The sequence below is a fragment of the Xenopus tropicalis genome, chromosome 5 (genome assembly GCF_000004195.4).
Source record: "Xenopus tropicalis strain Nigerian chromosome 5, UCB_Xtro_10.0, whole genome shotgun sequence".
In the NCBI taxonomy this organism is placed as follows: Eukaryota; Metazoa; Chordata; class Amphibia; order Anura; family Pipidae; genus Xenopus; species Xenopus tropicalis.
The window spans coordinates 14,718,117-14,790,205 of NC_030681.2; the positions used below are offsets into that span (position 1 = coordinate 14,718,117).

Here is a 72,089-nt window from a genome sequence, read left to right on the forward strand (position 1 = left end):
TCCGAACCCGCGCACACAAATTAAAATAGCGCGCACAAAAATTAAATTTTTGCCTAAAATGATTTTTGCCTTTGGAAATAACTCAGACGTCTCCTCGGTCTCCCGCCCTCGTTACCCCGGCAACAGGTACTTCTGGCTCCTGTCCGGTGCAATGTGTAGAGTGTCCGTGCGTACCTGCGCGCGTACTTGCCCACGTCTGGGGGGGGGGGTGCGCGCAAGGAGCACGTTCAGCACCGGACAGGAGCCAGAAGTACCTGTTGCCGGGGTAACGAGGGCGGGAGACCGAGGAGACGTCTGAGTTATTTCCAAAGGCATTGCGCTGTGGGAAGTGCTGGATGGCACGTCATGAGGACCAGGTAGGTGTATACAAGTATGTACAGCACAGTTACACTGCCATCCCAGCTAACATGGAGATTCTGCTTTGGTAGTGCTGGCTCAGCAGCAAACAAATCAATGGGGGATTAATAACTTTGGCATCAGGCTTCATTTTTACCAGCCAGGGGGCAACCGTAGTTGGAGATGTGGCATAGGCACACAATGTATAGTGAAGGTCCTTCACTGAAGGAATGCTAGGTGAGGGTAAGGTTGGGGGAAAGACAAAGTCCTGTCCTGATTTCTAAATGTGTAAATCCTTATAGGCAGTTTTCGCCCCAGCGAATTTTCATTTCAGAATGATCAATTTGCAGAATTAGCAAAATTGATGGACATTGGTGCCACATTCTTAGCTTCGAGTGCAGATTGTGAGCGTGGTTTTAGTTTAATGAACAATCTGAAAACGAAGCAAAGGAACCGTTTACAGTTTGGAACATTTGGAAATGCTGATGCGTATTAAAGTGGACCTGTCACCCAGACATAAAAAGTTGTATAATAAAAGTCCTTTTCAAATTAAACATGAAACCCAAAATAATTTTTTTATTACCACATCCATGCCCATTATAAAAGCATTTTAAAATCCCAGCTGTCAATCATATAATGCCTGCCCCGCCTCTATGCCTTAGGCATAGAGGTGGGGCAGACAGTTACTTTCACTTTCAATTCAGAACTTCTTAGATGTTGCTGCGCCCCTAACATTCCCCCTCCCTCCTCACCATGTAATTGTGTAACCAGTGCATGGACATGGGCATCAGGTCCCCCCATACTGGCACAGAAACAAGATTTTGGCAGGATGCAATGCCTGCTTTGATAACAGTGTCCACAAAATGGCCCCTGCCTGCTTGCTGCAATTGCTGTGAATTCCAAGGATGAAGAAAATAAAATTAAAATAATTTATACAGTGTAAGTAAAGTTTATTTTGCTTGCCAAACACAACAGAAAACAATTTGAAATTATTTCTTAAGGTGACAGGTCCGCTTTAAGAGTAACCTTCAAAATGGAGGCACGATAGATCTTGACAGAATTTATTCAGACTGGATAAATATGAAAGATCGCAGAGAAAAACTGTGAAAACTAAATTACTCTTAGTTTCGAAATGCTACCTATAAAATATAATTACACGTTATTAATAGGTATAGCATTTAACAATGAAACTTGTTTGAATAAACAGTGTTATTGATAACTGAAATAACATCGTGTTTTTGTAACTTGATTTAGACAAACTGAAAGACCTGCGCAAAAATGCCCATAACTGAACTCCAACAAACATTCTGTAGCGCACAAAAATTTAATCTTGCTTTAAAATGCGCACGGATGATATTTTTTGCGCACACAGCCTATAAAAAATTAGAGGGAACGTTGGTGCCAATGCCCCTCATAGAGATACTTCCCTCAGGCCACATTAGCTCCTGAATCATTTTCTTTGAAGAAAGGTCAGCCGACCAAAGCTTGAGCCATAGGGATCTCCAAAGTGACACAAGGGCAAGTGGGGGTTCTTTTGAGAGGTAAAAAGTGGGGAGGAAGAGCTTCTTGTCAGCGCCAGTAGCCAATGAGTATGCGGAAAGAAGAGAACATACGAGTGGTGTAAGTAGCAAAGGCAGAAAGATGTAAAGGGGAAATAAGGGAGCAGTAGGGTTGCCAATTGGCCCAGCCGGCCCAACCTAGGGTGGGTACTGGTATTATAAACATAATATATTTTTTTTTCCCCCCCAAAACCCATCAGTTAATAGAGCTTCTCCAGCAGAATCCTGCATTGTAATCTGTTTTATAAAAGCAGATTTTTTTTAATTTTGAAATGTCACATGGGGCTAGCCATATTCTTCATTTCCCAGGGTGCCACAGCCATGTGACCTGTGCTCTGATAAACTTCAGTCACACTTTACTGCTGCGCTGCAAGTTGGAGTGATATCAACTCCTTGGGCAAAAGGCTTTGTGGAAAGTATTATAAGATGAAGAAAGAAGAGATGATTGCAGGAATTCTGTGGTTGAACGTTGAAGTTGCAAATTAAACATTTCCCTGAATTGTACAATATATTTTTAGCTTTCACATTTCAAGTGCCGGGACTGATAGCAGGTTCAGCTCGGTGTTAATTGCACAATACAACTTGCACTGGAAGGCTTGGAGCCAATTAAAAAAAGCTAACAGTGTATTAGAATAAAGAGAAATCCTGCAAACTGTAACCATCTGGGGAACAAATAGGTGCCAGGCTGCCATGGCTTACACTACTGGCACAGATCACTCAACCTACAAATAAGCTTAAAGGGGAAATTTGTTGAATAGCCCCACACAACACAGAAACCTAGTATACCCATCACTAATCTGTTCCTTGAAAAAGTAGGAATAAATACCATTTTTATATGCTGAAATCCAGCTGCAAAACAGTTATTTTCTTTCTGCATCATTTGTGATCCTGGCAGGGGAGGAGGGACTAAAACACTGATGTTACAAATTGTAACAACTTCTCCACAGCTTACAGACAGCATGCAGGAACTACATAACCCACAATGCATTGCACTGTGATGTTCCTTTCCTTATTTACATCACATGGACAGGGGATTGTGGGATTGGGAGGAGGCAGGCAGGCTGAGGAGAAGCAACCAGTTACATTTTATTTCACAATGTAGTCAGTCAGCCAGATCAGCAGGGGAACAGGGGGTGGGGCTTAGGGAACTGTTCCAAACCATAGTATAATACAAACCATGAGATGGCTGCATATTTCATTGATGTATAATGCAAAGTTGCTCAAAATTATGTTTTTTCAAAAACCTTAAGCTGTGTTTGGATGGGGGGGGGGGAAATTAGTTAGGAATCTTCCAGTGATTATTGCTAATGCTGGACCCTGGGACGGCAAAAGCAAAGCATAGGTCCCCCACACTAAGCATATCTACTACACATAGTTCCCACGTATCCATTGTCGGGGTCCGGATCCAGTACATGTGCTGTATAGTAAAATATGTTGTTGCTTACACTGGTCTTGGACTACTGCAAGGAACCAGTGGGAAATTCAGTAAAATTGGTGCTGGGCTGGAGTCCAATGTTAGCAATCTCATTCACGGAGGGTTACCGGCCAGTGAATTGTTACTTTATTTGCCCTTTAACCCTGTCAGTACAGAGCAGTGATCAGCAATAATTAGTTGCTCCCCACCGCCAGTAGCATCAAAGCAAGTGCTCATTTCTTAGCTGCTGCCATGGTGGCAAGTTTTGGATGCATAAGGACCAGGCCCAGACTGGCAATTTGTGGCAAATACCAGAGGCAGGGGCATTCTGACCCCTAGTGGTGCCCTGAGGCAGTCTATGGGATGCCACCCCTCCCTCACCTCTTTGCACCTCAATCAATAGTGATTTCTGCACTAGCAGAGCCAAATTCCCCAGACACTGCTGCAAGATGCAATAGACATTGACTTTATTGGGCTGGTAGGGGGGGCTGTTTGGGCCTTGAAATACCAGTCCAATATCAATCAGTCCATTCCTGATAAAGACCAATGTGTATTGCCAAACAGAGCCTACCCCCCAGCAATAGCTTTTGTGGCTCTCCAACACTTTCTACATTTGAATGTTTATTTACAGGTAATTAATGTTGGGCACCCCTGGTATACAGTGGCACAAAGCCCATTCTGCTTTCCCAACACCACTACACCAGATACCAACTCCAACAGTCAACTGGCTGGTCAGGTAAATACCCAGCACTACCTTAGCCTGCTCTCTATATTCCTACTACCTAAATATGAAACTTTAACCCCCATCTAAAATGGCCTTACCTGCAGGGTGGAAGTTCAGATCAGTCAGCGATATTCTCTTTAATAAAGATTTAGCGAAGACACCCAATGTTAAAGCACAATATTACATGATAGAATAGACTCTACGGACATTAAATACACAGAACTACCGAATTATAATCTGTATTTAAAAAGTTATATTTTTACAATATGACTCAACTATACATACACATAAAGTATTAAAATATCAAAACTATTTACAGAGATTTTTTGCCACCCTTCCCCAAACACATTGTTAACATTCGCTCCTGGGCAGATCTCCCTATGTAAGGGATGTTAAAGGCAGTTCCCTTGGACGATTAGTAAACTAAAAATAATTGATTGTAAAAACCCACATTTAGTGTCCTATGTCATGGAAAAAAGTGCTAAAATGTTAAATATATAAAACATTCTCTATGGAGCAAATAACGAAGCAGCAACATGTACATCCTTGTGTGAAACGGAACGCCGCGGAACATACAGGCTCACTCTTACTCGGATTTCTTAAAGAAGTAGGTGCAGATTTTTCTCATTGAGCCGGGGGTCGTTGGTACCTATATGACAGAAGAGAGGGAAACCATTGATGCTTAGCAAAAACGGCATCACATTCAGCAAACTGCAATTTATTTATATACTGGAAAATATATAGAAAAATATATTTAATGTAGCAGAAAATGCTACTTGCTGATTGGTTGCTATAGGCAATAAATGTAGCAAATTTTGCACCATATATTAAATAACCACCTTCGTATCAGAACAAAATATTTATTGGTGGTGCACACAAATGTCCGTATGTAATACAAGGCAATAAATGCCCAGGAGCAGTAACCCAAAGCGACCAATAAGATGCTTGCTTTTAGGCAGTAAATGGTACCTGCTTATTGGTTGTTACAGTTTACTGCTTCTGGACAAACTTACTCCCTTTACTACATAACCCCATTAGTGTAGGGGTCACTTGTGAGTTCCCCAATGTGAAACTAATAGCAGGGCAATTCAATTTGTATTTAATTAGTTTAACATAGGAAACCCAACAAGTTTCAACCTCCACAAACAAGTGGGGGTTCTTTGTCACAAGAATAACAAAAAGCAGGCATGCATTTTGTTGTGCCCTGATGAAGACCCCTCTTGTTTTTTGGTGGGTCAAAACATCGAAGTTTCTAAGCAAACAAACTTTTTTTAAAACTAAAGTGCCCTGTTATTTATTAATTAGTATCTGACAAATGGTGTTACCATGCCCTACCCACACGATCCATACAATCCCATCTGTATATTTTGCATGCCCCTAGGTCCCAGCTTCCATGCCATCAGCAAACAGCCCACCTTACAAACTATTGAGGCTATATAGTTGGACGGCTTTGTAGTTTTATCATTTACATGGTTTATTTGCAGATTTCCCATTACTGGGGTGCAGAAGAGCTGTCAGCTTAGCCAATTTTAAACGAAATGGCTAAAACAATTGCTTCTCCAGCAGCATCTGGTTGGGCCCGGCTCAAATAACGATCAGGCAGATCCCTCTATGTGAGCAGATCAGCAGCCCGAGCCAATCAGATCAGCCTGATTTGACCAACCATAGGGTCTGGAAACCAAATCACGTTGCCTTATTTAATCTTGCCGACTGATCTATAAACCAAAGCATAAGTAGACAAAGCGTATCAGCCCCATAAGACAATTCTGTGCAGCCCCTAAGGATAATTTAATGCACTGTATAGCAGAATGATACTTACAGATACTGGTGAATTGGGAGCATTCCTTGTCGGATGTTTTTTAGAGGTGCTGTTCCTAGAGGAGGGGCTGCTGGCAGCTTTATTCTGAGGGGAAGACTTGTCCGACTTGAATTTGTGCCCTAAAGCAGAGAGCCAGTTTTTCTCTGGGGAACTGTTTTCTTTGTCTCGCAAGTCACTTTTCAACTCAGACAGAGGACTTAGAGGGGGGTTAACTGTACCATTAATAAGGAAGGATGTTGACGGACCGGGAGAGAATTCTTGGTCAAATCCCCTACTCAAGTCTGAAAGCCTCAGGCATTTATCATCGCTGCCGTCTCTCTCTTTCTCACTGAAAGAACACAAGTCCAGTTTTGCTTTCTTCAGCCCAGGCTCCAACTCCATCACACAGTTGCAATGGTCAAGGCAGACATGTTCCACATCTTCGCTGCTGGTTTCCAGGCGCCTCTTGGCCCTCTTCTCATAGGGCATCTGTACCCTTGTACTTGATACGCTTGGGTACTGCTCCACGGGGGTGAAGGCTTTGCGGGGAGAGGGTGTCTTTGTATCAGCCCGTGTGGATGACTTGGGAGTGCGGGTGATCCAGTCCTTAATTGAAATTTTTGAAGAGGACGTCTGTTTGGGAGATGCTCCTAAACCCTCGCCATTCAGCCTTTGTGGAGTCTGCAGCTTAGGAATTGGCAACAAGGCAGATACAGGAGTGCTGGAGGGCATTGGCAGGTCTCCCGTGTAACTTGGGGCACACGTGGCTGGTGTTGGGGAAGACATCAGGGAACTGCTTGGTATCATTGAAGGCTTCCCAGGCGTACAGAGGTTTGCGGCTGAAGGAACAAATGAAAAGAGATAAGGCACTTACGTAAACTTCTGGTGGTCTTCATCATTTATTTTCTATAGTTGTTGAATTATTTGCCTTCCTCTTTTACATCTTTCCAGCTTTCAAATGGGTCCAGCAGCCAAAAACTACTGCCCTGTGAGCCTACAATCTTATTGTTACTTCTCATTACCACCTTTCTAGGCAGGCCCTCTACTATTCATATTCCTGTCTCTCACTCAAACCATGGCCTGGTTTCTAAGGTAAATAAGGCCCTAGCTACCAGATGTCTGCTGAAAAACCAAACTGGAGAGCTGCTGAACAAAGCTAAATAACTCAAAAACCATAGTAAATAAAAAAAAAAAGACCAATTGCAAATTCAGAATATCAACATCTATATCATACTAAAAGTTAATTTAAAGGAAAACTACCCCTTTCATTAATACAGCAGCAAGGAAGCCTAAAAAAATTGCATTTGGGGTCAGAAAGCGACATGTCACACATTCCCATCACTATTCTGGTCACCAGCAGGAGCCCCCAAGTACTCATTACAGACAGCTGGCCCCTGTATTAGGTGCAATCTCCTGATTAATATCTTATCTGTATCTAAATTCAGGGTTTCCAACCCATACTTTACCCACTGGCCAAATGACTAAATTGCTATACAGGTGGTTTCCCAATACAAATAAAGGATTGTAGACCCTTTTCACTTCCACTGCTATCAAGGCCTCCATCCAAGGCCCCAAGGGCTCAAACTGGCAGTATTTTTTTGGCTCATGAATGCTTAAGGTCAAGCAAATCTTCCCCACATATATTTATGGCCAATTATGTGGCTCATAGGTGTAGCTAATACATGTGCTAAAAGCAGAATGTAAAAGATACCTTAAGAATCTGGAATGTTTGTTCAGAACTGAGATGTATGATGAAATCTATGTTCCTATTACATTGCCATTCGATAGTATAATTGGGTACTAGTGGCAGCACCGAACACCTAGTCAGTTACATAATGAGAACCTTACCCATAGAAGGCGGTACACATTTCTTTTGGCAGGCCCAACCAACAGTTTCGGTTTTATCCGACTGCGCAGAGTCCTCGCTACTTCTCTTCAGTCTCCATACTCTCACGGTGTTGTCATCAGAGCATGTGGCAATCTGTGTGAGAGGCAGGGAATGACAGTCAGACCAGGAGCCAACAAAAGTGAACATGGGCAGAGTTCTGTCACTGTGCAAGTGGGATCTTGTGGGTTTTGTGGGCTCCCTCACCAATAATTGGTAACAGCCTAGTGTGAGACTTTGCCATCAGCCATCACAATGCTTTTTAGTCATTTCAAAGGAAACCGTCAACCATTATTTAGGATAATGGCACATTAGGCGATTCAAGGGGTTTTGTTGCCTGCCATATGATTTCTAGCTTTACGGACACACAACAAAAAAACTTATAATTCAGTGGGTAACGCCGGACCTTTGAGTTAACCCCTGGGCGCAGGTTAACACCGCTACCAAGTAGTGAAGTGCTGGCCGGCCCAATACCTGTGGGACCCTTGAGAAACGGCCTGGAGGGGCCCGAAACATTGCTTTGCTTGTATGTACTTGGGCAAATAGACACATTTTTGCAGGGTTTAAATTTACAGTGTGCTACTGCATTTTTTTTGCTATTGCTGGACGAGTTTGGCCTCTGCACAAGATTTTCAGGTCGCGGGCAACCTTACACTTTCCGGTTCCAAGCTCTCTTTTTTATAGACGTGCCCCCCCTTCCCTTTTGTGACATCAGTGGGCAGGTTGGGTCTATAGAGGGGACCAGCCAGGCTTGGTACGGCTCGGGTTGGGAGTAAAACTCGACCCACACAAACACTGCACCCAGTTTACCCTCACCCTTTATGATAAAATCAGGCAAAAACAAACCTTTGTAAAGTCTGACTGGCACCAAGCTACAGAGGTGACTTCTTGACAATGTCCCGTCAGGGTGACAGGGGGAACCTTGGGATCAGACACCTGAAACAAAAGAGAAACTCTTCACAAACAAATACAGGCCGGAACAGACAGTCATGCAAAACAAAGGTGCTGATGTTCCATTTCCCTTTGGAAGGAACAGACATGCACATCTAACAGAATGCTTTAAAAAATATAACAACGTTGCATAAATAAATTTGTGTCTGTTACAAAACAGATGTTTTAAACGTCTTTGAAATGTTATAATTATGAAATGACAGTATTTCTTCAGAACTTCATCAATCTACCCATGGGCAAAGCATTGTATAACTACCACACCATGGAACAGCATATAAAGAGTATATAATTATGGGATTTGTTACCCAGGAATGCTGGATAAGAGTCTATCATTAATGCCATACCTTAAGGCTGCTGAGAACAACTAGAAATAAATCAATAGGATGGCTTTGCTATCAGACATGAATCTATGCCGGCTTAGTTATCAATTTGTCACGAGTTGCTTAAACCAATGGGGAATGGCACTTATATTTCAGGTTTCTGGGTAACTGATATCATGCCTGCACTCAAAATAACAGCATAGAATGGTATTATGAGAATGGAAGACAAAGCGGTGTTGGATTGCTCACTATGAAGAACTCTGCAGTTGCAAGGGTTCAGAACTAACCAATTGCTAGTGAACCACAAAAGCTAAAAGAACAGATGTCTGCATCAAAACAGGAAGCTTAGCTACATATCATGAATTGCGATCACAATGGTACAGATCTATAACAATTTTATAGAAACCAATCTGGGGTAAAGACACATTTGCTAGACATTCTTAAACCCATCCTTATGATAAAGTAATTATGAGGCTACAGTTGTACAGGGGTGTATGGGGACCCCCTAATGCAGTGATCCCCAACCAGTGGCTTGTTCGTAACCGGTTGCTCCCCAATCCCTTGGATGTTGCTCCCAGTCGCCAGGAGGTGCTTATGTTTAACCCTTTAAGTGCCAGCCGAATTCGTCATTTCGGTTCCCCCCAGTGCCAGACGTTTTTTAAGCATTTTGTACTCATTCACTTTAACAATGTTTTTTGGTAGGAAAACCTCCATGAAACTAGGGAAATTATATATCGTTTTTTTCGTCACTAATTGGGCTTCGACATACATACCAAATTTTATAACTTTTCTGGAGATATGATGTGTATTTTGGGTGAATTATGTAAAAAAAAAAAAAAATTATGAAAAATTTCTGTATATTTTGAGTTTTTTTTCCATAGAAAAGTTAATTTTACAAACTTTTTTTTGTTGTTTGTAAAAGCCCTGATACTCCCAAGTCCAACGATACCAAATATGTGGTGGTACCCCACAGTTCCTGTCCAGAAGTAACCCCCAAACTAAAGCAATACTTAGTACAATATCACACCAGAACAAAGCGGAAAAGCGCTTGTAACAGTTGATGCAGCATAACTTATATGTAAATCTAAAATATCCCCTCATGTTTGGTATCTTTAGAAACTACAGACCTTCAGGTTTCTAGGTGCAATGTAGTTTTCACTAAAAAGCCAAATACCTTTTGTCAGTGCATTGTGAAATTTGGAAGTTTTTTTGACATTTTTTTTTTTTTCTAAAACGTAAACTTGGACGCATGATCAAATGTGGATTTGACAAAAAAAAATCTCATAAAAATTTTCTAACAAAGGCAAATTTGAAAGACAAATTTCTACTGAATAAAATGATGCCCCATATGTATGGGTGCACATAAAGACATGGGCACCAAACAATCCAAAGCAGGGGCAATGCACAAGGGCAATTACAGCTAAAAATGTGGGTGCTGTGCTCTATGTGCACTACCTGCAGTTTTTCAGTGTTAACCCCCCCTACTTGTGAAATAACCCCCACAAACTATATATTTCTGAAAAGTGCACACCTTCAGCTATTCAGAGACACCACTCTTCTCTTTCTACATAGAAAATTGTGGCCGCAGTCCCTTGCAGAAGTCAGCGCTTTGGTCAGAAATCGAGGAAAAAACTGATAAAAAACCTAGATTTCTCCCCAAAATCTCCATGGCAACTACCAAAAACTTACTAAACATCAATCTGCAAGTTCCCCTGAATAAAACAATACCCCATATGTATGGGTGCACATAAAGACGTGGCCACCAAATGCCCCAAAACAGGGGCAATGCATAAGGGCAATTTCAGTTGATATTTTGGGGGCTGCGCTCTATGTGCACTTCCTGCAGTTTTTCAGTGTTAACCCCCCCTACCTGTAAAATAACCCCCACAAACTATATATTTCTGAAAAGTGTACACCTTCAGCTATTCAGAGACACCACTCTCCTCTTTCTACATGGAAAATTGTGGCCGCAGTCCCTTGCAGAAGTCAGCGCATTGGTCAGAAATCAAGGAAAAACCAGATACAAACCTAGATTTCTCCCCAAAATCTCCATGGCAACTACCAAAAACTTACTAAACATCAATCTGCAAGTTCCCCTGAATAAAACGATACCCCATATGTATGGGTACACATAAAGACGTGGCCACCAAATGCCCCAAAACAGGGGCAATGCATAAGGGCAATTTCAGTTGAAATTTTGGGGGCTGCGCTCTATGTGCACTTCCTGCAGTTTTTCAGTGTTAACCCCCCCTACCTGTAAAATAACCCCCACAAACTATATATTTCTGAAAAGTGCACACCTTCAGCTATTCAGAGACACCACTCTCCTCTTTCTACATGGAAAATTGTGGCCGCAGTCCCTTGCAGAAGTCAGCGCATTGGTCAGAAATCAAGGAAAAAACAGACACAAACCTAGATTTCTCCCCAAAATCTCCATGGCAACTACCAAAAACTTACTAAACATCAATCTGCAAGTTCCCCTGAATAAAACGATACCCCATATGTATGGGTACACATAAAGACGTGGCCACCAAATGCCCCAAAACAGGGGCAATGCATAAGGGCAATTTCAGTTGAAATTTTGGGGGCTGCGCTCTATGTGCACTTCCTGCAGTTTTTCAGTGTTAACCCCCCCTACCTGTAAAATAACCCCCGCAAACTATATATTTCCAAAAAGTGCACACCTTCAGCTATTCAGAGACACCACTCTTCTCTTTCTACATGGAAAATTGTGGCCGCAGTCCCTTGCAGAAGTAAGCGCATCGTTCAGAAATCAAGGAAAAACCAGATACAAACCTAGATTTCTCCCCAAAATCTCCATGGCAACTACCAAAAACTTACTAAACATCAATCTGCAAGTTCCCCTGAATAAAACGATACCCCATATGTATGGGTACACATAAAGACGTGTCCACCAAATGCCCCCAAACAGGGGCAATGCATAAGGGGGGGGGCTGTGCTCTACCTGCAGTTATTTAGTCTAAACACCCCCATACCTGTGAAATAACCCCCACAAACTATATATTTCCAAAAAGTGCACACCTTCAGCTATTCAGAGACACCACTCTTCTCTTTCTACATGGAAAATTGTGGCCACAGTCCCTTGCAGAAGTCAGCGCTTTGGTCAGAAATCAAGGAAAAACCAGATACAAACCTAGATTTCTCCCCAAAATCTCCATGGCAACTACCAAAAACTTACTAACCATTAATCTGCAAGTTCCCCTGAATAAAACGATACCCCATATGTATGGGTGCACATAAAGACGTGGCCACCAAATGCCCCAAAACAGGGGCAATGCATAAGGGCAATTTCAGTTGAAATTTTGGGGGTTGCGCTCTATGTGCACTACCTGCAGTTTTTCAGTGTTAACCCCCCCTACCTGTGAAATAACCCCCACAATCTATATATTTACGAAAAGTGCACACCTTCAGCTATTCAGAGACACCACTCTTCTCTTTCTACATGGAAAATTGTGGCCGCAGTCCCTTGCAGAAGTCAGCGCTTTGGTCAGAAATCAAGGAAAAACCAGATACAAACCTAGATTTTGGTCAGAAATCAAGGAAAAACCAGATAAAAAAACCTAGATTTCTCCCCAAAATCTCCATGGCAACTACCAAAAACTTACTAAACCTCAATTTGCAAGTTCCCCTGAATAAAACGATACCCCATATGTATGGGTGCACATAAAGACGTGGCCACCAAATGCCCCCTAACAGGGGCAATGCATAACGGGGGGCTTTGCTCTACCTGCAGTTATTTAGTCTAAACACCCCCATACCTGTGAAATAACCCCCGCAAACTATATATTTCCAAAAAGTGCACACCTTCAGCTATTCAGAGACACCACTCTTCTCTTTCTACATGGAAAATTGTGGCCGCAGTCCCTTGCAGAAGTCAGCGCTTTGGTCAGAAATCAAGGAAAAACCAGATACAAACCTAGATTTTGGTCAGAAATCAAGGAAAAACCAGATAAAAAAACCTAGATTTCTCCCCAAAATCTCCATGGCAACTACCAAAAACTTACTAAACCTCAATTTGCAAGTTCCCCTGAATAAAACGATACCCCATATGTATGGGTGCACATAAAGACGTGGCCACCAAATGCCCCCAAACAGGGGCAATGCATAAGGGGGGGCTTTGCTCTACCTGCAGTTTTCAGTGTTAACCCCCCCTACCTGTGAAATAACCCCCACAATCATATATTTACGAAAAGTGCACACCTTCAGCTATTCAGAGACACCACTCTTCTCTTTCTACATGGAAAATTGTGGCCGCAGTCCCTTGCAGAAGTCAGCGCATTGGTCAGAAATCAAGGAAAAACCAGATAAAAAACCTAGATTTCTCCCCAAAATCTCCATGGCAACTACCAAAAACTTACTAAACCTCAATTTGCAAGTTCCCCTGAATAAAACGATACCCCATATGTATGGGTGCACATAAAGACGTGGCCACCAAATGCCCCAAAACAGGGGCAATGCATAAGGGCAATTTCAGTTGAAATTTTGGGGGCTGCGCTCTATGTGCACTACCTGCAGTTTTTCAGTGTTAACCCCCCCTACCTGTGAAATAACCCCCACAATCTATATATTTACGAAAAGTGCACACCTTCAGCTATTCAGAGACACCACTCTTCTCTTTCTACATGGAAAATTGTGGCCGCAGTCCCTTGCAGAAGTCAGCGCTTTGGTCAGAAATCAAGGAAAAACCAGATACAAACCTAGATTTCTCCCCAAAATCTCCATGGCAACTACCAAAAACTTACTAACCATAAATCTGCAAGTTCCCCTGAATAAAACGATACCCCATATGCACATAAGTACATGGCCGCCAAACCTGAAAATGCATAATATTGGGGCTGCACTCTATGCACCCCTTTTTTTTTTGCCTGCACCCGAATGAATGGAATACGCTCGGGTGCAGGCACATGTAGCCGATATACGCATGAAAACGCGTGAGAATGCAAAGTCTCGCGTTTTCATGCGTATATCGGCTACATGTGCCTGCACCCGAGCGTATTCCATTGATTCGGGTGCAGGCACAAGTAGCAGGCGTAGGGCTGAATTTTCGGCAAGCGTTTTTCCACTTGCTGAAAAAATCAGCCCTACGCCATGTGTGGCATCAGCCTAACCCTTGGCAATAGAAACTACCAGAACAATCTTAGCACCTCTGGACCTTTCTAGAACAACTGAAATCAAATGAAGTTAAAATGGAATAAAACCACTAAAAGCAATCAAAGAACAATAATTGCAATGAAATCGGTGATCAGAGCCCTGGATCCACCAATGTCACTGCAAAAGCAACCTTTTTAGGGCACTAAATACACAATAAAGAACAATGCAAAGATAAAACACCATAAAATCAGTAAATTCAAATAAAAACCGCTCAAACCAACAGAAGAACAATTATTGCAATGAAATCGGTGGTCAGAGCCCTGGATCCACCAACGTCACTGCAAATTCAGCACCCAATAGCAATACAAAAGTTACAGTGCAATAGAATAATTCAAAAACAGAAATCAATTATGAAAATGCAAAAAAACACTAAAATGCAACCAAATAAATCAGATAATTATAGAGCAAGATCAGAAATAAAGTTTTAGTAAAAAAAAAAGACTGCCAGAGAAAGCAAAGAAAGAAAGAAAAGAAAAGAAAGAAAGAAAAAAAAAAAAAAAAAAAAAAAAAAGTGTAAGTGTAAGTGTGTGTGTAAGTGTCTGTGTGTGCTTGGGAAAGTTGTAAATAAGTGTGTATGTGTACAAAAGTGTAATAATGACAAAGATAGAAGAAGAAATAGAAAAAAAAAAAAAAAAAAAATTTTAGACAGTTGAGATAGAAATAAGCAAAATAAACAGTGGTTAGAGAGTTGTAGTTCAGCTTACACAATGCAGGCAGGCGATCAGGGCGACCAATCTGGCAGGAAGGCAGCAGGGGGGCTCCAGCAGTCTCACGTGGCAGCAGAGTGAAGAGGCGACGGCGGGGGCGGCGACAATTAAAGGGACAGCAGTGGACACGTCATCAATGCGTGTCCACTGCTGTCATTGGCTGAGGACCCGGATCGGCGGCGCTGGGGGACCCGGATCGGTAAGTATGACCTCTTGTGCTCGTTGCCTAGGGGGTTGTGCAGGCTTTACAAGCGCTGCGCTGCTTTAAAAGCGAGCGCAGCGCTTGTAAACCCGTTAGTGCTGTAGGACGTAGATTCTACGTTCTATGGCACTTTGGTCCCTTGGTACCTAGGACGTAGAATCTACGTCCTATGGCACTAAAAAGGTTAATTCCTGGCTTGGAGGAATGTTTTGGTTGCATAAAAACCAGGTGTACTGCCAAACAGAGCCTTTTATAGAAGATATTCAGCTGAAACTGGTCATCTAAATTACACCCCAGGACAGCGGAAGGGGTGATTAATAAGATAAACCCCTCCCTTGGGTGATGATTGGGATCCACATGCCAAATAAATAAAACATATAAGCAGGCAGTACATATATAAAAAGAAAATCATAAGCAGACAGTAAAAAGCACAATGTTATTTTGAAGCAAAAAAAGTTTGTGTGATACTGCTCTTTGCAGCATCAGAAACAGTCAGAATCCTTATTTCATTGGCTAAACTTTATCCCCATTAGGAAAGGTGATAAAACCATTTCATTTGAGTCATGTGAGCTGAATAACCAGTGAGACAGGAGAAAGTTGTTGTATTTATTGGGCTCATACTGAACATGGTCAACAGGTTTATGTCGCCTAATTAATGGTATAACTGCTGGTTTGTACATTATTGCTGTTAATGTTCTGCTCTTTCTACAGACGCTCACAGGCGAGTCATGTGGGTAGCCTAACAGTTCAGTCTCCCCTCCATAGCATTGGGTACTAGCCAGAGGCTACATAACTTAATCCATTACACTTAGGCTGAAGCCACACATAGCAGCTACTAGTAACTCTTTTATCAAGGCTACTAAACTCCAGAACATACCCTGCCATAGACAATACTGAGAATTGCCTCTGCTAAAACCCATGTAGAGACAATTATCAGTAAATGATCAGCATTGTCTTTTTTAGTAGCCACGACAAGTAGCTGCTACTAGTAGCTCTGTGTGTCTTCACCCTTAGAGCTACAGCATCAACAGATAATCATACCCCACCATACAGCAGAGGCAGTTTGAACGCTACTACCCAGCCTTCACATTGGTGTATATCTCATGAAGGAAAACATGATATTTGAGCTAATTTTTTTAAAATAGGCAGTTTACAGTTAACTGTTAAAGACCTACAACATAGGGCATCAGGAGTCAGTCTGGGGTATAATGCAAGCACCACTCCCACTCCAACAAACAAGTCAGAGATCCCTCTCTAAAGGGATGAGTAATGATGCCTATTTCTGAGTAAGAACTGCCCGAAGCACTAACACATGCATATGCGCTTTCAAGAATCTCTTAAAGGAACAGCACGTCATAAAAGATATTCTGAGAATGCTGATCGGCGAAAAGAAGACAGGCAAATTGTACAAAATACAAAAGAATAGCTAAAATTTGCAGGTCTATTTACTCCTGTATGACCTAGTCTCAAAAACATTTGGCAAACAGTCCTTCATAGAGAAAAAAAGGCTGATAAGATTTAACCCTTTCCTTCAATCCTTACTATGCATGGTAAATGGGAAAGAGGTACATGATGGTTTAATGACTGACTGTTATTTGTAGAAGAGGAGCACTGCCTCAATATTTAACATAAGCACTGGCTATAGCGCGCAATAACAGCCCCCTAGGTGCTCATAAAACTGGTATTTTATCTGTGCCTTAAAAGCACTAAGCAAAGGTATGCAACATGGAATGAGGATTGCTCTGTGCATATAAAGTATATCATGAATCATTTCCTAATTATATAGTGCGACAGCTGCCTTTACATACAAGGGTGGATATATAAGAACAACCCTGGGGGTATACATGCAGGATACAGCCCTCCAAAAAATGTTTATGGCCCTGCCAGTCGTACAGCTCCATAGACTTCACTTTATGATATAAGAATTGAGCCCTCCTCCATATTGTATTTTGAGTAACTGCTGGCTCCCATAGCTTAAACTGCACCCATATCCTGCATTGCCATATGTATACACAACTCTAATTCTAATATATATTATACAGGTATGGGACCTGTTATCCAGAATGCTCAGGGCCTGGGATTTTCTGGATAAGGGATCTTTCTGTAATTTGGACCCCCATATCTTAACTCTACTAAAAATCAAATAAACATTAAATAAACCCAATAAGATTGTTTTGCCTCCAATAAGGATTAATTATATCTTAGTTGGGATCAAGTACAGGTACTGTTTTATTATTACAGAGAAAAGGGAATCATTTAACCATGAAATAAACCCAATAGGGCTGTTCTACCCCAATAAGGGGTAATTATATCTTAGTTGGGATCAAGTACAGGTACTGTTTTATTATTACAGAGAAAAGGGAATAATTTAACCATGAAATAAACCCAATAGGGCTGTTCTGCCCCCAATAAGGGGTAATTATATCTTAGTTGGGATCAAGTACAGGTACTGTTTTATTATTACAGAGAAAAGGGAATCATTTAACCATTAAATAAACCCAATAGGGCTGTTCTGCCCCCAATAAGGGGTAATTATATCTTAGTTGGGATCACGTACAGCTACTGTTTTATTATTACAGAGAAAAGGGAATCATTTTTCAAAAATTTAAATTATTTGCTTATAATGGGGTCTATGGGAGATGGTCTTTCCGTAATTCGGAACTTTCTGGATAACAGGTTTCCGGATAAGGGATCCCATACCTGTATATATGAAATAGATGTATATAATCTGAGAGAGACAATGTCTCTATCTATATAATCTCTCTCTATCATATATATATATCTATTTCTATCTATATATCTCTCTCTATATATAATCTGAGAGAGACAATGTCTATCTATATATCTCTCTCTAATATATATATATATAGGCCTTGAGAAAGGTCCCGATGGGGACCGAAACGTAACGTTGGCTGTTCATGCGTTTTTAATACACAATTGATTGTTTTTGGAACATAACTCGGTGTTGCTGGTCTTTTTTGGATATTTAAGTCATTTACCTTGCACCCGAGCTAAGAGCTGAAGCAGAGTGCCACCCTGGGTTCGCTGCTATATATATATATATATATATATATATATATATATATATATATATATATATATATATATATATATATATATATATATATATACATACATATACATATATACTCTCTCTCAAAGAAAATGTGCCCGCACTCGTCTCCAAGCTTTCTATCAAGTTGCACGGTCAAAAAAATGTTTGGAAAGGACCAGCACTCAAGCATAAAAACAAAATGTTTACATTTGCACATATCCCATAAAACCCCAAACACTAAACTGCACCGTAGCATTTTCTTCCCCAAAATAAACTGTTAATGTTCAGGTTTCTATATTTACTCTCCCCAGATCAGCAAATACCTCCTACAATACAGTCAGCTAGGGACACGTTGAGCCTTAGATTTAATGAAACGAGAAGTTGGATTCCCCTTACTGCTTGTAAGGCAATGAATTTTATGACTCACCGCTCGCTCGGCCTGACAGACAGTTTAATAGTCTCATTGCAATTAACATAAAAGGCCAAGAGGAAGCATCATCTGCTTAACAGCTGAGAAAGACTTCCAAGTCGCTGGTGCCAAGGTAAGTGACAGATTCCTCAGCACATGTGTTGTCGTGGTCAGAGAAAGCAGAACATTTTTAGCTGTTCTATATAGGAACGTTTAATTAGAAAGATAAGGGCGGCAATCAGCGTGACTAGTGACACTTGGCAGCATTTACCTCTTTCTGCTTTTGTAACCATGGCAAACAGAAGCCTGGGGAGAGCTCGCATATAGCTCCAGCCTTAAGGTTAATGTGTATTTATCTACTACCAATGTCATACAAATTGATACTGCTCCTAAGATAATTCAGCTCGGGCATCATGTGAAAACGAGTAGAACACCTAATTATGTAGTGGAAGCTGTAGTTTAACAGGTGGAAGGGCTACAGGTTAAAAATGACTAAATATGGGATTCAGAGCGGGGGAAATAGCTATTAGGGATTAGTTCTACAGAAAAAATGATAGTAAGGATAGGGTTATCCAACTAAAATGGTTGAATTGTCTGCAAAACCAGACATACCTGCCAGATGTAGGCACTATGATCACTGGAGCCACTGAGAAGAAACTGCCCGTCTGGACTGACGCTGGTCTTTATGTAGAAAGTGGAATTCTGGTGACCGCCGAAGACGGAAACTGTAAAAAGAAAGTTACCCCAGTGTTTTTATTTGCTAAGGGGAATGGTAATGAAAGTCACAGTTTGCAGCAGGCAGCCGATTGGTTACAACAGCTGGTGCTACATTAACATCTATATCATCATCATTTACTTATATACTGTAGTAATTATATTAAATGGAATGCTCCACACAATGTAAAGGAATAAAGCTTGTAATTAATTATTTCTATCATATTTAAGAAACCTCTAAGTACATAAAATTGTCAGAAAGAAGTACCTAACCTAGCCTGGCCTGTCTTTTGGGCCATAATGAAAATCTACCTAAGTGATAATGGTCCAGACAGGTGATTATTGCAGCCCTGTCCCACCAGGTCCAATAATGATCCAATTGTGGCTGGGAGGCAGGGCCTCATTATTGCTCGCTACCACAAGAAACAAACCCCTTCTGTACCATGCCTGTGCCAAGCCAATATGATGGGTAGCCTATCACAGCTGCTGTATTTTGCCTCCTGTCTAGTCCCGCATTTGGGAATTCAGAAAATAAAAGCTGAAAAGCTGCAGCCCTAGGCACTGGACCATGGGTGCCTATGGGGAATACTACACTACCTGGAAAACAAATCTGATGAAACATTTTGAAATAATTTCACTTTATCGTTTTACTGGATTATTAAGCTGCTTTCAATGTGCAGAAGGGACAGAATCATCATAGAACCCAATGCTATGATGAATATATCGGTGTTGGGCGCCCTCTGCTGTTCCACGGAATAATGTTTCCAGGCTGTATTTTGTATTACAGAGAGCCAAAACGCTCCAATCTGCGAATGGTTAGTTATGCGGTCAGTCTGCACGTGATACACAGCTTACAGGACCTGTCATAGCAAATTATATTTAAGGGAGCTCAAATTAAATTGGAAAAAGACCAAGCGAACTGTGGAATCTTGCATAGTGGAAAAGTTTCCTACACACAGCAACAGCCAACATCTCACAGTGTCTTTGTAGCCTGCCAAACATCAATCAATTATTGTTTATGCCATATGTTTATGCTGGTCTATGCTAAAAAAGTTAATCTTTTTTAGCATAGACCAACATAAACATATTGGGAAGGTTTTTTTCAATTTGAATGTCTGCCCCCGTGGCTACACAGCAGCTTTGTTTCTATAAACCATAATAGTATTTCTCAAGCAAATTGTTGATGTTACTGTTCCTTAAGGAGTACTGAGAAATGGAGCAGCATTAGTCCTTTGCTTAATTACCTAGACCTCTGGAACTAAACAATTCTTCATCACAGAACTTCCAATTCGATTTGATTTACTCACCTGGCTCAGTCTTTAGACCGGTTGCATTAAACATATACACATTATCATCTGTACAGCTCGCAAACAGGTTTGTGCCAGTTGGGTCGAGTACAAGATTGGAGTAACCTGGGGAAAAATAAAATCATACTATGAGGTTCCTAGGAATAAAAGTAAAAAGAAAAACAAAGCAGTAGGTCATGAAACTCATTCTGGCACTACTGAGAAGTAAGCCAAGGTCATTAAAGGGGAAGTACTGCTAAATTAATAGTTTCATCAGGGAAAGAAACTGAAGTGAAAGTTTTTCTTCGCTATTCCCCCTCTCAGCAATCTGTTTCCATGCAGGAGTCAGAGTAAAGGTCCCCACACATGGGCCGATTCTAGCTGCCGATATCGGCCCCTTAGACCGTTTCGCCAGCTACTTAGCCCGTGTATGGGCACTACCGACGGGCTTGCCCGACCGATATCTGGCCTGAAATCGTCCAGATATCGATCGGGCAGGTTAAAAAATCTAGTCGGATCGGGGACCAAATCGCCCAAATGATCGAATTAGCCTGGATTCTCCCGATATCGCCCACCCGTAGGTGGGGGATATCGGGACAAGATCCGCTCGTTTGGCAACATCACCAAGCGAGTGGATCTGAAGGTGTATGGGGACCTTTAGAGTGCTGAAAGGGTGGGTTAAAGAAGATTAACTTTGCTTATTTTAGTAAGTTCACATTTTAACGGATTTTATTTAGAAAGTTTCTTATGATCAGATGAAGCTCATATTACAGGTTTGTCATCATTCCCCATTTTAAGTAAAACAAAGAAGCCAAAGCTTGCATACCAAGTTTGCGGGTGCTATTTCCTGGATAAGGAAAGAGTTTCGCTGGCACAGGATCCTGCCGATACGCACTGTAGTTTTTCCTCAAGTCCCAAACCTTGACAATACTAAAAATAAGCAAAAGGGGATATAGCTGAAGCAGTTAAACCATGAGCAGCTGTACTTTACTGCGCATTCTCTTCTTGGGCTAAAAACCAGCGAGCAGCCACGCGCCTGAACTGAAACCTTACATGTTGTGCGATTGGGCGCCACATTCTACTGCAGAGCCAACACTACAAGCAACACTAATGCAAATAAATCTGCAGAAAATGATCAAGTGTGAGCAGTATGGCAGTTTTGTTTCCAGTGCTTCATTTAAACAAAGGGCTGGCTCACCTGTACATTTTTATTATGTTATAGAATGGCCAGCTCTAAGCAACTTTTCATTTGGTCTTTATAGTTTATTTGCCTTCTTCTGACTTTCCAGCTTTCAAATGGGGGTCACTGACCCAAGTAGCCATTTTTTTGTATCTGTTAAATTATATTCCTGACCTTTCTATTCAGGAACTCCCCTACTCAAATACCAGCCTTACATTTACACCAATGCCTGGTTGCTAGGGTAATCTTAACCCAAGCAACCAGATAGCTGCTGAAATACCAAACCAGAGAGTTGCTTGACAAAAAGCCAAATTCATAAACTACAAATAAATGAAAATTGCAAATAGTCTCAGAATATCACTTTCTACATTACACTAAGGGGCAGATTTACTAATGCACGAGCGGACCGAAAGCGTCCACGCGTTTTTCGTAATGATCTGTATTTTTGCGACTTTTTCGTTGCCGTCACAACTTTTTCGCATGTCCCGCGATTTTTTCATCGCTGTTCCGACTTTATCATATATTTTCCGCGACTTTTTCGTCGCCATCGTGAAAAAATCGGATTGGTTTTTCTGCCGTTTACAATTGCTCAATACGAAAAAATTGCGACAGCGACAAAAAAGTAGTGCAAAATACGATAAAGTCGTGATGGCCACGAAAAAATTGTGCAAAATACGAAAAAACGAGACGGCGAAGAAAAAGTTGCAAAATTTTTGTTTACAATCCGATTTTTTCCCATTCGGATTCGTGGATTAGTAAATGTGCCCCTATGTGTTATCAATGTTACCTGGAAAGGTAACCATTTTAAACATGATTTTAGTAATATAACAAACTTGAATTGAATGTAGCAAACAAATGCCGCACAACTGTGAAACTGAGATATAACAACCAATAAAGCTTGCTCATGGGTTTAAGCTGTTGAGCCAAATGGGGTTTTGCACAGAAGGAGATCTGAGATGTGCCCTAGTTCATCTCAAAGCAACAGGCACGAATAGCATTTAAAGAGCAGTAAGAACTACTTACCCATCCACTGCTCCTGCCGAGATAATGGTGTGCTCATCTTGAAAGATTACCACAGTCACACTCTGCTGGGAATCCTAAAATAGAAGCAAAGATTTGTAAGATGACAAGAAAATAAACTAACGCTCGTGACACATACAGGGGGGGACAAGTCCCACATCAATAACAGGAAAACCTAGTTTGTCAAGAGACTCAACTAAAATGGGTCACTCTAGACAAGGCCTCAACAGTCAGGAAAAAGAATTCAAGCAATGCTGAGTGATTAGTTCATAATCTAGTGATATTTCAGCATTTGTTATTTTTTTTTTTTCAAAGGTTTTTATTTATGCATTTGTAACATAAAACAACATTAAACAATGACATTGGTTCTACAAGCGAATTCTGTTCATGTCAGGATATATACAGTACATTGACTTATATAATCAGTAACAACCTACTCAAGGTAATGTTAAGGCTTCCGTCAGAGAGGGTGAAGTGGACTCTGGGGTTCTCAGTGGGATTCGGATTCTTTGGGACAAGATTATGTGATGCTATTCCATAGCCTCGACCCATCCTCCCCATACTTTGTCATATTTTTGGGGGCATCCCCTTGCTGTGTAAGTGAGTTGTATCAGTGGCAGAAGGGCTTTAAGTAAATTGAGCCAAGTAGGGATTGTCGGGGGAGAGTGTGCCATCCATTGCAAGAGGATACATTTCCTGGCATAAAACAATAATGTTCTAAAGAGGATGCGTGATGCTGATTTAGGAATGATATCATCTATAATGCCAAGTAAACAAATCTTGGGATCGAGTATTTTAGGTAAAGATGTTGCATTTTGGATGTGGTCAAGGACCTGGTCCCAAAAGTAGTGTATTTGTGGGCATAACCACATTAGGTGAAAATAGTCGGCTTCAGGGGCACCACATTTAGGGCACTGAGACGAATCACAAATTCCCATTCGATATAACCGTAAGGGGGTCAGATGGAGTTTATGAATGATTTTGCATTGGATTAGTTTGTCTCTTGTAGAGATCAAGTAGTCATAGGCCCTGTCTGTCGCTTCCTCCCAGTCTTCGTTGTGCAGCTCCGGTATGTCTTGGCACCAAGCTTTTTGGGCTGTGAGAAAGGGCGATTGGAGCGTAGAGAGGAGCAGAGAGTATACTGTGGTGATCAGCTTTTTGGGGGAGGGGTTTCGAAGGGTGGTTTCAAGCTTAGTAAGCACAAAGGGGACTATGGTTCTTTGGAATTGGTGTCGGAAGGCCTGTTGGAGTTGTAAGTATGAGAACCAGGGTAATAGGTCTCCAGTATCTATGTGTTTGATCTGGCTCCTAGGTAGCAGGGCCCCAGCATTGGTCACATCTCCCAGTGTACGTATGCCCCAGTGTGGCCACACCCGGTATGGGGCAATTTGTTGGAAGTTGGGTAAGTAGTAGTTTCCCCACAATGGCAGGCCCGGTGATAGGATTGGACGTTTCAATTTGTATAATTGTAGTATCTTTTGCCATGCTTTGTAGGGTGTCACAATGACTGGGTGGTTGGTTTGGATATCTAATGGTTTACGAAATGGGATATACTTCAGAGACTCCATTGAGCTAGCTAAGGTTGCCTGGAGTGGAACATTGGGGTTAGTGAGATCTGGGGAGAACCACCATTGGACGTAATAGACCTGTGCTGCTAGGAAGTAAAATTGCCAATGTGGGAGACCTAGACCGCCTTCCGTGATTGGTGCTCTAAGTTTGGCTCTGGAGAATCTGGGAGGTTTGTTGGCCCACAGAAAGGCAGTCTGTGCTTTATCTTGAGAGGCAAAAAATTTGGGTGGAATGGAAATAGGTGAGTTGTGGAAAATATAGAGAAATTTAGGAAGGAATATCATTTTTAACAGATTGATTCTACCCCAGATGGATAAGGGGAGATTGGCCCACACCAGCAGCTTCTCTTTCATGGCTTTAAGGATGGGGTCTAAGTTGTTGGGGATGAAGTCGCTCAGCTCTTTTCTTATTTGGATACCCAGGTATTTAAATGTGTCAACCCACTGCAAGGGAGTAGGAGGGAAGATATTTGGATCAATATTTGAGTCTATGGGGAATACGCTGGATTTTTCCCAATTGATTCGCAGGCCGGAGAAGTGCCCAAAGTTTTGGACTATGCCTAGGACTGTCTGTAGTGAGGCACCAGGGGAGTCCAAATACAGTAAAACATCATCAGCATATAAAGATACGCGTTCCTCCACAGCCCCCAGTTTGAGACCTGTTATGGCTGCAGAGTGTCGGATCAGAATGGCAAGGGGCTCTATTGCTAGGGCAAATAGGAGGGGCGACAGTGGGCAACCTTGCCGGGTACCTCTAGCTAGAGAGAACTCTGGGGATAGGTGTCTATTTACCATAACCTTTGCTGTTGGTGCTTCATATAGCATTCCCACCCATTTAACAAACTGCTCACCCAGGCCAAACCTCTCAAGGAGTTTCAGGAGATAAGGCCATTCGACGGAGTCGAAGGCTTTGGCTGCGTCAAGTGAGACTACTACACGGGAACCTTTGTTGGTGTGGTCGGCATGGATATTAGTGAACAGCCTACAGATGTTTATATTGGTGGATCTGTTTGGCATAAAGCCTGTTTGGTCAGGCTCAATTAGTTCCTCAACTACTAGTTTCAGTCTGTTAGAGAGGATTTTTGCAAAGAATCCAATGGGTCCTTACCATCTTTGGGGATGACCACAATAAGGGCCGTGTTAAAGGAGCGAGGTAGTTTATTATTTTCTGTTGCGTCAAGCAAAGTTTTGTGGAGCCAGGGGGAGATAAGTTCTGCAGATGTCTTATACCAGTCAGCAGGGAATCCATCTGGGCCTGGTGTTTTATTGGGTTGAAGCGAGGTTATTGCCTCCTGTACCTCCACTAGTGTGATGGGACTGTTGAGTTGGGCCCTAAGTAGTGGGGATAATCGGGGGATGGGGATGGTATCCATGTAGTTTGATAGCTGCAGTGGGGTATAGTTGGCTTCAGTGGTGTAAAGCTGTTTGTAGTATTGTGCAAAGATATTAGTTATGTGGGATACCTCAGTAATTATGTCCTCATTCATGGATGTGATCTTAGTGATGGTGTTCGAAGGGGCTTGGGCTAGCATTTGTTATTTTAATCTTTCTTTAACAAGCCGTCATTGAAGCAAAAGGTGTCTGTACAGAATAAAGCAGGGGTTTCAATAGTACTATACACAATAGTTTGTTTTTGGTTAGTAAAATCTTTAGAAAAACAATCTCACACTAAACTGAACTATATTATATATATATATATTTTAACACTTAAGTGGCATAATTACATACAATCCAGCATGGAAGCAGCTAAAGGCAAATTCACTGCCAACCTTGGTCTCCTGGGGACACTTCAGTAGAGTGCTGCCCCACCACACTATATTACCAGTGTTTTGCTGTGCTACAATATTTCGCTAAACTGGCCAGGGCAAGCAAATAGTTATGATTATGGGTGTGTGGCACTCTACTGATAGTTCTCCCTTGCCAGATTTACTGTGGACTGGAGGGGATGGGGCTTTTGGAATACCTTCCAAATCTAACCCCCCATAACTTTAACTGTCATTTTACCCTATTCTATTAAACTTTGCTTAGTACAGGGTTACAGAACTACATATTAGCTAATGTTATTGCCTTATTATCAGTCCTAAGTATCGGAGCTGTACAACTTCTCTAATCCATTTACAGATGATTTCTTTGGATTGTACTTTTAAGAGCTGAATATCCCTGTTTAGGATACCCACTTGAGTATATGTCAAGTGACCTATATAGCTCCCATGCATGTCAGTATACTGGTGCTTGTAATGGACTTAATGAGATGATGTATTACCACTGAAGGAGCGAGACCTCTGACGTAAGGCTTCCTTTTCTTCACCTTGGAAGGGGTCTGCTTGTCAAGGGCATTATGTGCACCAGTGATCTGGTTCACTTGCCTGTAAAAACCATCTTGGAAAAACAAAAACAAAAAAACACTCCAATGTTAACCCAGTTTCTGTATTTCAAGCATAGTAAGCCTGCATTCACATTCATAAGCATTTTCCCAGTTGTAAACTGAAGCTTAGTTTAAGGCACTGAGCAATTCCAAGTGTTGTTATGCATTGGAATTAATAGGCAAGGAAATATATTTCGCACAAACTCCCACAGATTTATAGTATGCTATATAAGAGATACAGATTTTAAACATACCTTTCTTATTGCATCTAGTGTCCCACACCATGATGTTTCCATCTCTTCCTCCAGTACTGAAAACAGCTAGAAGAAAATAACAGAGCATGTAACAATCAAGGCAATGGGATTGGGTGACCTTACACCCTAAAGAGAATACAATATCAACAGTGGTACAAAGACAGTGGTTTCAATACAAACACTGGTAAAGCAGAAAGAAAAGTGGTACATTACCTTTCTCAAATTTTGAGAAGGCAACAGACTTCAGGCTGCACTGGTGTCCTTTACACTCTCCAATCAGATCCCCAGCCTTCACGTCCCACAGCTTTGCAGTTTGGTCCCCTGAAGCTGTAACCTAAACATGAGGGAGGGTGAGGATATTAGAGAATTGCTATTACTGTTCCTGTTATGCATGCTCTATACAAACAGCCCAGGAAGAGTAGGGCTGGTAATTGCATAACATACTGCACAGAATGTACCGCCCACTGCATGTGTGTGAGATTGCAATAAATTGCACTGTGATTTGCAGTTAAACACAGCTTTATTTAGCCAATATAGTTTTAAGAGTCTACCTTCAATCGAAGATCAATTGCAAATTGCCTTTTCATCATGCTAAAAGTTAACAACCCCTTCTTTGTCAACATATATTTTTCAACATATGTTTGGCTACAATCCTTATCATTCTGAGGCCTCCTTGGCGATGAGGAATAGAACTGCCCACTTTCAAACTAAGCAGGTGAAAATGCCCAACATCTTAGCTTTGGACACATGAGAAAGACAGTAGATCTTTAGATATTCTGCGTTATACATCTTTTGGGCCCTTTAATGATACTTTACAGAAGGAACAAAAATCCACAAATATACAGCACCAGAAATAATGCAGGCACAAAGTCTACCAGCTCTAATCTAGCAGATTTATATTTAAGAGTTATCAGTAACCATGCAAAGCAGCCAGTTATGAAAAAGACCAAGTGTAATTAGACAAAACAAATGGCAGACATGGGGAGAGATGCAGTTCAACTTACTAGCTTGTGTTCCCCAGGCACCCAGGCAATGTCAAAAACAGCATTAGTGTGCGCCATGAATTCTAGGAATGATAAATGGAACATTAAGTATTAATTAACAATGAATACATGAACTATTACATGCACCATTGGGCACAATATTATAGGGCTGATTGTGCAGAAGCAGAGTTCTTACCTTTCACAACAAGCCTTTGTACATCCCGGCACTCTGTATCATACAGCCTGACTATGCCTTCTTCGTTGGCAACAGCAAGTACATGAGACATGTCCGGCACTGCAAACACAGGGAAATACATGTTGATGCTCTTGTATTTTATCATCAGGTTTATATGTTTGGTGCTTACAAGAGGAATGGGCTGCTTTAATTGCACAGCGTTTTATTGCACAGCAATGTGTACATAAGTAGCACTATATAAATACAAATATACATGTGTAGGAAACAACAGTCAAGTGTTGGTGGGTAACAGCAAAGCACCACCTGCTGTGTTACCATTCCATTCCTGTTTATTCCATTGGCAGCTCCTGGGGAGCAGGGCCAGAAGGAAGGCACTCAGGGCATGGAAGGGTAGCACTAAGTACGCAGGAATGCTTGTCATGGTAAACAGCACGGTTCCTTTGTTCAACCAAAAGTTTAAGCAGGCTGTACATCCCAATTATGATTAGCAGATAAACTATTTTATGATCTATTTGAAAGATCAGCGGAGTGATGACAATAATTACCTGTACTAAAGGCACATCCGAAAGGTGGAACAGCGGCACCCAACTCCCCATACGAAGTATGCTCATCATGTTTGGCACATTGATAACATTGTAGCAGAGACTGAAGGGGGTGTGTAAAAGGGACACCTGTATGGAAAGGATAAAAAATATTAAAATCTGTTTTAGTAGACAAGACTGCTGTACACAATTTGTAGTTTAAAGGAAATCTATACCCTCAGAATGATGTTATGTTGACACATTAAAGAATCTCGCCAAACTGGAATATATATATCAGTAAATATTGCACGTTTACATCCTTTCCCTTGAGCCGCCATTTAGTGATGGGCTGTGTGCTCCCTCAGAGATCAGCTGACAGGAAGTGATGCAGCTCTAACTGTAACAGGAAGTAGTGTGGGAGCAAAAGGCAGAACTCTGCCCATTCATTGGCTGATGGGGCCTAGCATGTATGTGTGCCTTGGCTTGTTTGTGTGCACTGTGAATCCTATGATCCCAGCAAGCGGCCCTTAGTACTTAAAATGGGGTTTTCTATTTACGAGTACTCAATAGCTCATACTACTAAAAAGTATATTTTTAGAGAGACCTACATTGTTTGGGGGTAGTTTTCCTTTAATAACCAGTAATTTACAATATAAATTGTGCAATATAATCCTAGATTGAAAGAATTTTTATGGAGATTTTATAATATATATCAGTCCTTCAAGTATCTGCACTCAAATGCAAAACCCATATATATCGGGGTGCAGTTACAATACACAAAAAAGGTGGAACAGCGGCACCCAACTCCCCATACGAAGTATGCTCATCATGTTTGGCACATTGATAACATTGTAGCAGAGACTGAAGGGGGTGTGTAAAAGGGACACCCTCTGGCATTCCCAGTACCCAGAGGCACAAACAGCCCCCCCAGCCCAATAAATAGTGAGTGTCTGTGGCACCTTACAGCCCCCCTGGCATTCCCAGTACCCAGAGGCACAAACAGCCCCCCCCAGCCCAATAAATAGTGAGTGTCTATGGCACCTTACAGCCCCCCTGGCATTCCCAGTACCCAGAGGCACAAACAGCCCCCCCAGCCCAATAAATAGTGACTGTCTGTGGCACCTTACAGCCCCCCTGGCATTCCCAGTACCCAGAGGCACAAACAGCCCCCCCAGCCCAATAAATAGTGACTGTCTGTGGCACCTTACAGCCCCCTGGCATTCCCAGTACCGAGAGGCACAAACAGCCCCCCCAGCCCAATAAATAGTGACTGTCTGTGGCATCTTACAGTCCCCCTGGCATTCCCAGTACCGAGAGGCACAAACAGCCCCCCCCAGCCCAATAAATAGTGACTGTCTATGGCATCTTACAGCAGCCCCCCTGGCATTTGCCAGTGTAGTGCAGGCCTGAAAGAAAAATTTTCCTGATCCTTAGGTGACTGAGTGGAAGACCTGAGCGCCCAATACCATATTCTCCAATAAGCAGCAAGCTAGGGCTGTGCAGGGAGCCGCCGGGACACACAACTGTGAGGGGCCACATGGCAGTAGCGCTCTTATATCACTGAAGTTATAACAGCTGCTTTACAGCAATTACTCACACTATGTTGTCTGAGGAGACACTTGTGTCCAAGCAAAGGAATGCAAGCTCCTCTGATACTACTTTTTACTCTGTAAACCGTTTGCTAGGTTATTGTAAGACCCCTGTTTGTTAAAAATGAATGTACAGTTCTGTGTAACTTGCTGGTACTATATAAAGAATAACATGAACTGCTGCTTGCAATAGACAAGCTTACATTTCCCAAAACCTAATACTGCTATACAGATAATAATGTTAATAAGGATATAAGTGTGCCCAAGGAGTCCCCGTGCCCAAGGAGTCCCCGTGCCCAAGGAGTCCCATGCCCAAGGCACAGAGCCGCAGTACAAGCACTTTTATACTATCATTTAGCTATTTTCTATTTCAGTGAGTCATGTGACCAAGTTGCACCATTAAGCGCCGAGAATAAGGGGCAAACTACCAATACAATATTATATATATATATATATATATACACACACAGGCACACATAGGACACACACACCAAAGCTCAGTAAAATAATAAAGCACAGCAAATCCATGTATCCCAGTATATTTGTATAGTTGGGCAGGCAGGGCCCTCCCTGGGACTAGGAGCCTGGGCAAACGCCGCTCTATGTAACGGGGATAGATATTTTGGCGCAATGTCTGACACTCACCCCTTTGCCTGCAGCCCAAGCGAGGTTTGTTTACCACAGATCGAAACAACATGGCGAGGAATGAATGAGATCTCAGCTATGGCAGATGCGGATCCAAGCAGTAACAGCAGCGATAAAGGCCCCAAGGGAGAGCTCCGCTCCTGCACTCCTTCCCCTCACACAGCCCGCAGCCCAAAGGAACAAACCTCCCGCGAAAACCAAAGCGCCAAGAGAAGAATCTCCCGCGAAATCCCATTCTCTCTCCTGATTGGTCCGATCAGAGTGCCCGCGCAGTGCACTACGGGGATTGGACGGGCTCCAAAGTCTGGTTACGACCAATCAGACGCTCGGAGACGGTCTCACTAGTGCATTATGGGGATTTAGGAGCGGAGGCTGCTGATTTGCGCATGCGTTAGGATCTGTCATGGCGGCCTTGTAGGCTGAATGGGATGTTGTAGTGTGGGTAATGAGAAGGGAAGGTATTAGCCAGAAAACTAACATGGCGTCTGGCGGAGCTGCCAGTAGGGCCTTCTTGGCAGATGCTGGGCACGGAGAGCAGGAACTGGATGCCAACTCGGCGCTAATGGAGTTGGACAAAGGTATCGCTGCTAGCGAGAGGCAATGGGGCAGTAGTGGTGCTGCCATAGCGATAGCAACGATTTTATTTGTGGAACTCAAGACAGCATCGGTGTGACAGACAGCTGCCATTTTGATTAATATTGGGGTAACTAGTTTGAGATCCATTGTGAGGGGGGCAGTGTAACTCAGCCTTCTTGTGTAAACAAAAGGGGACTTTATCTTGTACATATAAACCAAGCAATGCTAATACAGCAGTGAGGGGGCATTAATTGGTAGGACAGGTGGCCATCTAGCCAACTAAGCCACTGAGAGAGTCCAGAATAGATATGGGAATTCCTTTTACTGTCCTTATCACCTGGGCAAAGGCAGGAGTTGTACAGGGATAATGGTGTCCTGTTGTGCTTTTTTGTAGTTAAATCATTTAGTTATTCCCTTTGGGTATTTATTTAACAAAAGTGTACATCATAAATGCACTACAACAATATATTAGTCCCTAAGGTTCATTTTATTTGTATGTCTAATTCTGTCTGCTATCTCTGCTTATTCCATAGAGGTAATAATTCTCATTCATCCATCTCATCTTGCTATACAGTATCTACAGCAAGTGGACTTACCGTGCTTTAGAATCATTAATGTCAAATCATTGCACCATTGTAAATGTCATTTTATATATATTTATCTCTACTAGGTTTGCGATCCGGAAAGCTCGGGGAGCAGTGTGAAGCTGTAGTCCGTTTCCCAAGGTTGTTCCAGAAATATCCTTTTCCCATTCTCATCAATTCTGCTTTTCTCAAGTTGGCAGATGTATTCAGAGTTGGGTATGTTCTGAATGACAAATATATGTGTATATGAGTATATGAGTCTCTGTGGGCTAATAACATATAACATGATTTTTTTTTCTTGCTTTTGTAGGAATAATTTCCTCCGTCTCTGTGTACTGAAAGTGACCCAACAGAGTGAGAAACATTTAGAGAAAATCCTGAATGTTGATGAGTTTGTGAAAAGGGTTTTCTCTGTCATTCACAGCAATGACCCGGTGGCCAGAGCAATAACTCTGAGGTAAGAGACGTGCTGACTGCAAAACCCTCAGCTCGTTCTATGTCAGTTTTCAGCTAGTGCAGGAAGTGTATGAAGACAAAAGAAATCAAAATATTCCTTAATTGACGAGTTCAAACCTTTGCTTGTAGAGCAGTTGGGTCACAAGCAATTTTGCTGGCACATGTGGAAGTCAGTTATATGAATCTGATCATTCAGTCCGTAGGCCACACAGACAGGTTGTTGAAGATTTGCTGCCCTCTCTCTAAAGGGGTTCCCTCTACATGGGTTGATGGCCACAGTGCCTTGTAGCTGCATGCGTGACCATGTTACATTGAGTATTTGTGTTTGTAAAAGGTAGTACACAGCCCTTTCTTCTCTATAGCAATAGTCAAGTCTAACAAGCAGTATTTGCTATTTCCTGTGTCTTTTATACTCCGTTTACATTGTAAACCTAAAGGGGACATGTCTTTATTTGTATTTTTAATTATTTATCTTTTTGTTCAGCAGTTCTCCCTTTTGGAATGTCGGCAACTGTCTGGTTGCTAGGGTCCCATTTACTATATCAACCAGATAGTTCTGTGAATGAGAGACAGGAATATGAATAAGAGAGGGCCTGAATACAAAAATTAGTAGTAAAAAGTTATTATATCGGGCTGATTGGGCCAGCGACTCCCAACAGCCCGATATAATTTGCAAGCTGGAAAGAGAAGAGGAGGCAAATAGTTATAATATTTAAAAAAAGAAAATGAAGACCAATTAAAAAGTTGCAAAGTAGAGAACATTCTATAACAGGCCCAGACTGGCTGTTTGTAGATTCTGGCAATGCCAGAGGGGCTGCTGTAAGATGCCATAGACAGTCACTATTTATTGGGCTGAGGGGGGCTGTTTGGGCCTCTGTGTACTGGAAATACCAGCGCCTCTGTTGGATCCCAGTTAAGGTCTGATCTATAACATACTAAAGAAGAAAACATTTTAACAGGCCAAATTAATTTTGTGACAAACATTTCAGCTACGTGTAAGGGAATTTACAGCCTCAAAGGTTCTTGAGTGTCTCCTTTAGTCAACACTTATTTGTGTGTCTTTCCCTATAAGGGGCTGTAGCCATTTATTTGAACAACTATCAGCTATTAAATGCTTTATCTAACCCCACAGCAATACATGGATAGTCTGGCTCAGCAAAGGAGGGATAGGGGTCAGCAACGGCCTACAGTTAGTCCTACAGCTCGGTGGTCTTCAGCTGCAATGGGGACACCAGAATGACAGCTGTCTGTGGTATATGTAGCATGGAAGCTGTATCCATAACGATCAACCTTGCTCTTCTCCTTCTCTATTTTCATTGAATTAATAGCTGATGCAATCTCCATAATGTTTGCTAAACTTATATCTGCACAGCTGCATGGGCCTCTGCAGCCCACCCGAGGACACCTGTTTGCAGCCCTGTGCTAATTGTCAAGGCTGCAGAATGATCATATCACTGAAATTTCCTTGAAAATTAGCCATGTTATAGCTTAACTAAGAACGACATCTCTCTATGATCGGGGCTTACATTTATTTCTAGGAAATTAAATAACGGGGAATTCTGCTAGTGCCAGTTTGATTCTGGTTAGAAGTTATAGCTCTTGTTTCACTGAGCAAAACCAAACATTGCCCCTTCCCCCTCGACCCCCACATTTAATCTTGGTTCAGTTGTTTTCCTCATTACCCAGTGTGCACTTCTACACCCCGCCTCTTAATTGTTTTATTACATGTAGTGAGCAAAAGCAAACAGCTGTAATGATATGCAGTTTGCCCACTGCTCAAAACCTTGTAACCCCCAGTCATTTTGTGTGATGGGGGTCATTTGTGGTATGGGAAAGACTGTGTAGGCATAAACTGCTACATCAGAATAAATAGTAAGTAAAGGGGGTTTGTTGTCTTTATCTCTCTTCCACCCTCTTAGGGTAAGAATCCACTGAGCGAGTTATTTGCCCGCGATAGATCTCTGCTATCATGTGTGAGTAACCGCTCCGAAAAGGCTTTCCACCGGCAACCATAGAAGTTGCTGCTCTGAAAGCCCTTCGCACCGATTTGCAGGCAACTTCATGCGACTTCGGATTACCGAAGTGATGCAAAGGGCATTTCCTCTGAAATAAACTGCTATGCTTGTGCAAATAATGCCACTAATGCCTTTTATTGTCTGACAAATTTGTCACATCGCATGTTTTTCAAAAATATTTGCAGCATTAGCAGGCGATGTGTTACGGACTGTTTTTATGAACTTAAATGGACTAGTAAATGGACGCTGTATTTTGTGTGACCATTTTTAGATGATGCTGCAGATATTAACCATAATGATATTAATCATTACAAGCAAACTACAGGTGTTACGAACAGAGATTACAGGATTTAACCCTAACAATGTATATATCTGTACATTTGTTATTATTGCAGGATGCTGGGCAGTATGGCATCTATAATTCCCGATCGCAAAAATGCTCATCACAGTATACGCCAGAGCTTAGATTCACATGATAACGTGGAAGTTGAAGCTGCCATCTTTGCTGCCGCAAACTTCTCTGCTCAGTCAAAGTAGGTAATTTCTTATTTCTATGGTGTAATGGCATCCGTGTTACCAAACACTGATTGTCAGGTCTGTTTGCTAGCAGCCAGGCAGTGTTGGGGAGAGTCAGTAGAGGCCAAGCGGAGAATTGCTAGCAATTACAGTATTGCATGAATGCAGTAACAATTTATTTTATAACTAAGATCAAATTATTTTCTTTTTCTCCTTCCCCACTAGGGACTTTGCCGCAGGAATCTGTAACAAAATTGCTGAAATGATCCAAGGTTTGAATTCTGTTTTTATATATTTTTTTTTTATTATGGCTGTAGCATTGTAAAGGTACAAGCAATATGTGCAAAATAAATTCTTCAGTTGATTTGTATTCTGCTCATCCAACACTTTCTTCATCAAACGCATGACTTGCACTGAACTGCCATTTATTAAATTGAGGGAGATGGAGCTGAGCATTGGGTGACAGCCCTTCCGTTACAGAGTTGGTACAATTGCCCACACATAGGTAAAATCCTTGCCACATTAGGGGGCTTGATGGGTGGATTGTGATGAGTTCAGTTAAACACCTATGTGACACAGTTTAGCTAATCTGACCTAATTGCTCAAACATATCACCCTGTGTATGGCCACATTTCCTCTGATCTTCTGTAGCTGCAACATGAACACGATGCCTGCAGATCTGAAATCATGTGACAGGGACATCCATCTCTGTATAAGACATGCTTGGGCCTTAGTTGCGGCTGTGAGGTAAAAAACAATGCGCTCCGGATCTGTCTATTTTGTTGAGCTTAGTTGCGGCTGTCCCATATACAGTTGAGCTCCAAACATCTCCGGACACGACATGCTGCTAAAACCAGGTCTTTATTGTTCCATCTAAAAACTGGACGCCTGACGCGTTTCGTGCGCGCACGCACTTACTCATAGGCATGAGGTAGTTGCGGCTGTCCATCTTATTGCTCATGTAAAGAATGAATATGTTGTTAAAGAAATTCATATGTTAGTAAATATCAGAGGGAAATTGATGATATTATTTGTGTTACAGGATTGGCCACTCCGGTCGATCTGAAATTAAAGCTGATTCCCATTCTCCAACACATGCACCATGATGCCATAATGGCCTCCAACAGTCGACAGCTTCTTCAGCAACTGGTAGCATCGTATCCATCTACCAAGATGGTTATTGTGACCTTGCACACCTTCACCTTGCTAGCAGCATCCTCATTGGTAGATATACCCAAACAGGTAATTCACATATTGTGTTATTTCTTGAGCACATATAACCTATAAACAGGGAAGATATTTATTTGATTAATAAGAATAGGTATAGGTATATGCTATGCTCCACAACATCAGAACAACAGGCTTTGCATGTCAGCGTCAGTCTGACGGTAACAGTGGGACCTTAGCAAACATATTAGACCAATAGCCATTTGCCTTATACTCTGCCTACAGCATACTAGTAGTTAATTTTAAAACAAATATCCGTTTTAATACCAAAACTTACCCTAACTAGCCATAAAAGCCGTGTGTCCATGGGATCTCCGGCAGTGACTCTTGGTTGGTTTGTGCAGGTTCAGCTTTTGTTGCAGTACTTAAAGACTGACCCCAGGAGAGCAGTAAAGAGGCTTGCTATCCAGGATCTGAAGTTACTGGCTAATAAAACACCCCACACGTGGAGCCGAGACAATATTCAGGTGTGTTTTGCTTTTCTTCTCTTGAAATTGTTAAACTTGCACTGATCAAAATCACTTATGAAGACATTGCGTCGGCCCAGATGCAGGCACATGGAATGTATTTCTGCACCAAAATGCACTTGCACGAAATCCAGTCCATGTGCCTGCACCTGGGCCAATGCAATGTCTCTGGTTGCAGGCACAGGGAAAGGCTGATGCCAGTGTATGGGCTGAGTCTTGGCCTGCCATTAGCCTTAACTTTGCTGTTTTTACATTAATAGTCATATTTTGCTCTAGACCAGTGGAGTTATTTTTGAATTCCTGACTTGGAACAAGGTCAATCACAGCCCTTATTTGGCTCCTCCATGAACTTTTATGGTGCTTGTGTTGCTCTCCAAGTCTTTTTACATTTGACTAGGGCTCACAAGTAAGAAAGGTTGGGGACCCTTGCTCTAGTCCATTGATCCCCAACCAGTTGCTTGTGAGTAACATGTTGCTCCCCACCCCCTGTGATGTTGCTCCCAGTGGCCTCTAAGTAGGTGCCATTTTTACATTTCTTGTAGGCAAATTTTAGAAGCCAGAGACACAGTTTTACTCCAAGCAGAGCCTCCTGCAGGCCAGCAGGCCACATGGGGCAACTAAATAGCCAATCACAGCCTTTATTTTGCCTCCAAAGAACTATTTTCATGCTTGTGTGGCACATTTTTTTTTTTTTTTTACATTTGACTGTGGCTCATGAGTAAAAAAGTTAGGGGGGGGGTGTCGCTACTCTAGACTATATAGGGGTTTCCAGCATTGTTTGCTTTGTTCTGTTTTCCAGCATTATACCTGTTCCTAAACCATTTCCCCCTTTGTATTGTAGGAGCTCTGTGAATGTGCCTTGCAAACACCATATGACAGCCTGAAATTCGGCATGCTCTCTGTTCTCTCCACTTTGTCATCAAGCGTTGCCATCAAACAGTATTTCAGTGCTGTTCCAGGTAAATCTGGGACTTGGGACCCAAATGTAATTTCATCTGGGCAGTGACAAACTCTAATGCATTGGCAGAGCCATTAACATCCCAATGTGAACAAACTAAGTTGTACTCCATGCCATCAGGCCAAGCTGTGTGCCAGTCTGTAATGTTTGGTTAAGTGCAAATTAGCCCAATTTCACATTGTTGTACCAAGGTTGTGTGAGAAGTTTTGAGGAAAAAATGATATAAATCTGATGTACCTATTAAATGCAGAATTTATTATTCAGGAGGTTTTCTATCTTGCAGGCACAAAGGGAAATGCAGCTAGGTATTCGGATCTGATTAAACTGGCACAGGAGTGCAGCTACCATAGCAACCGTGGCATTGCTGCTCATGGGGTCACCGTACTCACCAACATTGTATCTTCCTGTCAGGATATAGGTGAGCTTAGTTATTACTGCTCCGTATCAAAATGCCTTTTATAAATACAATAACTTCTAAAAGTACGTGTTATCTTGTTGTTGTTTTTTGTATAACAAATTCCAAAACCTTACACTTACTCTGTTATCCCCTGCTTGCTGCGAGAGTCATGCAATTGGCACCCCATTTTAAGTATTCAGTCATCCAACTGCACTTTCAGCCGTCAGACCCGGAGTGGGATTAAAAATAGTCCCTGGCATTTCAAATACACAGAGGCCCAAACAGCCCCCACCAGCCCAATAAATAGTGTCTGTTTATGGCATCTTACAGCAGCCCCCCTGGCATTTGCAAAAGTGCTCTGAGAAGCACCCTGAGTAAGCGCACATCAATTATTTTTTAGTTTTAGATCCCATTTAATGTTACCCCCACCCCTTTATAATTTTTCCGGCTCTACCTCTGTTAGCTGATGTGGTGGTTTGGCTTCAAGGTGCCCTTTAGAACCCCATGTTGGCTAAAGCAGTTGGATAACGCTGAGTTGTAAATACCAGACATGCTTTACAGTAATAAGGGGTGAAGCAGCACCCTCTAGTGATAATACAGAAGATTACCTTATGCTCGTCTAATAGCTAGTAACTGCTAACTTCATTATTTACACACAAAGAATGAGGGAGTATGTGTCCATTTGTCTGTCTGGTGGTAGCCCTCTTGTATTGAGAAGCCGCCATACCATGTCAAGAAAAGTATGGTTTAGTGGTCCTAACTGCTTCCTTTGGGTCATATTTTTCATTGGTTGACACCTCCCTTTGTGGTAGTATTGTATTCTTGGGAAAGTGTTTGCCATTGGATCCTCACCCACTATTAGTTTTTATAGAAGAGAGTGCCAAGACCAGAGCATTGGTCCCCCAGGCTTATATGTATGCATTTGTTTTATTAAAGTGAATAAATCTCCTGCTTTGCTATATTTTTTTTTTTTTTTTTTTTTTTGTTTAGACAATTTGACGTTAGAGAAAGATGCGATCTATGGCCTTGAATCTCTCCTTGTTCTGTGTAGCCAAGAAAACAGTGCAGGAGCTCAGCTAACACTGAAGGTATGTGATCGCTGCCATTTTAAAAACTGGCACCACAGATTGTCTTGTAACTGAGAAGCAGAATTGGGCTGAGTTATGATGGTTTAGGGCAGAATTACATTTAGAGACATTTGGACAGAAGCATTGAAGGCCGCGGGCTACATATATTAATAGGGAATGCATACTGTGAAATGCTGTGGTTAAAGGCTCAAGGCATGATCAAATGCTGGAGTATTAATCATAATTATTGGTTGCACTTTGCCTTTCATGCCGTAAGGCTGATCGCATACGGGGAGCTTTTCAGATGTCCAAAAAGCACCTGAAGTAACTCCCCTGCTACCTCCAAATGATAACATCAGTAATGGAGGGTTTTAATCTTGAGGCCAATGTAGTGAGTGTTTTTGGCTGAAAGGTGCCAGTATTGGTGCCCATCGCATCAGCACATCACCCACTTCTGCTGGCTTTGCTTTAATGCACCAAGCCTCAACAAATAAGGACCCCCAAGTTTTTTGGCGTTTTGTTATCCTTTGACCCTTTCAATGCCAGCATGCTTTATTCCAAGTAGGATTTTGCTTTGCTAGACAATACACAACCCCCATAAATAAGAATGTGACCAGGAATCACACTGGCCGCCAGGTACTTGAGAGCCAGTGCTGTTGATTTTATAATCTACACAGCAAGTAAATGGTTTATATACATAACATTGCTTTTTTGGGTTTTGTCACCACGTCCAGAGATGCAGCTTGAATCAGTCAATTGACCCTCTGGTGATAAAACTGTTGTTTTTAAATTCACAAAAATTGATGTTTTATTTTGTTTCTGCTTTTGTATAATCTCTGAACAGCAGCTCTCCCATATGCATATATCCTGGCACAAGTTGGCCAGACAATAGTAGCAAGAAGCTTTCCAGTGCACATGTTTAATAGGACTGTGTTTGTATCTCCAGATTGCTTTATCCTGCATGGTGAGGCTGGCAAAGTGCCGTCCCTATCTGAGCCAGTCAGTGGTGGAATCTCTCCTGACACAGCTGCACAGTGCCCAGGACTCTGCCAGAATATTTATGTGCCATTGTTTGGCTTCCGTTGCCATGCAGCTTCCAGTCCTAGGAGATGGAATGCTGGGGGACCTTGTTGAACTCTACAAACTAATTGGACGCTCAGCCACTGACAAGCAACAAGAACTTCTGGTGAGGGATCAAGCAGAGGCTTTGCTCTCTTTTATGCCTGAGTCTATAAATAAGTGCCCCAACAGGCACGAAACACGTTAGGCCTTTCCTTGTCCTAAATAAATGAGTTATACTCATTCATTTTATGGAGGACCCACATTCTTTTTTTCTTCATTGACTGAGATGCTTTTGTGGATATCTTCCTCTACATAATACTATTTTTTATATAATACTGTTATGTAACTTCCCTTTGGAGCATTTATTACCGCTCCTTGTTTGTTTTTTTCTGATAGCTACACTCTTCTGCCCTCCATATAATAAATGGCCCCTGTGGTGATTTGTACTTTGACTGCTGAATGTGACACATACTTTTGTCTGTACAGGTTTCCCTCGCCACTGTTATATTTGTCGCTAGTCAGAAAGCACTGTCACCTGAAGTCAAGACTGTCATTAAACAGCAGCTTGAGAACGTGTCCAATGGTTGGACTGTGTATAGGATTGCCCGGCAAGCATCTAGAATGGTAAGTGTTTGATGGAGAGAGTGATATTCTTAGATAATTTGCAGTTGGTCTTCACTGTTTAATATTTGTAGTTTTTGAATTATTGAGTTTAGAAACTCCCCATTTTGGAATTTCAGCAGCTGTCTGGTTGCTAGGGTCCAAATGATCCTAGCAACCAGGCAATTGACCTCAAAATAAGTAATAAAAAGTAACAACCATAAAATTGTAGCCTTGAAAAGCAATAGTTTCTTGGCTGCTGGGGTCATTGACCCCCATTGGAAAGCTAGAAAGAGTTTGAAAAAGAAGGCACATAATTCAGAAAATATATAAAAAATGGGAATAGGACATTCTACACCATACTGAAAGTTAAGTTTTAATTTTTTTTTCTATAGCTTCATAAGAGGCATAACAATAGGGGAAGCAGACCCTGAAATTGCTCTTGAGCCCTTAAGCATAACAAGAAATATTATAATTGGTCCAGGCTCTACGTTGGGCAATGTACTTTATCTGGTTCATCATCAAATTCTACATTGTGCTGGCAAAAATATACTGAGAATTCTCCATATAGAACTGCATAAGGATTAGTTCTCTGTAAGAACAGAGACCCGACATGGAAACTGTGTGAGGTGGAGGGAGTTGTCACTTCTCAGCTGTGTGGCAGCAGTTTATATTGATCCTAATATATATTCCCTCTCTGCTGTGTCTGTGCCAGGGTAACCATGACATGGCAAGGGAGCTGTACCAGAGCCTGCTGACTCAGGTGGCCTCTGAGCACTTCTACTTCTGGCTGAACAGCTTGAAGGAATTCTCCACGGCAGAGCAGATTCTCACCACCCTTCAAGAAGAGGATTACGGGGCGGCCCTTACATTCATTGCTGATTCACTCAAATCCTACCACAAAGGGATAGCATCACTCACGGTAATATAGAGCAAGGGGCAGTGCGGGGCAAGGGAAGTAAAGCTGGACATACACATAAAGATCTGCTCCTATGACAAGGCTGAACGATGAGATCACAGCGATAGGAATGCAGGCCATCAGGGCGAGGACTGAACTCAACGAGCCAATGCAGTCCTTGTCCTGATGGGATTTTGGCAAATATTGGTTGGGCAGTCCCCATACACAAACCAATTAGATGCCAACTCAGTCTGGATGGACCATGTTGGCAGCTTTTATTGGCCACTGTATTGCCACCCCTTTTTTTTTTTTTTTGCTCAATGCGTTGTTTTTATTGAACATTTTGCAAGGTACATACAGTAAAGAGAATTGTACAACAAGAGTATACAGGCATGCAAAGTTGTAAGGTTTACATTCATTTGTTTTCCCAGTATGGGGGATTCTTGCCCACTGGGCGTAGCCACCCTTTCTGTATTGATATTGAACTATTTGGGCTTGGATAGATGTGGTAAATTATGTAGGGAGCTAGAATCTATTGTTATAGGGTGTCTACCCAGTGACGTCAAATTTGTAGGAATTTGAGCATCTGTCCCTTTTTGTCCAGGATAGTCCTTTCGAGTGATGCAAGGTCATCCATTGCTTTTTTCCATTCGTGCGTGGATGGGGGCTCGGTGTCTTTCCAATGGAGGGTCAGAATTCTTTTGCCTGGAACAGAGCCTTGGTGATAAAGATTTTAGTGTGCAAGTCCAAAGAGGTGTTAATGTCCAACATCAAAAGGCATTTCCTGGAGTCACTGGGGCCCCATTCAGGAATCTTTTCCCTATCCACCCACATACCCCTTCCCAGTAAGCTTTCAGGTGTTTGCAGCCCCATAGTGTGTGTATCAGCGTAGCTATTTCTGTTTTACACCTGGGGCAGTAGGGAGAATTTAGTACCTTCATTGCATGAAGTCTCTGCACAGTGTAGTAAGCTCTGTGTATCGTATATAGCTGTAGTAGTTTATGTCTTTGGGAGAATGATACTATCAACGGGGTATATAATACCCATTCCCATTGATCGTCCGTAATTGTCCCTAGCTCCTCCCATCGTACCCTTGAGTGTACGTCGGTATCGCAGTAGGTTGGTTTGCACAGAAGTTTGTATAGAATAGAGAGCTTACTTTTTTGTTTAGGGATTAGGAGACTATTACTGGAGAGTTGTTTACCATGGGACTGGTATGGGCACCTTTATGTTCATGGCTGATATCTTAATTTTCAGAAATCCAAACTAGAGAAACCTGAAAAGCAGTGGCATTATGCCTTTATAGAAATGATGCAAGCACAGATTTGCTAAAAATGTACAAGTTTGAGTTTTTACACTGCTAATATCATGAATGGTAGCTGAAATTGTTCTTGTGTGTCCTATCCAGGCTGCCAGTACTCCCATGAATCCTCTGAGCTTTCAGTGTGAGTTTGTAAAGCTGCGGATAGATCTCCTCCAAGCCTTTTCCCAGCTCATTTGCACCTGCAACAGTTTGAAAACCAGCCCACCGCCTGCTATTGCCTCCACCATCGCCATGGCGTCAGGGAATGAACTTCAGCGCTGTGGGCGCATCTCCACTCAGGTATAAAGGCTGACCGTGTTGCCCCACCAAGGTCTGGACTGGGATTCAAAATAGGCCCTGGCATTTCAAGTACACAGAGGCCCAAACCGCCCCCCCAGCAGCCCAATAAACAGTGACTGTCTATGGCATCTTATAGCATTAGCCAGAATATACAGCTTACCAGTTGCAGTGGGTAGAAGAAAAGGATAGTTTGTGCTGTAGCACACTTAATGGCTGGGCTAGCACACATACCATCCAGCATACTTCTATAATTCCCTATGTAGTAACTATAGGAGTTCTAATTGTACTAGTTGCAAAGCAACAATATGCCATAATGCCATTTACATGATTGATTTAGTATTTCTTACACTTTTTCCATTTGCCAAGCCATTTGTATGGTTGCCAGAGTGCACCCTTCTTCGGGTACTCCACCTTGCATACAATGGAGTTTGTGGTTTATCAGTATTTAAGCCTAACAGAAATCCCCATGATCTATATACAGTGCAGCCCTGGGGCCAACAGAAGGACCTAGTTCCAGAACCCATAGGTAATGAAAGGGAGATGGCAAGTAGGGTTTAAAGTGAAACGGACTGGAGTATAGAAGTAAAATGTTACATAAGTGCCATTATATTAGACCTGTGTTGTTATTATTGTTTGGATATATGTTTTAGAATTATTAGGCTGTATCTGCTCTATTAAACTAGCAGTTCTGGATGCATAGTTGGGGAATAAAAGAGTCATTTGCGTGTCTCTGCCTATAAAAATGAAAATTAAAGGCTCTCATTTCAAGCATGTGAATACCTTCTGTTTTCAGAAGTATATACACTGCACTATTCCAATAGGGCTCATTGGCTCCCTTCTCACCATAACCACTATGGTTCTTTTTCTTTGCTATATGAGGCTACCAGGTTGCCTCAGCCTATTACATTGTGCTTAAAAATTAAATATTCAGTTTAATATGTGACCATGTTATCCCCTTGTTAGCCTGTTTGTTTCACCCTTTATGTGAAATTGGGGTGCAGTCCTGCAGGCCCCCAAATGGTACAGTACTATGACTCCCCCCCCACTTACTGCCATAGGTTGTCCATCTTTGCTCTGAATAAAGTGCTTAAATCATGTTTTCCTCTGGCAGATGAAGCATTGCATGGAAGAATTCAAAAGCCTCGCTGCTCGCTATGGGGACTTGTATCAATCTTCGTTTGATGCCGATTCTGCAACTTTGAGAAATATAGAGTTGTATCCTTTAGTATGATCTTGACTTGCTAATATCCAACAGAATAATACACGAGAGAGCAGAGAGGGATTTTTTTTAATGAACATATGGGCAGATATTTGGGCACATTTATTAACCATTCATTGTGTAAATTTACTTCAAACACTTTTTTAAAAAAGGTCAGTCTGTCTGTCTAATCTTATATATCTATATATCTACATCTACACCTCTCAATCTGTTTATTGTTTCTGTATATAGGAGTACAGTACAGCAACCCATTGCCTTAGGGCGAAGACACACTGGGCTACTAATAGCAGCTACTTGTCATGGCTACTAAACGCCAGAAATACCCTGCCCTAAGGGTGAAGACACACTGGGCTACTAGTAGCAGCTACTTGTCTCTGCTACTAAAAAATAAAATGCTGATCATTTACCGATAATTGTCTTGTGTGTTTTAGCAGAGACAATTCTTAGTATTGTCTTTGGAGGGGTATTTTCTGGAGTTCAGTAGCCTTGAAAAAGTAACTGCTACTAGTAGCCCAGTGTGTCTTCACCCTAAGGCAGGGGTGGCCAATACGTCGATCGCTGTCAACCAGTCGATCCCCCGTGGATTTCTGGTGGACCACAATCAAGCCTGCGATTCAGAAGTGCTGCGTGAATGCGTACGTACGCTGTGTCGCGTACGTACACATTCACGCTGCACTTCCGCGTCAGTCTGGTCGATCACGACTGGACCGAGTCTGGCCACCCCTGCCCTAAGGGCAGTGAAAGACTTTTTGCCGAAGTCGCCTGAAGTTTCCTCTCAAGGTGACAAATTGCATATGCCATCCCACCGGCAATTTACATTCTTGCCGGTGGGATAGTATTGCAGGGAGATTCTCCCTGTCTGTCACTGCCTTTAAAAGGGAAAATCTAAGCCAAGGGTTCCTAAATAATGGTACTGGCTCTTATGGTGGAGCCCAATGCATCAGATATGGTTGGTGCAACCTAAAGGTTTAGAGTGAGATTTGAGTGAATGCCCATTTTGTGCCCTGGATAGGCCAAGCAGTTGCAGAGTGAATGTTATAATGATTAAGCACTGAACCTAAAGGAGATCCTTAAGAAATGGAAAGGGGATGGCTGATCTAATGCTGGGGCTGTTTAAAGGGCCAATAACATCAGAAAGAGAAAGTGTCAAAGGATTTGCGTATAACGTTCAGACTAGCACAATTTTGGGCAGTTTAGCATGGTACCATGTGCTGCTTGAACATAAACGGTATTTCATATTCCTTAATTAAAGAATCAGACAGCAGCAGAGCTGCCTTTTAATTTCACATGCCATCGAAGCACTCATTTTGGATCCAGACTCGTGTAGGTAAGGATAATGGTTGAGATCTGTACTATCATGTCCTGATGAAAAGTATAACATTTGCACAAGTATGTGTGTCCCTCTGATTCAGTTACTGCCAGGCTCCCCAATATTTTCAGTGTAGTGAGCTGTTTACCTGATGCACCGCTTGCTTGAGGCTTTGTTTTATTAAGATGCTGTCACACAGTTATACTTGTTATGATTATTATGGGGTACTTTTTATTTCTAAATTACACTGTTTACATTGCAAATAATTCACTCTACCATTTAAAATGTTATTCTTGAACCAAAAAATGTATTTGTAGCTGTAATATTGGTGTGTAGGCGCCATCTCAGTGCATTGTGCCTGAGTCTGAGCTTTCAGCCAGCGCTACACATTAGAACTGCTTTCAGCTAACCTATTGTTTCTCCTACTCCCATGTAACTGGAGGAGTCCCAAGCCGGACTTGGATTTCTTACTATTGAGTGCTATTCTGATACCTACTGGGAGCTGCTATCTTGCTCCCTTCCCATTGTTCTGCTGATCGGCTGCTGGGGGGGGGGGGGGGAATCACTCCAACTTGCAACGTAGCAGTAAAGTGTGACTGAAGTTTATCAGAGCACAGGTCACATGACTGGAACCCTGGGAAATGAAGAAAATGGCTAGCCCCACGTGAAGTTTCAAAATTAAATATAAAAAAATTTGTTTGCTCTTTTGAAAAACAGATTACAATGCAGGATTCTGCTGGAGAAGCTCCATTATTCTTTAAAGTGATTGCCTGGTACCTGGCCTTGACCTTCTATAGCTGAGACATTACACCATGTTGGCAGTGACAGACCTTGGCGTCTTTGCCCTAATCCTGGGCTTTCACACTGTAGGCTCAGGCCAGATGTCTCTCCCCAAGTGATTTTTCTTACCTTCCTGGCTGAGGAACTGCAGCCTTATTTGTGGGACATGATTATGTTGGTATAATGTGGCCAGTGATAAACATCCCAGTCTCCAGTGCAGAGGGTTTTATTGCTTTTTTTCCCCCCGGGCAGTTTCCAGGAGTGCAGCTTCAGTGGGGCAGTACAGGCCGACAGTGAGTACGAGCGCCGGATGATGTCGGTATTTAACCATGTTCTAGAGGAAGTGAAACTGCTTGGTAGAAAGTACCCGCCAGTGTCTTACCTGGTAAGTGGCACATATCTCGATTAAAATTTATTTTGAATTAATTCAGGTTGAATTAGGACAGAAGTGTGGGTAAAGAAGATGATTCCCAAAACCAAGAACCTATTGCCACTCCTGCAATAGTCCGTTTCTCAGCAAACAACCTTTTCTAAAGCAGCCATACATGTACAGATTTTCGGACCATGTGTGGGCTCCAAATTAACGTCCCGATAATTATCATACCGTGGCAATCGCCCATTTAGTCGACTGGACAGATTAACATTTTGGAACATGTATTGAATATCCGACGATATCCTTGGGGGCCCTACAATGGGAGTCACTCTCATACGATTGGTGCTGCCAACTATTTCATGTTCAGAACATCCTCCCATTTGTTATTTTTATGACTTTATCTTACAAATTTCAGTCTGAGTGTTAGTTTTAGATTGTTGCATTTAAACCTACAACCAATATCTGAAGACTAAAATCTGATGTATGGCCAGCCTTACTCTGCTGCTATAATACATGTATCTTACCTGTACCCTTAAGGTGCCCATACACGGGCCGATTCTAGCTGCCGATAACGGTCCCTTAGACCAACTCTACCGCTTATCGGCCCATGTATGGGCACTAACGGCGGGCCTGCTGACCGATATCTGGCCTGAAATTGGCCAGATATCGATTGGGCAGGTTTAAAAATTTAGTCAGATTGGGGACCGCATCAGCTTGTTGAACCGACTGCGCCTATACCCGTCGTTCTAATTCGATTGTTTGGCTCCAGGGCCAAATGACCGAATTAGCCTGAATTAGCCCGATATCGCCCACCCGTAGGTGGGGATATTGAGAGAAGATCCCCTCGCTTGGCAACCTCGCCAAGTGAGCGGACCTTAGTGTGTGTGGCCACCTTTACGCAGCCCGGTGCTAGCAGTGCCAGAACCAGTGTAAGGATCTCCTATAAACCAACAGCAAACCCTTCTTTTAGTACAAAGAAATGGGTTCCTCCCCATGTGAATATATAAAATGCTTTGCTCTTTAGTATGTTGCCTTGCTAAAGGATTCACACCCTTGCCCAATACTCCAAGTAACCCATCCTACGTGCAAATGTCATATTTATATTTGAGATCACTTCCGTGTGATGTTATTTTGTGCAAAATAAGCAAAAATCAGCAGAATAAAATGACAAAAACGTGCTTTTTGTCTAATTATCAAACACGTACCCTTTTGTAGAAGTAAGACAGCTGTAAGGCAGTGACGCACTAGGCCAGGGGTAGGGAACCTATGGCTCGGGAGCCAAATGTGGCTCTTTTGATGGCTGCATCTGGCTCACTGCCAAATCTTTAATTAAAAAAAAAAAAGCCTTAGAACATGTCTTCTATCCGCCGAGCGCAGGCCACGCCCTACTCCTCATCCGGCGTCCTTACCGGGTTGCACTTGAACCAGGGCCCAGGGAACTGAGAGGGACATTGGAGCAGAAACCTGTGACAGTTCACACTTGAATTGAAAATAAAATGTGGCCAATATGTCTCTGTTGGGGCTACAAAGAGAAGCAAACTGTGCACTGTGCTAGGTAGCGCTCTAGTTATACCACTAACAAGCCATATTAAACAGCTAAAGGTGACACCCACCCTACCTTGCCCCGCAGCATCCGCGGCCGAACGGGCCTGAAGTCGCATCGTCCTCCACAGGCAGCCACAAATCGAGGCCCCGGCTTCTGCCTAGCTCCTGTCGGCCATTGTATGGCTCTCACAGAATTACATTTTAAAATATGTGGTGTTTATGGCTCCCTCAGCCAAAAAGGTTCCCGACCCCTGCACTAGGCGATAGCCAGCTGTTCGCCATCCATATGTTTTCAGTTTGCCATGTAGCAAAGCAGTCCCACTTGCCCTTTATTGACCTAAATGGTAATTGCTTGGGTGCTGCTGGGACACTCACAGGTCCGGTGCTCCCTGGCATATTTAAATGGATAGTTTGCTTACCTGCCAGTCCAGATGATACCATTTAGGTCAATGGAGGGATAAATATTTTTGCCAAGCTGGAAATTGCTATTCCCTAAGACTTTTGGGGGTAAGTATGAACCAGCTTTGCACACAGTTCAGAAGTGATTTTGGCCCAACGCCTCCAAATTTGTTCCAGGTTATTCAGTCATCATCATCATCATTTATTTATATAGCCCCAGCAAATTACGCAGCACTTCACAATACATTTAAACAAGTTTTAAACAAAAGTTTTACAAACAAGGGTATACAGAGTAACAATAGGATCAGAGGGCCCTGCTCGCAAGAGCTTACAATCTACAGTCAAAGCCCCTTCATTTTAAAATAGTGCTACAAAGTTTATATTTAGGGCATTGACTGGGCACATTCAGCCTTTTTGTTCTTGAGCCTCCCCATTGTTACTTTAGCTCCGTGTTTGCCATTATTGGCCACTGCTGAAAGAGTCCCTTTGAATGAGTAGCCCAATTTAGCAGCAGAGGGGCTGCATTAAAGTGGCCATTGGCCTCTCTGTGGCTTCCTTGGCAGGGAGTTTTCATAAAGAACCTTTTCTTGGCAGTGTATGTGTTACTGTACTAATGTCCTGCTAACTAAACCCAGAGTGGCCAACAAGGCATCCAAACACAGGGGCATTGTATGTGTTTTATTTGCTCTTTATTAGTTTCCTACAGCTTCACAGCCTGGATTCTCATCCAGAGCAGGATCTGTCCACAAAATGGCAGTTATTTTAATGAGTCACTGGTAGGGGCCAAATGTAAGGCAATAATATCTGTTTGGCCAGTTAAGAGCCAGGAGCAAATATTTGTCCAAACAGCAAATGACTGCACTGTGGCAGCTCCTACTCCTAAATAGATTGGAACGAGCAGGGAATGATCTCTGCACCACACAATAAGGAAGCCGTGGCACTTTAATCCCCAGCCTAAAGAACAATACATGAAAGGCAGATATCTCTGTAGGGCTGAAATAGCTCAGGGTTGTTTTGTTGGGCTGCAGCGTTCATATTAAAAGGGGCAGTGAAGCTTCTCATCTTCATTTACTTGTGGGTTATCATTCAGTGCATAGGGGCCGACGGAGCATGAAATGAACGTTCTGCCTATTTACATGATGGACCTTGGCAGTATAACAGTATAATATTACTGTACATACAGAACCATGTGCTCTGACAGTCCCCAAAAGGGTTACGGGGGAGGGATAGGGGGCCAGATGTGCTCAGGTTGAGACCCCAGGAGGATGCTGGCAGAATGCTTACGGACGTTTATTCTCCCCTTTGATTGTCTGTTTGTTACATAAGGATTCTGAAGTGGAAGCAGTGATTATTATTAGTCCAGTTTTCAACAGGCAGGCTAAAAATAATTGCCCCGCAGTCTCCATGGATTATAATGGGGGGGGGGGGGGGAGAGAGAAACAGTTTTTTGGTTGTTGGCAGCAAGCATCTGTCATTCAGAGAGAATTGGGAATGTAAATACAAGAGCCATGTGAGCTGTAGCTATTGGGTGCTGAACTGTATATTCATTCATTGCCATTAAGGGTAAAGACACACAGAGCTACTTGGTAGCAGCTACTTGTCACAGCTACTAAATGCCAGGAAATCCCCTGCCATAGACAATACTGAGAACTGCTACTGCTAAAACACACATAGAGACAATTATCAGTAAATGATCAGCATTGTCTATTTTAGTAGCCACGACAAGTAGCTGCTACTAGTAGCTCTGTGTGTCTTCACCCTTAATCAGGGTGTAGCGCTCAGATCAGTTGCACACAGGGCAAGTTAATTAAGGTTTAAAATAAGAGATCATTCAAACCCTGCCTTTTAGTAATGTGCTGGTAAATCTGATACCCATGGGTGTGGGCCACAAAATGGAGTTGCTGGTGATGGTTTGGGCAGGTGACGGGTCCAGCTTTTGGCCAGAGCTGTCTCCCTGAGACCCTGCAGGCCCCAGCCCCTCCATGACATGACCAGCAGAATTGGGTTAAGTTCAAAATAAAGGTCCCCAGACTGAAATGGGGGTGGGTTCCCTGCGGGTGGGTTTGTGACCCACACATCACTACCAGCTTCTCCTATTGGGTCACTTCCTAATGAGATAAATGGGCAACTCTGCATTTGACTTTTTCATGCTAAAACCAGTTATAGTTGGTTGGGGCTGGGGGGGTGCATGAATACTGGGGCTGCTGTATGGTAGTTCACCTCCCCAACCCCTTTTGCAGCTTAAACATCACCACCCACAACAAATGAGGGGTGCACCCTGGGCCCCCTGAATGTATTCTAGCAGGGGCACCCGCACTGGCCAGTACCTTAGTTGCATAGGGCTGTTGTATTGCAAACCATACAGGAGACATGGATTCTTAAAGAGCTACTGTACCCTAAAAGAATACTTAGTGGACAGTGGTGTTTCTGGGCCCCTGACCTCCCCCTGCGCCCCCCATGCTTAATTTCAGAGCCTCTGGGTGGGTTGGTGGTGGGTTAAGGGCCCCCCTCACCACACAGAAAGGTACACAAAATGTTTGTATGTTTATATTTATTCACATGTGTGCCCAATGCTGTACATAACAAGCTGAAAGCCCAGTTTGTCCCTCTGATAGAGTTCTATGGAAAAACCCATCCATGGAATGAGCGACGCTGGGTTGGACGCGGCGGCTGATGTGAGTCATTGGCTCCCAGGGCAGGAGGCAGATGGCAGGGAATAAAGGGCTTGTGTTGCTTGAGCGATTTTATTCGCCATTAGGAGAGAGCGGGATTGCGCAGGCAGAGGCAGCATTTATACACTGCTCTCGTACTAAATATGGAATTACCTGCAATCACCTACCTGGGCTTCCAGAACGGACTGAGTGGCTTCTATTCATTGTGCATTTTCCCCCAGGTACCTGCTGGGTTAGAAAGAGATTTGATTGGCCGCACACCATGTTATCTGTAAATGACATCCCACGTATTACATCTAAACAGCAGCTTCACTGCGCAACAGAGAAATATGCTCTTTGCTACCCACAATGGCAAATGCCAAAAACTTTTCTTTCTATTGAGACCCACTCCTATTCATATTCCAATCTCTCATTCAAACCACTGCCTGGTTGCTAGGGTAATTTGGACCCTAGCAACCAAATATCTGCCAAAATTCTAAACTGGAGTAAAAAGCTAAATAATTAAATAATAATTAAAAAACACAAATAAAAAAAAATGAAGAATAGCACTGTGTACATCATACTCACAATGCTGAATGGTGTGCCCAATGACACTCCAGAAGTGACGCACACTGAAAATGCTGGATGCCAGTTGCACCGAGTTTGCATCAAAATGCAATTGTGTCCATCTTGATACATCGGGTGCAATTGTGGCAGATGCAGCTCAGAGTGCGACAACATATTACACTGAAATTAAGGGGAAAATGCTGCATTATGGATAAAAATTGGTGATTTTTGTGTAAAGTAAATATAAGACCCCCTCTTTCTGGGAAAAGCAAATTTGGACATTTTGGTAAATCCATTTTCACTCATTTGGGTTACACCAAAGGGGGCAAACCTGGGCCTGTATGTTTGTAACCAAACTGCCCAATGACCTGACCTGCCATTAGTTGCCCCATTGGAGGGTAAATCTATGTTACTAATAATGTGCATTATTTCTTCGCAGCACACATCCTGCCTGTGCAGTGCAGCCATCAGCTTGCTCAAGGTCCCCCTCTCATTCCAGAGATACTTCTTCCAGAAACTGCAGTCAACAAGTATCAAGGTAGGTCCAGTGCTGGGCTCCCGGGCCTATTGGGTTGTGTGTGTGCAGAACCTGGCAGCTGGATGAGCCCTTCCGCTGTACAAGAAACAAGGATTTGGCTGAATATATATGTAAATCTGCTCAGCCTGGCTGGCCGTGTATAATAGGCCTTTGTATCGGAGGCTGCAATTGGTTCTTTGTTGGGAAGTCTTTCTGGTTATCTGCATGGGGTAAAGCTGCATAAAAGCACAGTGCCAGTGCATGCTGGGAGTCATGCTGGGAGTCAATCTCCAATGCTGTACTTACAGAACCTTCTCAGGATTAGCTTTGCCTACACCCTTCATACAAGGTTAGAATTATTGCAAATGGCATTGTTGCTTTACTGAAAAAAAGTGCTACTGTGAATGTTTGCCCACAGGCAGGATTGAACTTGTAATGTTGTAATAAAAAAAAAAAAAAAAAAAGACCACTTGAAAAGTTGCTAAGAATTGGCAGTTATGTTATGTACTCATTCTTGACTGATTTGCTAAGCAGTGTTAATGTTAAAAAAAGTAATATTTATGTGAATAACAGTGCCCTGATTTCCCACAGCTGGCCCTGTCCCCATCCCCGCGCAATCCTTCAGAACCCATTGCCGTGCAGAGTAACCAGCAGTTGGCCCTAAAGGTGGAAGGAGTGGTGCAGCATGGCTCCAAACCGGGACTCTTCCGCCAGATCCAGTCCGTCTGCCTCAACGTGTCCTCCATCCTGCAGAGCAAACCAGGGCAGGATTTCAAAGTAAGCCTTGTGTCCTCCTAAGGGAGAGATTTTCCCAATTGCGTGGTACAGGTTCCTTATTTACATGTAAAAAAGAAAAAAACAAATGGGCCCAATGGTCACCCTACAGTAGTTCCTTCAGTATCGAGCATAGAAAATAAGCCTCCCCCGTGGTGTTCTGGTTGGGGTTTTCCATCACTTGGTTTGGACCCACACTCTAGGAACCTCTCCTCTATGCCAAACAAATTTGTGTTGCCAGAAGTCATCTCCATGCCTTCCATATTGCCATTGCAGTGTACTGTAATTAGGAACTTATATACAGTATACTTCATAGAGCGCAGTACTAGCTTTAAAGGGAAACTATACCCCCAGAATAAATACTTAACCAACAGATAGTTTATATTACAGTATGTTAAGTGACCTATTCAAGAATCTTGCCAAACTGGAATATATATATCAGTAAATATTGCCCTTTTACATCCTTTTCCCTTGAGCTGCCATTTAGGGCTCTGGCACACGAGGAGATTTGTCGCCGGCGATTTTTAAAAGAGCGATTTGGCGACAAGACGCCAATGCTAAATCAATGGAAATCGCCAGCGTCAAAACATACTTCAAGTCGCCTGCTGTTTCAAATCGCACACAGACCCTTTTCTGAGCGACTTGAGTAAACATGTGGGAGGGGTAACTGTTGAGTGGTACCATGGGTAGCAGATCGCCTGGAGCTCAACTCGCATGAAATCTCTTCGTGGGTATTGTCGTGGCGACTTGTCGCCAAAGCGCCAGGGGGAAAAACGCAGGCGACAAATCTCCTCATGTGCCAGAGCCCTTAGTGATGGGCTGTGTGCTCCCTCAGCGATCAGCTGACAGGAAGTAATGCAGCTCTAACTGTAACAGGAAGTAGTGTGGGAGCAAAAGAACTCCATTCACTGGCTGATGGGGCCTAACATGTATGTGTGGGCAATTATTAATGTGTATACCCTTCCCTATGGCCTAGATTCCAGCAGAGGGGGTCAGAAGTGAGATGGAGCAGAGAGTGGTGCCCCACAATGACTATTTCAGCACTCAGTTCCTGCTAAACTTCACCGTGCTCGGACCGCACCAGATCACCGTGGAATCGTCTGTCGTGGATTCGAACGGAATCCTGTGGAAGACTGGTCCGAAGACCACAATGTTCATTAAGTCGTTAGAAGATCCGTACACACAACAAATGCGCCTGCAGCAGCAGCAGCAACAACAACAGCAGCAGCAAAGCCAACAACCACTGCCGCAGCAGCAGCAGCAAAGGAATGCCTACTCCCGTTTCTAGTGTCCGTTAGCACCCCTGTTTGTTATACATGTGTCATACCAACACGCTTGTGTCCCTACCAATGGAATTGTGTCTTTTTATAATGTTTTTAATTAAAAAAAAAAAAAAAACCAAGTGGGGTCACATATTGTATCCAGATATTCAGTCTCACTGATTCCCTTGGATTGGTTGTTCTCAAGTACCTGGACGTCCTTAGCGGTGTTTGCGGATATACCGGGCTATGTGTTCCACGTACAACCCCCCATTCTGTATTTCTGTTACACAGTTGGTGTCATGCTCTGTGCCTGGCGGGGGGTTTATTCATCTGCATAATGGCCCCCAATGCTTTGTTCTTCAGACCAGCAAGGAATCTAGTTCTCTCAATAGGAAAATGCTTTGTATGTAGGTTCTGCCACACAATACTGTTTAGCCTAAAGGAGAGTGTGCTGTGGTTATAAACATATTTTCTTAATAACACAGATACCTGGAAAGACCTCGCTTTCTTGTTTTCATTACTTTCTTGAAGTGCACTGAATAGTAAGAATATATATTTGAATATAGACATACACGGTGCTGTGCAGTTTCTCCTATACAGCAGCCTGATGGGTCTAAAATTCTGCTTCGGATTTCCTGCGTACCCTTAAGGTGGCCATATACGTGCCGATTCTAGCTGCCGATATCGGTCCCTTAGACCAACTTGGCAGCTTATTGGCCCGTGTATGGGCACTAATGACGGGCCTGCCTGACCGACATCTGGCCTGAAATCAACCAGATATCAATCGGGCAGGTTTAAAAATTTAGTCGGGGGCCGAATCCTGAACTAAATCCTGGATTCATTGTATCCCTAATTAGTCTTAAAAGTCATCTTAGCCATTTTACCACATTAGCAGGAAAATGCTGAAAGGGAAAAAAACAGTGCAGATTCTGTGCAAAGCAGAAAGACCCAGAATGCAACATGAAATCAGATGAGGGAGGGGTTGAGTGAGTTTTAAGGAGTAGTGGGGAAATGATCCGTGCAGGACAGAGGCAAGCTATCATGGACTTCTCTCAGTTGTGTAAGCCTGTTGAAAAAAAATCTGTGTATCTGGACATTCAGACAGTATTTGTGCACTTGATTGCGTTCATGGGGGGAATATTTTGCCTTTAAAGGTAGATGTACACCTGTAATGTTTTTATGAGAAATCTGAGAGTTTCATGGGAACAGGTGACCCATAAGAGTATTTAGACTACAGGTAATCTTGGGGACTGAATCTTTGGGATTAAACAGAAAAGAACAAACTGCTGCCCGTTGTCCAGTGTAGATCCTGCCTGTCATTGCAGAGCTGGGTACCACGGTTGGCATGGGAGCGCAGGCTTGTGATGGCCTAGTTTTGTCAGAACAAGTTTAAAGTCAAGTAATTACTTACTGGCACTCTTGTCTGACCTGTGTCATTATCCTCTAACTGTCAGTCAGGGATGCTTATACGGCCACTGGCGCCACGGCTGGTTTTACAGCAGGGCCAAGGGAGCTTTATGCCAGTGCCATTTGGTAATAACTGCACATATTTGGGGGATGCTAGGGGTCCCCAGAGAGCTGTAACATTACCTCTTCTCTTTAAGGCTGGAGCCGCCTGGCCCAAAATGTGACCTGGTCTGGTTTTCTATTCGCTATTAACTCATTGTCTCCCTGACATCACTGAGTGCATTGAATTTGCAAAGGAGCACTGTTTAAATTGGTACAGGTATGGGATCCCTTATCCGGAAACCCGTTATCCAGCAAGTTCCGAATTACGGAAAGGCCATCTCCCATAGACTCATTTATAAGCAAATAATTCATTTTTTTTTTTTTAAATGATTTCCTTTTTCTCTGTAATAATAAAACAGTACCTGTACTTGATCCCAACTAAGATATAATTACCCCTTATTGGGGGCAGAACAGCCCTATTGGGTTTATTTAATGGTTAAATGATTCCCTTTTCTCTGTAATAATAAAACAGTACCTGTACTTGATCCCAACTAAGATATAATTACCCATTATTGGGGCAGAACAGCCCTATTGGGTTTATTTAATGGTTAAATGATTCCCTTTTCTCTGTAATAATAAAACAGTACCTGTACTTGATCCCAACTAAGATATAATTACCCCTTATTGGGGGCAGAACAGCCCTATTGGGTTTATTTAATGGTTAAATGATTCCCTTTTCTCTGTAATAATAAAACAGTACCTGTACTTGATCCCAACTAAGATATAATTACCCCTTATTGGGGCAGAACAGCCCTATTGGGTTTATTTAATGGTTAAATGATTCCCTTTTCTCTGTAATAATAAAACAGTACCTGTACTTGATCCCAACTAAGATATAATTACCCCTTATTGGGGGCAGAACAGCCCTATTGGGTTTATTTAATGGTTAAATGATTCCCTTTTCTCTGTAATAATAAAACAGTACCTGTACTTGATCCCAACTAAGATATAATTACCCCTTATTGGGGGCAGAACAGCCCTATTGGGTTTATTTGATGGTTAAATGATTCCCTTTTCTCTGTAATAATAAAACAGTACCTGTACTTGATCCCAACTAAGATATAATTACCCCTTATTGGGGGCAGAACAGCCCTATTGGGTTTATTTAATGGTTAAATGATTCCCTTTTCTCTGTAATAATAAAACAGTACCTGTACTTGATCCCAACTAAGATATAATTACCCCTTATTGTGGCAGAACAGCCCTATTGGGTTTATTTGATGTTTCAATTATTTTTAGTAGACTTAAGGTATGGATATCTACATTACAGAAAGACCCCTTATCCGGAAAACCCCAGGTCCCGAGCATTTTGGATAACAGGTCCCATACCGGTATATAGTGTCCTAGTGTATATTGTCCTTTTTATCTGAGCAGCTAAGCTCTGGCAGAGCAGCAGAGGGTTCGTATTGCTTGGGCTAAAGGGGAACTCCACCCAAAACTTCTTTATTTTTTTTGCATAATGAAAAGAAATGTCATTCTAAGCAATTTTCCAATATCTATTCATTTCTCATTTGTAGTGGTTTTAAAGTTATTTGTAATTGCTACTGACTGCAGTGTCTGTTCCTTTCTTTGCTGTAGTTCTGGCTCTTCCAACATTGTACCGCGAGTCAGTTATTAGATTGTTTCACGAGTAAAAACCAGCAGTGCAGAGAATCTAAAGATGCTTTCAGTAGCAATGACAGTTACAAATAACGTCCAACCATTGGAAATCTGTAATGACTGTAAATGGGAAAGTTGCTTAGAATTATATGTTAAACTTGTACCATGTTAAGTATAAGCAGGCTGGGATTCAAAATAGGCCCTGGCATTTAAAGGAAAACTATACCCCCTAAACAATGTAGCTCATATATAAAACCCTGCTTCATCTAAATAAACCATAGTATGTGCTAAATAGAAAACTGCCATTTTAAGTACTAAGGGCCGCCCCCTGAGATCATAGGATTCACAGTGCACACAAACAAGCCAAGGCACACATACATGCTAGGCCCCATCAGCCAATGAATGGGCAGAGTTCTGCCTTTTGCTCCCACTCTACTTCCTGTTACAGATAGAGCTGCATCACTTCCTGTCAGCTGATCTCTGAGGGAGCACACGGCCCATCACTAAATGGCAGCTCAAGGGAAAGGATGTAAAAGAGCAATATTTACTGATATATATATTCCAGTTTGGCAAGATTCTTTAATAGGCCACTTAACATAATATAAACTGTCTGTTGGTTACGTATTCACTCTGGGGGTATAGATTTCCTTTAACAGTCCATGCTGAATAAAGGAACCTTATGCTACATATTCCTGTGCAGTGCTATATATTTATTTCCAAGAAATCAATACAATCTGCTTGCTATGAGCTGTACCACCCCTATTACTTGGAGTGTAACCAGAGGGTACTGGGTCCCACAGCAAAAATTGTTTTAGGGTAATACTATCTATCCGGGTGGCATGCCTACTTTCCTTTCATTCCTGTGTTGGCAGTGCAGGGTCGGCTGGGCCAGCGGGACACCTGGATAACACACAGTGGGCTCTGGTCCTTGTGGGAAATGGGGGGCTAATCTGGGGTCTGTCAGACAAGGCCTACCGCTTTTGCTTTCGCAGAAAGCAGTAAAACTGCTCCTACCCCCACTAATAAAAAATTCCAACTTATAAACAGTTGATTTTTTCCAGTCTTTTTGTGAAAACATAATTACATGATCAGCAAAACCGAACAAAGATGCCTAGAAGCTGGTGTATAAATGTGTGTATCTGTATAATATAAATATTTCTGTGTCTGTATAGAAACAGATAGAACCAGGGTGATTTATAGCTCCTAGAATGCAGAGATAGCAGGGGGAAGCGCTGACATGTTTCAGACACGCGGGGGCCCAGTAATATCAGGTGGTTGCCACTGAGATCAATGGGGAACGATCCCGAGCATTTGGTTGCCCTCATGGGGCTGTTAATAGCCCGGGCACACCTGCCACTGCTACGTGTGCCACTGCCCTTTCTGATAAGTGAGGAGGTGACCATAGTCCAGCACATCCTTATCTTATCTTGCGTTATACGACTGTGACTAATGTGCTGTAGAACCTCATCTCTCACCAGTTATAAATGGAGCTTAGTGATGTCATTTCTGTCACATGACTCAATAAAACTTGTGTTTTATAATAAGTAATGTACCCCCTGGCGAAAAATATGAGGCTATTATATGTCACCTCAGAGTTCCCTGACCTGTACAAAAACACTTGCCCTTCTGCCTTATGCCTTTATATGGTCACGGAACTCCTTGCTGACTATAAAATATAAAGATATTAGAAGTCACAGAGTAGTTCCGTGACCATCTAAAATCACAAGGCCGAAGGTGACTTCTAATATCCTCATTTTTTTATAGGGGGCACTTTATTATAATACACCACTTTTAGTGAGTCATGTGATAGAAATTACGTCACAGCACCAATTATAAGGATATAATTTACTGGATATCCTTGTGTATTTGTGTATTTTATATTATATATGTGTGTATGTGTAATATATACATACATACATACAAACTTCTTGCATACAGTGTTCAGGTAAGGATCAAACTCATGACTGTAGAGACGCAAGGCAGCAATTCTAACCACTGAGCCACCATGTTGCCTATAACCAAGGCACCACCTCATGTCAGCAATCCAATGGTGCTTTTAGCTTGGAAATATATGTGTATTTTATACATTGCAGTAGTCCTTACTTAAATATCATAGTCCCAAGCTGAAGGCCCCTCTGGGGTGGGGTTTAAATGAAAGCAGATGGAGTTTCAGGTGGACCAGTGCTGGATGTAGTGCTCAATAGGTTCAGCTGGCCAAAGGCCAGCCCTGAAGGGAAATGCTGATTCAGGACTAGTATCTGTGGGACTACAGCTCAGAGGTAGAATTTAACTCCTAAATAAGTACAAATGAGTAATTAAATATATATATATATATATTTATTTGATATGGATGCATCATTTTTGTATTTGGCCAATTACCCAATCCTCTGCAAAAGATTCAGCCGAACACCCAACCAAATCTGAACCCTAATTTGCCAAAAGCTTTAAAGTCACATGACTCTAAAGGGTTTGGATTCAGTTTGGCTGAGCACTTAGGATTCTTGATTGAGTGAATCCATAATACTAAATATATTTTCATAAACAGAAAGGTTTTTAGCCAAACACAAAGCACGCTGAATTCCCAATGCTTTCTCTCTATAAATATCCCCGAACACGCGGCACTAACCCAAACTCAGCAACCTCATGACTTTGCCTGCACAAAGCAGATGCTCTGTTAAGCGGGTAAGGCAAGGGCAGCCGGGGAAGCAGTTCTGCTTCTGGCATTCAGATGGCAGCTACTAGGCAGGCTCATGTTAATGGATCAGCCATCTGTACAGAGTGGGCTAGAGTCATGTTTGTACATGCACGCCTAGTTATCCAGATACCGGGCAAACATGGCTGCCGTAACAAGGCAGCGACTATGGCTTTTGTACCCCTGGGGTGTTGGTGCTTGGCATCAGGCCCGGACTGGCAATCTGTGGGTTCTGGCAAATGCCAGAGGGGCTGCTGTAAGATGCCATAGTCACTATTTATTGGGCCGGTGGGGGGGTAAATATTGGCCTTTTACATCCTTTCCCTTGAGCCACCATTTTGTGATGGGCTGTGTGCTCCCTCAGAGATCAGCTCTAATGCAGCTCTAACTGTAACAGGAAGTAGTGTGGGAGCAAAAGACAGAACTCTGTCCACTCATTGGCTGATGGGGCCTAGCATGTATGTGTGCCTTGGCTTGTTTGTGTGCACTGTGACTCCTATGATCCCAGGGGGCGGCCCTTGATTCTTAAAATGGCAGTTTTCTATTTAGGATTACCCAGTGGCACATACTACTAAAAAAGTACATTTTTATAAAAATGGTTTTATAGAGACCTACATTGTTTGGGGGTATAGTTTCCCTTTAATAAATAAGCACACAGGCTCCATCTCTTGTGCTGATATCATTTGTGCTAGGCGAGATTATATATCTGGCTGCCTATGGACTATGCCTGTGTCCCTGAGAGACAAGCAATATGGCAGTTTCTAATCATATGAATGTAAGATATATACAGAGAAAGTGAACAGTTTCATGTTATGCTGCTCAGCAAGGGAATATAAACGGAGATAAAAACTCCAACTCTTAAAGCTGTTGATAATATTGTAACACGTAGACACGGACATTGGACTGTTCCCCTGGGCTGGGCATTACGGGGCACGAGCACAAAGGAAGTGTGTTGTTTGCTCATCGTTTCCTGTTTGCTCTCTGTGCCAGCCTTACAAAACCCGTGTAACCGACTGCAATATATGTAATATATGGTACATAATGCTGCAGCTTTACATGTCAGATGAATGCACCCCTAGCAAGGGCCCTTTGTTTTCTTTCTAAGCTTTTCCCTTTTTAAAAAAAGAGTTAGGGATGGAGCCGTCCTTTAAGGCCAATGACAGAAACACAGTGATCTGCGCAGTGGTATAACTATGGGGGAGCAGACCCTGGAGCAAAGGGGGAACAGGGGAACCTAAAAAGAAACCGAACTTCCCCACCCCACGACCTGCCTGAATATTGGTTGTATATCTGTCGAGTAAGTCTGAAAATCGGAAAAATTGATGTGGTCCTCACCTATGGTTGCTGCTTGGCCAGTAAAATACCAACTGGGGCCAGTATCACAAATTTACTGCTTTCCACACTGTCCTGGATACTTATGGAAATGTCCTGCGGTGTCTTAAGTGTCCCGCTCATCTTCAGTTCTTCTCGGCTCCTTCCGTCACCAATGTCTTCGGATCTTTACAGCTTCTTCCTGCGCGTTTGTCTTAGGCTCTTATCGGCTCCTTCAGGCGTTTTGGGTCATCTCAGTCCTTTTCGTTGTTTTACGAATGTCTGCAAGTCTTGCGAGATGCGAGTATGGCATGGCAAACCATTTATTTTAAAGGAGAAAGAAAGGTAAAAACTCAGTAAGCTTTATCAGGAAGGTCTATGTAAATACAGCCATAAGCACTTACAGAAATTCTGCACTGACTTCTCTGTCAAAAGATTTATTGTGTACGTTTTCCTCTGCCACAGACACGCAGTGGATCTGAGCCAATCAGCAGGAAGCTTCCTCATAGTCTAACTAACTGAGCATGTTCACTTGGTCTGGGTCTCGGTGCAGGAGCGAGGCATTATGGGAACTTTCTTTACACAGCTCAGCGTTTTTTCTTCCTGTTTGGCTTCTGATCTTCTGAACGGGAGAAATATGGGGAGACTTAAGGGCACTATTGAGAGAACTGAAGGTATGCCTGCAGCTTGGGATTAACTCTTTATTAACCTTTCCTTCTCCTTTAATAAACACCTTTGTTACAGTCAGGGACTTACCAAGCTTGGTTTTTTAAAAAATGGAGCAGTAAGTAGAGCTTGTAGAGTAGTAGATAAAGGCATAGCAGCACCATTTATGACCCACAGCCTGAGCAGCACCAGCACCCACGACAAAAAGAACTGAGATGACCTGAAGCACCTAAAGGAGCTGCAAAGAGCAGTAGACAAACACACAGTAAGAAGTGGTGAAGATCCAAAAACAGTGGTGACAGAAGGAGGCGAGAAAACCCGAAGGAAGCCAAGAAGACCCGAAGACGAGCGGGACACTTAAAGGCACCGTGGGATATTTCGGTAAGTATCCGGGACAGTGTGCAAAAACGGGACATCTAGGGGTGTGGCCAAAAAATGTTGCAAACATTTTTCTCCCTCTTTCTCATTTTCAGATGTTCAGAGGTATGCACTCTCCCTGATCCCAACATCCACAAGCCCCAGCCCTATTCACCAAATCTCCTTCCCTTCAGGTCCTTCACACCATGACACCACCCATTCACTTCACAACTTTCCCCTTTATATCACATATCTGACCAATAACATCACTGCCTTGCCCCCTTATGCCCCTGCTCATATAATGCCTGTAAAAAGGTGGCAAAACTATCTTCACCTGACAGGTCCCTGTAGGCCATCAGTATGTTACAATCGATGGCCCCTGGGCCACATGGGTGGGCAAATCAGGCAATGATATACAGCCAGCTATACACTGCTTACTGCATCAGGCAAATTTAAAAAAGCCCACTGGGTGAAGCCTGTATCTGTTTATTGATGTGGTCCTTACCTGACGGGTCCCTGTAGGCCTAAGGTATGACCTATTTCTGGCCAAATTGGCCAGCGATCCACTCATTTGGCAACCTGGCCAAACATTCATCTCTTTACAAGCACGGCCAGCTCTACTCCAACCATTGGACATGGACACATGATGAACCTTAGGTGCTGCAATGATGCACCAAAATCACTGCTGCCCTGTAAGCGTTTCTTTCCATCCATGCCAGCTCGTGCCAGAGGGCAACTCTCTAAACGTATCTGCATAGGGTTATAGTGAGTGAGGCAAGCAGTAAGTCAGATTAATGATCACTTCTTGTGTTTAATGCATGGCTGCATAGGAACCAGCACAATCTGCTTTATGTATCAAAGCTGAGTAATAATTAGCCCCGTATTTGCTTCTAAATAGATGGAAGAGATGCCATTTTAATTCCAAATGAGAGCATTTCCCATCACATAACCACAGCGCACATGAGTTACTCGCTAGAGCTGAAAGATATGACAAATGCAACCTCAGTTTCTGCTGATCCAGACATTTTATGATGAAAACTGCTGTTCAGCATGTGTGAGGGAGTGGACCACAGGGGAAAGGCTTGCCAAGAAAACAAAATGGGATTTATGCACTGGTGGGCTGGTGCAGTACTGGCTTTATAGGAAAACTATACCCCCAGAATGAATACTTAACCAACAGATAGTTAATATTATATTAAGTGACCTATTAAAGAATCTCGCCAAACTGGAATATATATATCAGTAAATATTGCCCTTTTACATCCTTTCCCTTGAGCCGCCATTTAGTGATGGGCTGTGTGCTCCCTCAGAGATCAGCTGACAGGAAGTGATGCAGCTCTAACTGTAACAGGAAGTAGTGTGGGAGCAAAAGGCAGAACTCTGCCCATTCATTGGCTGTGTTTGTGTGCACTGTGAAGCCACAGGAGGCGGCCCTTAATTCTGAAAATGGCAAATTACTATTTAGGATTGCCTAATAGCACATACTACAGGTATGGGACCTGTTATCCAGAAAGCTCGGGACCTGGGGTTTTCCGGATAAGGGATCTTTCCGTAATTTGGATCTCCGTAACTTAAGTCTGGTCCAGGTCCAGGTCCAAGTCAAGGTAATGTTTTATTATTACAGAGAAAAATTTGAATTATTTTCTGGAACTTTCTGAATAACGGGTTTCCGGATAATGGATCCCATATCTGTACTAAAAAAGTATATGAAAATGGTTTATTTAGATGAAGCAGGGTTTACATATGGGCTGTTTATGCAATATATTTTTATAGAGACCTACATTGTTTGGGGGTATAGTTTTCCTTTAATCTTCTCCTAATAAACTATTTGTAATCCTTATCTTTTATTTGGCCTTTATATAATATATTATACGCCTAGGGGCAGATTTACCAAAATGTGAGATTATAGCTTGCCAAAGAAAAACTCACCCACTTTATATTTATTCCTATGGGATTTTTATAAGGGTATTTATCAAATGGTGAATTCTAACTCTCAGCCATTGATAAATACCCTTCTAAAAATCCCATAGGAATAAATAGAAAGTGGGTAACTTTTTCTGTGGTGAGCTCCAACCTCACATCTTGATAAATCTGCCCTCGGAGTCAGGCCTGAACTGTCAGTTTGAAGATTCTGGAAAATGTGTTTATTAGGGGTGTATTTGGGCCTCAGTGTAGTTGAAATGCCAGGACTTATTTTGATTCTCAGTCCAGGCCTAAGCTGGACCTGGATCCTAACCTTATGAGCAGTTGCTCTAATGCTCACATTGTGCTGTGTTGAGTTTTACATCTGACTGAGTCTGACAAATGGTAGAGATGGCTCTTTGGCCTCATTGGGTGAAATACAAGAAGCACAGAGGCACCCAAATGGATATATAGCAGACAAAATTTCCATGGGCAAAAAAAAGTAACAAAGAACAACGCGGAATGCAATAAAATCACAAAAATCCAATAAAACCACTAAAACAAATGTTCTTTTATTTTTTTCCGCCTAGTGTAATCACCAGTCAGAATCACAGTCTGAATATTTCACCTTGGCCAAATAAGTTTTACGGACAGAAACAAGCGAACAACACCAACGCAGAACTGAAAATGCAATAAAATGGCTAAGAACACAATAAAATAACTAAAATGCACCAAAAATCAAATACAATCACTGAAATAACATACAAAAGGTATTGCACAGTGCGTTTAGCGCAGTGGTGGGCAAACTTATTAGTCAACTGAGTCAAATATCAACAAAACAGCAATTGAAATTTCATTTGAGAGCCAAATTGCAGACTGTCACTGGCTCACTTGTGCATGAAACAAGCGAGCCTCCCCTGCACTGCATATCCCACCCCCCGCCTGTGCCGCGTCTCCAAAGACCACCCCCTCCTGAGGATTTTGGCTACAGGCAACGAAAAAGGGGCTTAAGAGCCGCAGTTTGTCCACCACTGGTTTAGCGAAAACACTATTCACAATGGCAATAAAACACTTTTTCAGGCAAAAACAACCCACAATGTGATTTTAAAAAAGCCACAAAATTGTGTGTGTAAAAGCATGAGTACACTTGGCAAAATGTGTGTTGCATGCATTTGTGTGCAAGTATGTGTGAGTGGTGTGAATGTGTGAAACCACCCAAAAATGTATGTGTGTGTTTAAGTGTTTATTAATTATTATTATTGACTGTGTATTTTGTGTGTGCGTTACACTAACCTGGCTATGCTGGCTGCAGATACATCTATATGCTGGAGGAACCGGAGGAAGCAGGCATCCTGAAAGATCTACTTGGGGGAATCGCTGGGGGGAGAAGGAAGTAGAAGAAGCAGCAGCAGACACGTAGCTTCTACGTGGCTGCTGCTTCCTATGGGCCCCCGGACAATCCCACCCTAGGGGCCACTTGTTCCCCACTCCACTTATTGCTAAGGGTTGGGGAACAAGAGGAGTGGGGGAATGAGTGGCCCCTGGGTCCTAGAAATGCTGTAGGTTGTAGAATCTACAATGCTTTTGTTTCCTATTCAGCTCTGCCAAAGTGCTGAATTACATCTTATTAGTTACTACTAACAATACCAGTGCCATTAGTGTACGCATAAAATCCCAGAGAGACACTTGGCTCTGTGGAAAAACCAATGATCAGCGAGACACGGTTATGAATTTAAATATGATGAACTGTTGCCCTGTGCTTCAGAAACACTACTTTATAAATATTCTGCAGTGAAGCCATGGGTCAGCCATTCCACGGGAAGATTTGTCGCACGCAATAAATCTGCGCTACCATGTGCAGCAAATCCCCTGAAAAGGTTCCAGATAAAGCTCTGTGGAATACAATGGGTTCACTTCTTAGGCAGGAAGATGACTAGAGGTCAAATGGCATTTATAGCTACAGAACTGCAGAATAAAAACCATTCTCATATAAAATAGAACATTTGTTGCCTTAAAATGTATAGAGGTATGATAACTTTTTGCTGTTATTTGCCCTTTAAAGAAGAACTGAATCTTAGTCCTGGAAATGCTACTCGTATGTTTTGAGGTTCTGTACCAGCTTAAGGCCATGTCAGCCCTTTACCAGGGAAGCAATGTGCCCTCAAAGATGCCCCAGTAGCCCCCCATCTTCTTCTCTGTTGATTCCCTGCACATTCTCTGTGCTGCTGTCACTTACCTGAGCTTAGGGACCCACTCACAATATACTGTATATACAGAATATAAATGTCACAGTATAACCTGAGCTTAGGGGCCCACTCACAATATACTGTATATACAGAATATAAATGTCACAGTATAACCTGAGCTTAGGGACCCACTCACAATATACTGTATATACAGAATATAAATGTCACAGTATAACCTGAGCTTAGGGACCCACTCACACTATACTGTATATACAGAATATAAATGGCACAGTATAACCTGAGCTTAGGGACCCACTCACAATATACTGTATATACAGAATATAAATGTCACAGTATAACCTGAGCTTAGGGACCCACTCACACTATACTGTATATACAGAATATAAATGGCACAGTATAACCTGAGCTTAGGGGCCCACTCACACTATACTGTATATACAGAATATAAATGTCACAGTATAACCTGAGCTTAGGGACCCACTCACACTATACTGTATATACAGAATATAAATGTCACAGTATAACCTGAGCTTAGGGACCCACTCACACTATACTGTATATACAGAATATAAATGTCACAATATAACCTGAGCTTAGGGACCCACTCACAATATACTGTATATACAGAATATAAATGTCACAATATAACCTGAGCTTAGGGGCCCACTCACACTATACTGTATATACAGAATATAAATGTCACAGTATAACCTGAGCTTAGGGACCCACTCACAATATACTGTATATACAGAATATAAATGTCACAATATAACCTGAGCTTAGGGGCCCACTCACACTATACTGTATATACAGTATGAATATGAAATTCATGATACAGGTATGGGACCTGTTATCCAGAATGCTCGGGACCTGGGGGTTTCTGGATAAGGGATCTTTCCATAACTTGGATCTTCTTAATTTAAGTCTGCTAAAAATCATTTAAATATTGAATAAACCCAATAGGGCTGTTCTGCCCCCAATAAGGGGTAATTATATCTTAGTTGGGATCAAGTACAGGTACTGTTTTATTATTACAGAGAAAAGGGAATCATTTAACCATTAAATAAACCCAATAGGACTGTTCTGCCCCCAATAAGGGGTAATTATATCTTAGTTGGGATCAAGTACAGGTACTGTTTTATTATTACAGAGAAAAGGGAATCATTTAACCATTAAATAAACCCAATAGGGCTGTTCTGCCCCAATAAGGGGTAATTATATCTTAGTTGGGATCAAGTACAGGTACTGTTTTATTATTACAGAGAAAAGGGAATCATTTAACCATTAAATAAACCCAATAGGGCTGTTCTGCCCCAATAAGGGGTAATTATATCTTAGTTGGGATCAAGTACAGGTACTGTTTTATTATTACAGAGAAAAGGGAATCATTTTTAAAAATTAGAATTATTTTCTTATATTGGAGTGTATCGGAAATAAGTTCCTCAACATGGAAAGGCCCATTTACTCATTTTCTAATTTTTTCAAAACTTTTGCCAAAAAATACCCCCACACCCTTGCAGGTTTTTTGTTTACTTTTTCCCAACTGCTAGCATATTTACAAAAACCTTTAATCAGAAAAACTCATGTTAATTCAAACAAAAAAACAAACCTTAATTATTCCATTCATATTTTAAAAATTTGACTTAAAAATCAACTTGAATAATAAAATACCTCCCATTGACTTTAACAGAAGCTTGCCAGGTTTTAGTTGCAGAATTTTCTCATTCAAAATGTTAAGATTTTTTTTTTGTTTTAATCGGGTTTAGAAACGTTGAATCCAAAGATTTGGGGATTTAGCAATTTTTTTTACTGTGATTTTCCTGAATCAAGGTAAGAACTTGAATTTGAATGTTAGTCTGCTTCTTTGCACTTAATGCTGAGTGTAATTGTATTTTGTATTTATTACTCTAAAATGTTGGCACACCCCAGGAATTCAACCTCCTCTTCTTTTTTAATCTTTTCCTTGGCGCCCCCAATAAAATTGTTTTAAATCCCAGAGACATTTTGTTGAGTAAATCCAATGGTGAAATATAAAAAATGCATTCATTTTCATTTTTCATTATTAAAAAAGCTGTGTTGCAAGCTGGGTTCTTGGTTTGGTTTAAGCCAGGGTACCATCTGCAAGTTTGTGCACTTTTACTGTGCTTCCGTGGCTTTCCTCTGGGCACTCTGGGATTCTCCAAAAACAAATAGGAAGTTAATTGGTTCCTGATATTATTATTATAGGAACCTTAGATTGTAAGCTCCACTGGTGCAGTGAATGATGTACTGTTACATAGTTATATAGTTACATAGGGTTGAAAAAAGACCATTGTCCATCAAGTTCAACCCATCCGAGTAAACCCAGCACACAACCTATACTTACCAATCTATACCCGAACCCCCTACGCTGCTTCAAATGGAAGCTCTGTTCCTCTAATCCAGTGCTGTCCAACTTCTGTTGTACCGAGGGCCGGAATTTTTCTGACCTGCATGGTGGAGGGCCGATAATGGAAGCCAGTTTTTACCACTCCCCTTTTTGAAACCGCACCCACTTGAAACCACACCCATCTTATCACATGACCATACCCATATTAATGGTTGTAGTACAGCAAAAACCTGCCATACTCTGCCTGCCTGTGTGCCATACTTGGCTGGTTTCCGCCATACTTGGCCTGTGTGTGCCATACTCTGCCTGCCCTACCCTGCCTGTGTGTTCCATACTCTGCCTTCCCTACCCTGCCTGTGTGTGCCATACTTTCACTGTGTTTGCCATTCTTGGCTGGTTTGTGCCATACTTGGCCTGTGTTTGCCATTCTTGGCTGGTTTGTGCCATACTTGGCCTGTGTGTGCCATACTCTGCCTGCCCTACCCTGCCTGTGTGTTCCATACTCTGCCTTCCCTACCCTGCCTGCGTGTGCCATACTTTCACTGTGTGTGCCATACTCGGCCTGTGTGTGCCATACTCGGCCTGTGTGTGCCATACTCGGCCTGTGTGTGCCATACTCGGCCTGTGTGTGCCATACTCGGCCTGTGTGTGCCATACTCGGCCTGTGTGTGCCATACTCGGCCTGTGTGTGCCATACTCGGCCTGTGTGTGCCATACTCGGCCTGTGTGTGCCATACTCGGCCTGTGTGTGCCATACTCTGCCTGTGTGTGCCATACTCTGCCTGTGTGTGCCATACTCTGCCTTCCCTACCCTGCCTCTGTGTGCCATACTCTGCTTGCCCTATGATGCCTGTGTGTATGGCACACACAGGCAGCCTACAGTGACACAATGCTGGCACTGCTCCTACAGTCTGCACAATAACTATATATTAAAAAACTTTATAATTGCAGTACCACCTCAGTATATGTTCTTTTTGTAGTGTGCAGGGATTATTTGTGGGTTACTACTGCTCCTGAGGTGTGAACAGGGGAACAATGGGGGTGATTACAGCCTGAGCCTGAGGTGTGAACACTGCAGGGGGTGAACAGTGCAGAAACTAAAAGGTGTGAACAACACAGGGGATTACATTTTTAAACAATACAGGGGGATTACAGCCTGAATCTGAGGTGAGAACCATGCAGGGGGGGCAGTTAATCACAGTACTGATACCATTTAAAGCTTACACAAGAGTAAGCCATCAAAGCAGCCAGACAGGTGGGGGGCCACACAGAGGGGGGTCGCGGGCCGCCAGTTGGACAGCACTGCTCTAATCTATAGGGGTGACCTCTGGTGCGCTGATTGTTTTTATGGGAAAAAAGAACCCCCCCTATCTGCCTATAATCCCCTCTAATGTACTTGTACAGAGTAATCATGTCCCCTCGCAAGCGCCTCTTTTCCAGAGAAAACAACCCCAACCCTGACAGTCTAACCTCATAGTTTAACCCTTCCATCCCCTTTACCAGTTTAGTTGCAGTCTCTGCACTCTCTCCAGCTCATTAATATCCTTCTTAAGGACTGGAGCCCAAAACTGCACTGCATACTCAAGGTGAGGCCTTACCAGGGACCTATAAAGAGGCAAAAATATGTTCTCATCCCTTGAGTCAATGCCCTTTTTTATACAAGACAGCACTTTATTTGCTGTAGTAGCCACAGAATGACACTGCCTGGAATTGGACAACTTGTGATCTACAAAAACCCCTAGATCCTTCTCCATTAAGGAAACCCCCAACACACTACCATTCAGTAGATAGTTTGCGTTTATATTATTTCTACCAAAATGCATAACTTTGCACTTATCAACATTGAACCTCATTTTCCAGTTTGCTGCCCAGTTTTCCAATTTTGTCAAATCGCTCTGCAAAGCGGCAGCATCCTGCATGGAACTTATAGTTTTGCACAATTTAGTGTCATCAGCAAAAATAGAAACAGTACTGTCTATGCCCACCTCCAGGTCATTAATAAACAAGTTAAACAGCAAAGGCCCAAGGACTGACCCCTGCGGTACTCCACTAACCACACTGGTCCAATTAGAAAATGTTCCATTTACAACCACTCTTTGTACTCTATCCTTCAGCCAGTTCTCTATCCAATTACAAATATTATGTTCTAGGCCAATATTCCTCAATTTGATCATTAACCTTCTGTGAGGTACTGTATCAAACGCTTTAGCAAAATCTAAGTAGATGACATCAACTGCCATTCCAGCATCAAGGTTCCTGCTCACCTCCTCATAAAAGGCAACTAAATTAGTCTGGCAAGATCTGTTACGCATAAAACCATGCTGGGACAAACTAATAGTATTGTGAACTGCAATGTATTCAACCCCTTCCAGAAGCTTTCCTACTACTGATGTCAGACTAACAGGCCTATAGTTTTCAGGCTGAGAACGAGATCCCTTTTTAAATAATGGCACCACATTTACTGTGTAAAACAATTTGGAATATTATGGAACTATATAAATATATAATAATAATAATAACCATGTTATGAGCTGTTGGGGACAGTCTCTACATTTTGACCCACAGAGGGGTGATGAAGTCTGATCACGGTCAGACTGGCTCAACAAAAAATTCTTTTTCAGTGGGGGACAGTCACTGGCAGCGGGGGCCCTTGAGGTCAGATCCTTCTGAAGAGCCCCCAGTCCCACACTAAGAGGGCATTTACTAACATTTAATATTTCTTTTCATAATTTTTTTGCGGCAAAATACAATTTTGATATGAAAAAGAAAAACTTGATTTTTTTTTTTTTCACGATTATGCAAC

The 72,089-nt window shown here is 42.4% G+C and overlaps 2 protein-coding genes across 2 annotated transcripts; one reads left to right on the plus strand and one right to left on the minus strand.

Annotated features, from left to right (window-relative positions):
• Positions 1–4,256: 4,256 nt before the first annotated feature.
• Positions 4,257–31,016, minus strand: dtl (denticleless E3 ubiquitin protein ligase homolog). Its single transcript, NM_204071.1, is given in 15 exon segments — positions 4,257–4,682; positions 5,853–6,670; positions 7,680–7,812; positions 8,563–8,652; positions 19,145–19,257; positions 20,554–20,658; positions 21,359–21,462; positions 22,736–22,809; positions 26,564–26,679; positions 26,920–26,985; positions 27,133–27,253; positions 27,924–27,985; positions 28,099–28,197; positions 28,644–28,769; positions 30,854–31,016. Coding segments are annotated over 15 exon segments (2,142 nt in total). The 5' UTR covers positions 30,906–31,016; the 3' UTR covers positions 4,257–4,619.
• A 175-nt stretch (positions 31,017–31,191) lies between these two features.
• Positions 31,192–55,174, plus strand: ints7 (integrator complex subunit 7). The gene is made up of 20 exons (XM_002934697.5): positions 31,192–31,431; positions 32,100–32,229; positions 32,324–32,470; positions 34,880–35,017; positions 35,226–35,272; positions 36,043–36,242; positions 36,572–36,694; positions 37,536–37,653; positions 37,936–38,070; positions 39,040–39,137; positions 40,063–40,302; positions 40,665–40,802; positions 41,494–41,700; positions 43,085–43,279; positions 44,391–44,494; positions 45,757–45,825; positions 46,840–46,972; positions 52,562–52,660; positions 53,231–53,416; positions 54,390–55,174. The coding sequence occupies exons 1-20, from the start codon at positions 31,299–31,301 to the stop codon at positions 54,699–54,701; spliced, it is 2,952 nt and encodes a 983-aa protein (XP_002934743.2). The 5' UTR covers positions 31,192–31,298; the 3' UTR covers positions 54,702–55,174.
• Positions 55,175–72,089: the final 16,915 nt, after the last annotated feature.

What these genes read in the sequence shown, in the direction of transcription:
- ints7 (XM_002934697.5), top strand. Translation starts at nt 31,299, where the DNA reads ATGAGAAGGGAAGGTATTAGCCAGAAAACTAACATGGCGTCTGGCGGA. An exon ending in AACTTCTCTGCTCAGTCAAA is followed by an intron (nt 35,018 to 35,225) that starts GTAGGTAATTTC and finishes CTTCCCCACTAG; the next exon opens with GGACTTTGCCGCAGGAATCT. An exon ending in ACAAGCAACAAGAACTTCTG is followed by an intron (nt 40,303 to 40,664) that starts GTGAGGGATCAA and finishes TTGTCTGTACAG; the next exon opens with GTTTCCCTCGCCACTGTTAT.